General features: G+C 37.9%; 1 protein-coding gene across 1 annotated transcript; it reads right to left on the reverse strand.

The window, feature by feature from the left end:
• Positions 1-2,034: 2,034 nt before the first annotated feature.
• On the reverse strand, positions 2,035-31,614 carry LOC149149416 (uncharacterized). Its single transcript, XM_089442474.1, has 5 exons — positions 31,517-31,614; positions 30,883-31,416; positions 30,661-30,751; positions 2,683-2,731; positions 2,035-2,477 (listed from the first exon to the last, which is right to left on the reverse strand). Exons 1-5 carry the CDS (start codon positions 31,612-31,614, stop codon positions 2,035-2,037), a joined length of 1,215 nt encoding a protein of 404 aa, XP_089298600.1.
• Between the last annotated feature and the right edge of the window lie 40,475 nt (positions 31,615-72,089).

Consider the following 72,089-nt stretch of genomic DNA (forward strand, 5'->3'; position numbering starts at 1 on the left):
TTTTCTAAATAGCATTTCCACTTTTCCAATTATTATCTAAAGATGAAAAATTTCTGTGGTATGATGCTTGTGAATCATCTTTTTCAAAGATCAAGAAATTAGTCAATGAGGCTCCATTATTACGTGGCCTCGATTCGATACTTCCATTCCATATCTCTATGGATGCTTCCCATACTGCATTTGGGGCAATTTTGGGACAACAGGAAGACAAGAAACCTATGCAATCTACTATGTCATCAATAATCTAATGCCTACTTAGCTTAATTATACGATAATTGAGAAGGAATTTTTGGCTGTCATTTATGTTGTTAGCAAATTTCAACATTATATTACAAGTTACCCCACCTTTTTGCATATATATCATTCATCCATTAGGTATCTGATGAATAAACCTATACCTCTTGGATGAATCACAAGATGGTTGTTATTGTTATAGGAATTTGATATCACTATTATGGACAAACCAGGAAAGGATAATGTTGTAGCAGATTTCATGTCTAAGTTGAGTATTAATAATGAAGATACACCTATAGAAGATAATTTCTCTAATGAACATATTTTTGTAATCTCTACTCACACTCCTTGGTATGCAGAGGTTTCTAAATATCTTGTTGCAGGTAAGGGACCTCATTATTTTTCACACAGTGAACAATGGAGAATTATTCAGCAAAGTGTCTGTTATACATGGGTAGAATGGTACCTCTTCTACACTAGACCAAATCAGCAAATTCAATGTTGTGTAGGTGAGGATGAGATCTATGATGTCCTGAAGGCTGCTCATGATGAACCATGTGGGGGACACTTTGTTGATAAACAGATTGGTCATAAGGTGTTGCAGATGGGATATTATTGGCCCTTTATATTTCAATATGCTAGAAGATATGTTCAGGGGTGTGATAGTTGCCAATGAATGGGTGCCTATTCGATCAAATGAAATGCCACTGAAGACCTCGAGCCCTTTGAGAAATGGGCCATCAACTTTTTTAGGCCGTTTAATCCTCCATCTCTTCAAAAATTCCACATTATTGTATGTACAGACTATATGACAAAATGGGTTGAATCTAAGGCCATTAAAAAATCCACTGAACAAACTATCTCATACTTCATGTTTGAAGAAATATTTTCTCAATATGGGATTCCAAGGGAAACAGTTTCAGATGGAGGGGCACAGTTTACATCACATTCAACAACAGCTCTTATGAAGAAATTTGGAATCAAACACCAGGTTACATCCCCATATCACCCTTAGGTGAATGGTCAGGTAGACAGTACAAATAAGGTATTTAAAAATATTCTTACAAAGATTGTGGCTAACCATCGTCGAAATTGGGCTGAAAATATTCCTGAAGCACTATGGGCATATAGAACTATATGGCGAAATACAACGGGGTTTTCACCATATGAACTTGTGTATGGGAATTCCCCTCTGTTCTCGATTGAATTTCAAGTCAAAATGCTTAGGACAGCTATTGAAGTAGGCCTAGATCTTACTGAAGCTCAGAAACGTTAGTTGAATCAGCTCAATGAGTTAGATGAAATCTGTTTAGCATGTGCATAGAACACTGCCACCATCCAACAACAGTGAAATAAGTGGCATGATAAATTTATTAAGAATAAGGTGTTCCAAAAAGGTGATTGGGCATTACTCTATGATTTCAGATTCAAGGATTTTAAAGACAAGCTCTGCTCAAGATGGATGGGTCCATATGACATCGACATAGTGTTTGAAAATGGAGCTATTAAACTCATAACAATAGATGATGCATGTACTCCTTTAGTTGCAAATGGACATCGCCTCAGGTTGTATCACCGTCTAACCTTTAAGGACTCCTTCATTAGACAAATTTTTGATAATTCTAGTTTTGAAGTCGTTCGTGTAGGAAATTATTCCTCTGTACTTCTTCCTAAATAAATTAAAAATTAAATAAATAATAATAATAATAATTTAAGAACATATATATAAAATAAAATAAAATAAATTTAATTCCTGTTGTTACTCCAGTTGCAACACCTTTTTTTTCCCTTTCCCTACTACTACTCCAATTTCACTCTCTTTTTCCCTTTCCCTATTGCTACTCCAGTTGCAGTGCTCTTTCTCCCCTTCCCTATTTTTACTCTAGTTGCGATGTTCTTTTTCCCTTTCCCTGTTGCTACTCCAGTTGCAGCACTCTTTTTCCCTTTCCCTGCTGCTACTCTAGTTGAAGTGCTCTTTTCCCTTTCCCTATTGCTACCCCTAATGCAGCATCTCAATTTTTCCTCATTGTAGCATGGCTGATACTCCACTAGTGTTAATACTCTGCCGAAGTTGATACACCACTGGTGTTGATACTCTGGCGATGTTGATACTCCACTAGTGTTGATGCTCTGTCGATGTTGATACTCCACTAGTGTTGATACTCTATCGATGTTGATACTCCATTGGTGCTGACACTCTGCCAATGCTGATACTCCACTCAGGTAAGTCGTTAGGTATGTCCCTGAATGAATTTGTGAATATTAATTGACATTTTCAAAGATGACATGACCAATCAGGGCCGAGGGTGGCCATACCTTCGTTGGGGGGTAAGACTGTATCACATTTAATTAATACCAATACCATTATTTTTATTACCCATACCTTATTAATACCATTTATCTGTTCAATCATACCATTAATATCGCATCATTACTATTCAATCATACCATTAAACACTGCAACGTTACCCACTCGCATAATATCTCCATCTGTATCCTTCACACATACCAACATTCATTGGAAAATACACCATGTACATACACACATGCTAACAATAAAATGTGGTTATTCCCAATGTATTTTAATTATTACCATGATTACTATTGCTTTATTACAACCCTCTCCTAGAATCACTTCCCCTATCGTCATTTTCGCTACCGCATAGTTTCTTAGCTAATTGTTCCCTCAACCATAAGTTGTTACTCTGAATCCTACTACAGGGTAATTGATAAGTATAATGGGTGGCTAGGCTATCAAACATGAACTTGAGAATACAGATCCAACCAGAAGTATGGAAGATTTTTCAAAATTCTAGGTGGCAAACTTATTTTGAGCGATTACAGGGATTCGATGAAGTGATAACAATTGAATTTTCATTGAATCTGGAGGGAAGTAGCTTAAGGGTTCACATGTTGGAAATTCAAGTGAATGAAGAATTCATTACAAGGGTCAGTGGGTTATCACAAGAGGGACATAAGTGTTTTATTAGAAAAATAACCTTGCCTGAGTTTCCAACGTTGTTCTTACAAGCGGGAGAAAATGTGATGCGAAAAGGAAAGAGATATGATAGGAAATCATTACCACAACCCTAGTCAGATGTCACATACTTCTTAAAATGGTACATCACTTGTGAAGGTAAGTTTTAATTCTTTTTAAGTATCATTTTAAGATCCTAGCTAGTCTTTGATTCTGTCATTTGCATGTTGTAAACACTCCCTTCTTCCTTTTGAGAAATTTACAATTGATGGCTTGATCTACGTGTCAGTTGTGCCAGGAACTTCCTGCCCTTAAAAATCATGGACTTGTTAGATTGTTGGTAATACATGCCTTGTTACAGACCCCTATAACTTGGTAGCATCTGATAGAATTATCAAAGGAATAAGTTGCATCTATGATGGCCACAAGGCCAAAGGAGGAATTTCCTGAGGAAGAAGAAATGGAACATATGTCAGAGGAAGTGGAGTAGCAGGCGTATGAAGTAATGAAAGGTCAACAAGATGACTTAGGAGATGGAGAAGGAACTCAAGGGGCAGAGATAGAGGTTGTTGACAGCATGGAAACTGAAATTAGTCCCCCTTTTTCACCTTTTATAGCCTCTTTGCTAAGAGGACCGACGAAACTCCCCTCTCCTACCTCTACAATCATGGCAATAGAGGTCGGACCATCAAAAATCCTTCCTCCCAAATTGAATTTTTTAGGATTTGTTGTAGAAGCGAGTGAGGTTGTGTTGATAGTGTTGGATCTGCCAACATGTCAAGGGGATCTCCCTGGTAAGAAGTCCCAATTAGACCTCAAACCATTTGGTGTGGGAATCCTAGCAGTGGGTTGTAAGGTAATGCCTTGGCTGCGATGTCACACAAAAGCAAGTAAGGTAACGTTATCAACATCAAGGGTGTGATTGATGCAGTGAGTCAAGGAAGGTGTATGAGAAATTCAAAGGGAGAGGAAGGTGAAGATGAGTTCTAGGTTGAAAGGGATCAGTCCCAACTCGGGTAGGAACACACAACACAAAGGACATCCACAGCTTCCAGCGAAGCAATCCACTCGGATGCGGTAGTCACAACATATAAGGTAAGATAACATGAACAACACTCACAGATCAGTCCGAGACGAGTGCGACGGTTGTTATAGAAAGGTTCATGTGAAAGGTCTATCTGATGTCCGGCAGAGCAGTCAACACGAATGGTGACAACATTAACAACATATGCAACACATTAACAACAAGATACATATAATTGCATAAAAATCAGTTCATACACAAGTACGTAAGTTAAACAACATATATCATTAAGGCAACCAGAACAGTCCAACTACAATAACAACATATGCATGAAAATGTGTTGCCTCTTATTATATAAAGAAGTGTAAGTCACAATCATACAATACACCATGTAAACCTGCTAGCCCCAATAGTGGAACATTACAGCCACATCTGCATGCTCCTTCAAAGAGATGTACTAGCTCTGTGTAGTGGAGAAGCCAAGGCGTGTTACAATACTATCCAAGCCTTCTTCAAGATAGTCTTAATAGAAGCTTGGCTGACCAAAAGCCTATACAATGAGTTATGAGGAACTATTTATAGCAAAGGGTGGGGTGACCCTTGACATTCCCCTTTGTGACATTTCAACTAGCCTCATGACTCTTCACCTACTCTATGATTGTTACATCCAACCATTGACACTTGAATTACACTTGACATGACTTAACATTACAATGCACATGTACTCATGTGAGACAACATGGTTTGAGCAAGCCCTGCAAGACATCACTGGCACTCGGTCTACTATGATGAGACTAACTTTTTGACATGCTTGTGATGGTGAAGGTGGTGAGCTTATGCCAATATTGGTCATTCGTGATGGTGTGCATGCACCTCATGGTGACATCTTGCAGCAACAAACTCTTGCCTCTGTTGCAACCGGTGCATTGGTTCGGCCCCATCATCGAACTTTTCTGCTGACATGTGCATGGTCTTCTGGGGTACGGTTGAACCGGTAACACAGTGATGCATAGTGTGTAGGTTTTAACCCCATACAAAAATTACCTACATATAAATTCTAAATCATAGAAAATAAACAATGCGAGAGCATAACACATAAAACACATATACACAGAGATTTTCCCCTGGATCCACAAACCGGGACTACCAACTTGATTTTTCATTATGTTCCTTTCAATGTTGCAATACATATTTATACATGCCGAAGCATCCCCCGTACCTTGTAGAGGAGGGCTACCCACCCCCCTCAAACCCCTTGGACAGGTGGGGGGCTTTGCCTCCCCCTCTAACCCCCCTATTAAATAGGGAAGCTAATCGTGGAAAGAATATAACACAACCCAACATTCTCCCACTTGTTGTTTTCTTTCCACAGGAGAGCTTAGTCATTATCCAGCGTTGCAACACCCATTGTTTCTCTACACCAAGAGAACTTCTGAGAGCTCAGAGATTTTGTCAATGCATATGCAGTATTCTTCAAAGTGTCCACCTTTACCAGCAACACCTTTTTGTCTTCTATCATATCCCTCATAAAGTGATAATGAACATCATTGTGCTTTGTCTTTGAATTATAAGAAAGGTTCTTTTCTAAGAAAATTGCACTTTGGCTGTCACAGTCTATCCTTATAGCTCCCTGTACTAACCCCATACTTGAACACAATCTCTATAACCATACTGCTTCCTTGCTTGCATTAGTGGATGCCATGTATTCTGCCTTTGTAGTTCATAGTGCCACTACAGATTGTTTCTTACTCATCCAACTGACTACACCTCCAAATAGGTTAAACACATACCCACTTGTAGATCTTCTTTGATCCATATCTCCAGCTCAGTCTGCATCAACAAAGCCATAGATATCCAAAACTTTGTCCAATCCTGCTCTTCCTTGGTAGCACAAACCATAATCACTAGTGCCACGCAAATACCTGAAAATCCGCTTCACTGATGTCCAATGCTCCTTTCCTGGTTTTGTCATAAACCTGCTCAATACTCCCACTACATGTGTAATGTTTGGTCTAGTACATACCATCACATACATCAGGCTACCGACTGCACTTGCATATGGAACACGGGACATGTCCTCTTCCTCTTCTTATGTCTTGGGACACTGTTCATCAGATAACTTTACACCAACAGGAATAGGAAACTTCATCGGTTTACTATCCTGCATATTAAACCTCTGCAGTATTGTCTCGACATACTTCCTTTGGTTTAACCAGAGCTTCCTCTTTGCCTAATCTCTTTTAATTTCCATGCCCAAAATATAGTTTGTAGCACCAAAATCTTTCATGTAGAATTTGGAGGACAATTGGGTCTTCAAATCCTAGATAATTTCTTTGTCATTTCCAACTAGCAACATATCATCCACATACAAGACCAGATAAATAACACGGTCACCAATTAATTTAAAATACACACATTGATCTGCTTTGCTTCTGGTGAAGCCAAGTCCCCGTATAAATGTATCAAATTTCTGATACCACATCCTTGGTGACTGTTTTAACCCATACAAAGACTTTTTTAACTTGCATACCAGTTTATTACCCTTCACCACAAAACCTTCAAGTTGCTCCATGTAGATCTCCTCTTCCAGATCCCCGTGAAGAAATGTTGTATTCACATCCATTTATTCTACCTCAAAACTAAAAGCAACAGCAACAGATAAAAGTAATCTAATAGAAGCTACCTTGGCAACAGGAGAAAAAATATCACCAAAATCAATTCTCGGCACCTAGGGATAACCTTTTGCTACCAACCGAGCTTTGTGTTTCTCCACCTTTCCTTCCAGTCGGAAACTCCACCAAATCCCAAGCCTCATTTTTGTGCAAAGGTGCCATTTCATCAACCATGGCCTCTTTCCAGAGTTTTCCATCCTCTGAATCTATTGCTTCCTTCATAGTTATGGGATCATCATTAGTAATAGATAAAGCAAAATTTGAACAAAAATAACATGGACTATACCTTTAAGGTTGCCTTCTTTCTTCAACTGATCTTGTTACACCCGGAGTTTGTGGCTCTTCATCTTCTAATTCATCTTCTACTGTAGAGTCTGATTCTTCCTCCTTAAGTTCAAACTCTATATTCTCAGGTTCCTTTGGTTGGACTTCATGTTTAATAACATATTTCACCTATTGGAACACCATAACTAGGTTTTACACAACCTTCCTTGTTATTAGATTATAAAGCTTATAACCCTTTAAACCATCCTTATACCCAATAAAGATGCACTTTTCATATTTACTATCCAACTTGGTTCTTTTCTCCTTTGGAACATGTACATATGCATCACATCCAAATACCCTCAGATGTGAAAGAGAGGATTTCTTACCAGTCCATACCTCTTGTGTAATCTTATCCTCCAACACTGATTAAGGTGATCTGTTGACTAGGTAACATGTTGTCTCCACTTCCTCGGCCCAGAATTTCTGTCCTAACTCGGCACCACTGAGCATGCTTCTTGCCCTTTCCATCAACATCTTGTTCATTCTTTCTACAACTCCATTTTTCTCAAGTTTGTATGGGGTATTCTTTTGCTGTGCTATACCACACTTCTTACATAATTCTTTAAATTCCTTGTTGCAAAATTCTCCACCGTTATTTGTCCTCAGCACTTTTATCTTTTTCTCTGTCTGGTTTTCCACTAGAGCCTTAAATTATTTAAACTTGTCAAAGACTTTAGATTTCTTCTTGGGGAAACATATCCATGTATTCCTTGAGAAGTCATCTATAAATGATACATAGTACACAAAATTACCCAGTGATGGAACCTTCACAGGTCCAAACACATCACTATTCACAAGTTCTAATATTTGTTTCACCCTCTTCCACCAGATGAGAAACTCGCCTGATTCTGCTTCCCATATACACAGTTTTCATAGAAATAAAAATCCAGAGAGCTATTAGTCATACCTTTACCATGATTATTCGAAGGCCCTTCTCTCCAATATGTCCAAGCCTTCGATGCCATAGCATGGTCTTTTCTCTAGAGACCACTAGATTTTCTCCTCCACTTTTAGGAACCATAGAACTATTGCACTCATCAACAACAGTGCTACCTTGTAGCTTGTACAGAGTTCCAATCTGAACTCACCGCATCAATACCAGTGCTCCCTTAACCATCTTGCACGTATCTTTCTCAAACACTACTTTTACACCTGCATCATCCATCTTGCTTACAAAAATTAGATTTCTAGCTAATGCAAGAATATGCAGAACATCTGAAAGTGTTATAATCCTTCCACCTTGCAACTTCAACTTGACTTTTCCACAACCAATGATTCTATTGTTCTTGTCATCCCCCAAGAAGACATCACCACCATAATATTTCTCATACTCATAGAACCACTCTCTATAGGGAGTGAAGTGAAAGGATGCACCTAAGTCAATCAACCATGCCTCATGATCAACATGTGTACTTGAAGAAGCCAAGTACACATCTCCACTTTCATCTTAGGTGGTTTTCGCCTTTGCAGAAGGAGCATCATCATATCCCTTTCATTTGTCAGGAGCTTTAGATTTACAGTCCCTTTTGTAGTGCCCTTCCTTTCCATATTTCCAGCACACCACCTTTACAGGTTTTCTTGGAGATTTAGATCTCCCTCTATATTTAGATCTCCCACTCGATGACTTATTTTTGTTTCTGTTATGGGATTGTCCTCATACAGACAAGGCATCACCATTTTGGCTCTCCATATTTTTCCATCTCATCTCCTCCATCAGCAAGGATGAGACTATTTCATCAAACTGCAAGGCAGTTTCATTGCTACCTATTACAATAACCAGACTATCCCACGAATCTATTAGAGAACACAACAAACTAATGCACTTATCTTCATATGAAATTTTAATATCAACAGATAATAACTGACTTACCACAGTATTAAATGCATTCAAATGCTCTGTCACCGAGTCTCCATCTTTCATCCTCAGGTTATACAGTTTTTTCCGTAGGAACAGTTTATTCACCAGAGACTTGGATTGGTACAAAGTCCCTAACTTGTCCTGCAAAGCCTTCGCCATAGCTTCCCCTGATACATTCAACAGCACTGAATCTGAGACACATTATCGTATTGTGCTTTTTTCCCTCTGATCCAACTTCTTCTATTCTTCATCAGACACTCTCGATGGTTTAGTACCCAAATCTATTGTGATCCACTGATCTTTATCCACCAAAATATCCTCCATATTTAGTTTCTACAAATCAAAACTCTAACCATTAAATTTCTCGATCTCTATCTTTCCACTACTTGTCGTCTTCTTTCATCACTAGAATGGATCCCTTATATCTCCCACTGAACAGGGTCTACCACAGGCCCGATCGAAACACCTTAGCAACAATGGCATCCCCTTGAAGCCAAAACAACTCTAATACCAAATGTAGGTTTTAACCTCATACAGAAATTACCTGCATACGAATTCTAAATCACAGAAAATAAACAATGCAAGAGCACAACACATAAAACACATATACACAGAGATTTTCCCCTGGATCCCAAAACTGGGACTACCATATTGATTTTTCATTATATTCCTTTCAATGTTAAAATACATATTTATACATGTCGAAGCATCCAATACCATGGACCAAAAACCATCACGTCCAATACCATGTGCGAAAACCATGCACAAAACCACAGGGAGGTCCGCCCAACCTAATATAGGGTCCAAAAAAAAAATTTCTCCAAGGCGCTACACCGAACACTGTAATGGGGGGCTATCCACCCCCCTCAAACCCCTTGTAACCCCCCCACTACGAAATCGATGCAATGAACCCCTCGGTTAACAAGCGGAGCTAGTCATGGAAAGAATATAACACTACCCAACATAGTGTCCATGTTGATCTTCAAGTGTGTGTTGGTGGTCATGCACATCACTTGTCGAAATACATGTTCAACTCCAGTTAGACTTACTTCTTTTCTTCACCTTGGTGAGTGTGTTGAATGGGTTGGATTACATGTGTGCACTCAATGAAATGCATGTTGTTGAATCCCTTGCATGCAATCAACAACATTGCTCACCATGTTTGCTCTCTGTAAGCTATTGGGATGGATCCTTAACTTGTAGCAGTGCAGTTTCATCTGTGAGTGCATGTTGCGCCCACTGTTGTTCATGTTCTTGCTACAATTCATTCGTCTGTCTATGCAGCTTCATGTTCTTCTTGAGTTGTTGCTTCAGCACATGCAACTTCTTATTTGTTCCATCTTATTCCTTCACGCGATCTTCATGTTGCACTATCACTTCATAGCCAGAGTCCCCAGAGTTTCTTTTATCACCAATGGACCTACTTGAGCTTGCAACCTTGTTCTGCCTCCATGTTGTCAACAACCCTCCTTTTTCATTCATTGCATTTGGTATGTTGTCTTTAGTTGTTGTTCATGATGCCTCTCGTTGTGATGTTGCTACTATCATGTCTTGATGTCCTTGTCTACGAACAACTTGATGTCTTTGTGGGTTGGCAAGTCCATGGACACTTGATCGACTGCATCCCCAAGCGTGATCTAAATGATGTCTTCATCTCTGCTTTCCTGGAAACCATTGTACCTATACTGCTGAGAGGAAGATGAACACCTGTGATACCTGGAGACATGGAAACACTCATAGCAAGCAATATGTCAGTCGAAAACCAAAATGAACATGAGAACTAACTTGCAACATACCTTGGTGAATGATCATGAGGGTTGTGCAATTTCGACCGAGAGTTCAGGAGACCGACTGCCAAGACTGCACAAGGCACAATCTAGGATGGTGAGAGACTGACTCACTACTTGAACTGCATAATGCAGAATCCAATCTGCCTGCTGACTACTAGGATTGAACATTGTGCAATTCCAGCTGGGAAGGATTGCTAGCCCAGGGACATATTTGCTCAATTTCTTGGGCCAAGCGGCCACTGTCCTCCAGAAATGCGCAAAATAGTCCTTGAGGGCCAGTGTTGGGCAGGAATGTGAAAATCTGGAGAGGAAGGTGAGCTTTCCTTTCCCATATTGTGCAATGCAGCCTTGGTGAAAGCAGAGCCCAAGCCAAGGTTGGCCCGACTCACCGACGGGCAACTGAAAGCAAGTAAGTCAATGAATGCATGGTGACATGAAGTGATAAAAGAAGTGATTAACATTGCATGCAAAACATGAATGGAAGATTTAGCAAGAATATCAACATGTGTGTGGGTGAGGCAGTTCGCAGGTTGGGCAAACATCCATGCAAAATAGTTTCATGCATGTGACAATATTGAGATAGCAATGAAAACTAAAATAGAGCTTGGACAAGCTAGTATACATGTAAATGACAGCGAGCATTCAACGAAATCAACCAAAAAATACTCCCACAACTGAAAACACAAAAAGCGACAGAAATGCAGCACAAGGCATTAAAGGCGAGCTTACCCAAAAATAGTTGAGTTGAATGTACCGACTACTCCTAGATGTGATGTGGGATGTCAGAGCTACAAGGCTAATGTGAGGAATGAGTTCTGCAATGTTCAGTTGATGATTTTTTATAACATCAAGGTTGTGACGTGCATGCCACAAATCTAAGGGAAGCAATACTTGGTGGGAGGTTTCTAAAATGATCCTTGCATGTAACCTCTAACTGCTAAACATAGATCCCTGAAATAAGGGATGCCTTTGCATGCTACCATGGGAGAAGCAGCCCATGCATGCAAGTTACTTTTGCTCGGTCCCGGAGGGAAACGGTCAACTCAACTGCACATGCACAAGACTGCTCGACTGTTGGAGAAAAATATGCATTTCTGGCTGGGAGATGGGTTGGCTGCCCAGGAGATTTGCACAATTTCTGGGCAGAGTAGCTCACTGCTACCCAGATTTGTGCAAATCCTGGGTTGAGCAGCCTACTTCTAGGAAAATTTGTGCAAATCTTGCTATGAGGGTTGGCTGCCAGGATTGCGCAATCCTAGAGCCCAGCAGGCTATGAGAGAGGATTGCACAATTTCTGGAGGGAAGGCTGGTTTCCCTCCAGAAATGCACAATTTTCAAGGGAAATATGCTCAACCTGCAGCTGGACCAAGTCCCGGTGAGAAGCATGTGAAGGGAAAAGATCAAACTGTGATCAACAAGCTGCCTTTGAGCAAGAAAGACATTGAATCTTGAGGACTTGACAAAGCAAGGCAAGTTGCTATGAAGGTTGGTAGGGAGGCTCCAAAACAGGCTAAGGAAAAATTTTGGAGGGTGGTTGTAGCCGCTACAACACTTGGCGACACACTGGTAGAACTCCAGCTCTTTGAATGGACCTTGTTCATGAAAAGCAAGTCTAACACCTCTAGAAGTATTGTTCAACTCTCATCTCATCTTGGCTTCACACTAGCTTGATTGCAAGATGTAACATCTGCCAAAATCTTGGTCGATTGACACACATTCCAAGCCAAGGCAACATAGTTGTTTTGATTAGGGTTGAGGGGTATATAGGTGCACAAGCAGTATAGTCGTTAGAGTCTAAGTTTCATCTCTAGTGTTGCTCCACTATGAGTAGGCCCAGACAGTACCCCAGTGGAATCACATAGGAACACAAGCATGGTTCCGCTGCCAATGAGCCTGGTCAATACCTTGGCAGAGTTACTAGCATCACCTCCCTGCACAGGAAGCCTTTCTCTTCTTTCACCTTATTCATCTTTCATTTTGAATTTTTTGACTTTTCATGTTTTTTTCATTTTTCACTGTGCATAGCACTTATTTATTTTAGAGGAGGAAGAGGGATCCTGAATTATTGAGAGAAGAAGAGGTTGTTCTAGCAAATAAGTATTTTATTGTATCTTTGATGTGCTAGTTAAGGTTTTCCCCCTCACCTTACTCTACTTGACTGAGCTGACAAGGGTCAACCCAAAAGAAACCGACTAGAAAAGGTGACACTAGTTAGCGTGCAAGCTGTTGGCATTATGAGACAAGTGTTGTCCTTGATGGCAACTCATACAGGTGACAGATCATAGTGCAACAGGCCAGTAGCAAAGATTGATGATCAGCCTCTTAGAATGGAAGAAAATAAGGGGTTCACAGGTACACCATTCAAAAGGTGCGGACCCGCAGGCACACCATTCACAAAGTGCGGTCATGTTCGCAGGTATACTGTGGAAAAGGTGCAGACCCCCAGTACACGCACTTTGATGCAGAGAAAAGCGCATGCACGTGGGAAATCCTATGGTGGTCCATGGTATTTAGCCCGACATGATTGATCCTATGGTTTTGGTTTGTGGTTTTGCATCTAAATTATTGATCCAAGGTATTGGATTCCTAGTATTGAATACCTATGGTTTTGGACCATGGTTTGAGTAAAGGCCTTATCTATAAAAAGGAAAGGAAATCATTTGGCTAACCACTGATGTGTTGAATATCTGAAGAAAAGCTAGATCTGAAATACTGTTGATCAGTTGGAGAGAAATTATTGAATCTAAATCAAGGAGAAACATGAGGATTACAAGTTAGATCTACTAATGGGTTGAGATGTCCTCGGCGCATGATCAGATCTGTAGATTTGATAGTCTGGGGTATTCCTGAAGTCTGGAAAATTGTCTATACCCGCAGGACCGCAAGTGCAGACAAGGAACAGGTGCGGAGGTTCACAGGCCCAGAAGCACCACAGGTGCGGAGGTCCGCAGGCCCAGCAACACCACAAGTGCAGAGGTTCACAGGCCCAGAAGCGCTGCAGGTGTGGAAGTGCGCAGGCAAGCTGTAGACTCAGGTGCAGAGGTACGCAAGAAAGCAGTAGGAGAAGGTGCGGATGTACGCAGGTTTTCCATTGGTGAAGTTGCGGACTTTTCATGAAATCTATTTAGTTGCTCCTGTTTATTATTGCAGTGTTCTGGGATCTAAAGTGATGTCTGGTTACTGGTACTGTGTTCTGATAACAACATTCTAAGAAGTGATTGATTGATTGATTATGTTCATAATGACTTATCCTTATATGATCTGATGGACTAGATCTGATTGCTAACACACATATTATCCTTGTATATATATTGATCTGGTGATTGGGTGATTCAGAAGATTGATTGATTATGTGCTTCAATGATATTAATGGGTCCAGTATGAAAATTGGATGAAACATGGCCTTTCAGATTATGTGTTGTGCTTCAGGTGTATCCAGTATGAAAATGTATGAAATGTGGTACCCGGAGGAGAGAAGATTGTAGGTTGGCACCTACGTACTAGTATCTTAGCTAGTACAAGAGCTAAGGGGGTGGTAGCTCCCTTCCAGTAGCAGTTGAAAACTTTGGAGCATTATAGCAGGTAGCAGCCTGTGTACTAGTAAATGGATCGGCTAGTACAAGAACTATGGGGGTTGTAGCTCCCTTCCAAGAGAGACTAGAAAATGAGAGAGGGTTGTAGCTCTCAGCAGGTTGCAGCCTGCGTACTGGTAAAGGACTACACCAGTACAAAATCATTGTAAAAGAAGTTTCTAATTGAAAGAAGATAGAGGCATATTGCAGCAGGTGGTTTTCACCCACATTGGGTTTCCACCTTACATCATAGTGTTCATGTGTGCTTCTTGTGTGTGATGATCTGTTATGTTTTACTACTTCGGTTTACTATTCATATGGTTAATAATGTTCTAATGCACTCATTAAGGATCAACTAACTGAATCATAAGTAGTTGTGGAAGTAGCATATATGAATCTGAATATAGAAATGAAAAAGTTTTATTGATGTGATAATACTGATTCACCCCCCCACCAGTATTATTTCCAACAATTGGAATCAGAGCAGGTCCTTTGGTAGAGGCTTGATCGCTTGAAGGAGATCTGTAGAATAATGGGAAAGAAACTTAAGAAGAAAGCACCTAAGAAGAAGATGACATCTCAGAAGAACTATGACAGTGGGAGTATCGATTGGGGAATATGTGGAAGAAGCACTTCAGATTCAGAATCACTTCATGATGAAGATGAACAAGCAAATGATCTATCAGGTATGTTATCCTCTGGTGATATAGGTATCTATCCATTTGGAAAAGATGAAAGTGATAGTGAAACAACTGAATTTGCTCTTATGGGTGAGCAAGAAAGATATCAAATAGAGGCAGAATTTAAAAAGCTTACAGACAAAATTAGAGATCAACAAGATCTATTGAACAAAAGGGAATGTGCCTTCAAAGAAGAAGCTACCAAACTAAAGGCTCAACTAGAGGAAGGAAACAAGGTGAGGAAGTTATTCAAGGACAAATATCAAAAGTTACAGGATGAAGTAACATCACTAAGAGATGAAGTCAATGAGAAGAGCACAACAATCAAGAAACTCAGAGATAGATCCAGTTACTATGAAAGTCTTGAAGCTACGATCCTCTCGCTAAAGGAAGATCTTGAAGAATCAAAGAAGTAGAATAACGAACTTCTCCAAGATCATGAAAAACAAGAAAATGAAGTTCTCAATTTAAGACATCAGTTGGAAGAAGGAAGGAAAGCTACAGAAGATATGAAGAATCACTATCGTGAAAAGGAAGAGCAACACCAGACTGAGGTAAATATTCTAAAAGATAACTTAGAAGAAAAGGATAATCTCTTACGATTTCAAGACAATACTAAGATCTTGGATAATATTCTTAGTAGTCAAAGGTCTCCTGCTATCAAAACAGGTCTTGGTTTTCATGAATCTATTGAAGGAGAATATAGTTCACAAAGTAAGACAAGGAACTCTAATGTAGAATCTGAAATGCTCAGCAAGGAGATGAAAGGTCAACCTCATCAACAGCCAAGGAAAGAAATTTTTCAAAGAAAATCTTTTACTCCTCCAATGAATAATGTTGAATGTTATGTATGTCATAATCTTGGACATGTTGCAGCCAGATGCAGAAGAAGAATGGTTCAAGACCATCACACAGAAACATCATCACATTCCAGGTACTTTAAGGGATATTGCTTTTCTTGCAATATGTTTGGTCACAAAGTTGTTGATTGTTACAGGAGGAATATGAAACATGTAAGATGTTATGCATGTAACAAGCTTGGACATATAGCAAAGGAATGCAGGAGCAAAGTACGGGCATCACACCAAAAGGAGAATACATCATCACACTTGAAGATATGGAAGAAGAAGGAAGTACAATCAGAGAGATGTGGCACAGCACAACATACAGACATAACAGACTCAGGGGGAGCTGAAAGTGTAAAACTTCAGTCTCATATACAAAGTTCATAAAGGGAAGTCGCGTATATACGCGAGTTAGTCACTGCACAGTCGCGTATATGTTAGCAGAGTCTAATATGATTCAGTTTATTATTTGCTCTGTTTGATAATGGTTACAATTTGCTGATGATGTGTGGAAATGTCTTAACACTTGTAAGATGTTTAGAAGTGCTTTTGCGCCTAACATGATGATGATGATGAATGCTCAAGATCTGACAGTAAACAGATGGCACAAGTTCAGGGGGAGTTTATACTTTTAATAATGGATTGTTGGCATTATGGTCCTTGGTGATGATGCTTATATATTATTGTCATACGATTCTTGGGGTTACATAGTTGATCAGATTTATGGTTGATTCTTTGATTATACATATATGGTGTCTACATGGTGATCTTCATAAGGATAAGGATAAGTACAAAGCTTGAATACACATCTTCATTGTTGGATGATGAGTCACTCATATGTTGCTGTCGTCATATGCATAAAGATCATATAATACAGTTATGTTGCAGGATTTCTATAGTTCTTGGCGCTCATATGGATGAGGATTGTTGTTGTTGATCTTGAGCTCAAGATACATAGTGCTGGATACATGGATGATTATTCAAAGTTGCATTGTTGGAGACATGATGATGATGAGTTCTTACCTATATTATGATAGGTTGTTTCATACCTTGATGATTTATACACTAATACAAGTTGTTGGTCTAGTTGTTGTTGACAGATGCTATGGAGCAGATCATACAATGTTGTTGCTAATGTCTACCGTGATCTTATTTAGATGTTTGGTCTCTATTATAAATTTCATGTATATCATTCGATGTAAAGGTCATATCAAGACTCATGATGTAATAGTGTGTCTCTATCTATTGTAGTCATTTGATGAGATCTCTTTGGGACATATGATGAAATTTGCACCCCCTCTATGCATAGGAAGGATGATGAAATATTTCAGTGATTATCAAGGTCATGTAACGGCCTATGTTGGTTTCCCCACTATGCCTGGGATGAATGATGTTATACTCTTGTGTTATCGTGTGTAAATTGTTGGTATATTCCCATTTTGAGAGACATGTATGTATGAGTCTTTGGTGATAGGAAGGTCACTTATGATGTATAGAGTCATGTTCTTTCTTATAGAACATCTTTTGCAGACCTTGCTTTCAGTGAGGGGGAGCATGAACAGCTCACTTCAGCAGAGCAAAGATTTCATCATGTACTCAGAAGGAACATGGACAAATTAGTGCACCATGGCATATACAAAGGGGGAGCTCATTCAGATATTTCAGCAGCTATTCAGGGGGAGTATGGACAGCAAAGAACATCTCTTGGTCCACCCTTTTCCCTTGATGTCAAAGGGGGAGAGTGATTTGGTGTTGTTGCCATCAAGTCCAAAGGGGGAGATTGTTGGCATTATGATGCATGTGTTGTACTTGATGGCAACCCACTCATAAAAAAACATCTCAATTATATATAATCAGATGAATCTACAAGAAGAGATATCAGATGTGATAGAATACATGACAGCGCAAAGGAATCAAATGACAGTCCTTAGTATGACAAGTTAGCTTAGCCATCAAGTCCAAAGGGGGAGATTGTTGGCATTATGAGACAAGTGTTGTCCTTGATGGAAACTCATACAGGCGACAGATCATAGTGCAACAGGCCAGTAGCAAAGATTGATGATCAGCCTCTTATAATGGAAGAAAATAAGGGGTTCGTAGGTACACCATTCAAAAGGTGCGGACCCACAGGCACACCATTCACAAAGTGCGGTCATGTTCGCAGGTATACCGTGCAAAAGGTGCGGACCCCTAGTACACGCACTTTGATGCAGAGAAAAGTGCACGCACGTGGGAAATCCTATGGTGGTCCATGGTATTTAGCCCGACATGATTGATCCTATGGTTTTGGTCTGTGGTTTTCATCTAAAGTATTAATCCAAGGTATTGGATTCCTAGTATTGAATACCTATGGTTTTGGACCATGGTTTGAGTAAAGGCCTTGTCTATAAAAAGGAAAGGAAATCATTTGGTTGACCACTGATGTCTTGAATATCTGAAGAAAAGCTAGATCTGAAATACTATTGATCAGTTGGAGAGAAATTATTGAATCTAAATCAAGGAGAAACATGAGGATTACAAGTCAGATCTATTGATGGGTTGAGATCTCCTCGGCGCATGATCAGATCTGTAGATCTGATAGTCTGGGGTATTCCTGAAGTCTGGAAAATTGTCTATACCCGCAGGACCGCAAGTGCAGACAAGGAACAGGTGCGGAGGTTCGCAGGCCCAGAAGCACCACAGGTGCGGAGGTCCGCAGGCCCAGAAGCACCACAGGTGCGGAGGTTCGCAGGCCCAGAAGCACCGCAGGTGCGGAGGTGCACAGGCAAGCTGTAGACTCAGGTGCGGAGGTACGCAGGAAAGCAGCAGGAGAAGGTGCGGATGTACGCAGGTTTTCTATTGGTGAAGTTGCGGACTTTTCATGAAATCTATTTAGCTGCTCCTGTTTATTATTGCAGTGTTCTGGGATCTGAAGTGATGTCTGGTTACTGGTACTGTGTTCTGATAACAACATTCTGAGAAGTGATTGATTGATTGATTATGTTCATAATGACTTATCCTTATATGATCTAATGGACTAGATCTGATTGCTAACACACATATTATCCTTGTATATGTATTGATCTGGTGATTGGGTGATTCAGAAGATTGATTGATTATGTGCTTCAATGATATTAATGGGTCGAGTATGAAAATTGGATGAAATGTGGCCTTTCAGATTATGCGTTGTGCTTCAGGTGTATCTAGTATGAAAATGTATGAAACGTGGTACCCGGAGGAGAGAAGATTGTAGGTCGGCGCCTACGTACTAGTATCTTAGCTAGTACAAGAGCTAAGGGGGTGGTAGCTCCCTTCCAGTAGCAGTTGAAAACTTTGGAGCATTATAGCAGGTAGCAGCCTGCGTACTAGTAAATGGATCGGCTAGTACAAGAACTATGGGGGTTGTAGCTCCCTTCCAGGAGAGACTGGAAAACGAGAGAGGGTTGTAGCTCTCAGCAGGCTGCAACCTGCGTACTGGTAAAGGACTGCACCAATACAAAATCATTGTAAAAGAAGTTTCTAATTAAAAGAAGATAAAGACATATTGCAGCAGGTGGTTTTCACCCACATTGGGTTTCCACCTTACATCATATTGTTCATGTGTGCTTCTTGTGTGTGATGATCTGTTCTGTTTTACTGCTTTGGTTTACTATTCATATGGTTAATAATGTTCTAATGCACTCATTAAGGATCAACTAACTGAATCATAATTAGTTGTGGAAGTAGCATATATGAATCTGAATATGGAAATGAAAAAGTTTTATTGATGTGATAATACTGATTCACCCCCCCCCCCTAGTATTATTTCCAATACAAGCGTTGTGTTTTCACCAAGGTTCACTTTGAACAGTACATATTTTCCTTCAACGTATCATGGACTAAGAGTAACAAGCTCGTCATACGGAGGTAAGATGACAGATAACCAAGTAGTCATAGCTTTACAAGCCCTCTTGTACTTTACCCAGCTCGTTTCATGAGTCACACATGGTTTCATGCAAACTAACCTACAAACGAAACGAGCGAACAAACTAATCAATCAACAAAGCAAAGCAAGAGCAGAAGAAAAAGCAAAAGCGAAGCAAGTAAACAAATAAACAAACAAACAAACAAATCATGTAAGCAAACAAGCATGCAAACAAACAATTGAAAGCAAACACTACTCCTACTCCTACACTAATGGTGCATGGGCCTGATCAGGTGAAGTGATACTTCCAATGTAGCCACTAGTGCATTGTTAGACCCATGTTGGTGAAGGCTTGGTCCACGAGTAACCTAGTTGTTCGGACTAGAATACAAGAAAGATATAACAGTGAAGACAACTAAACTTCATGTTTCAAAGCACCCACTGGATATAAGTGAGTACAAGTGCATGACGAATAGTCTGTGGACTTATCATGGTATTGTGTGACACTACATGCAACTTTGAAGAAAAAACATACTCTTGACTGATACATGCAAGCAAACAAAAGAAACAAAGATAACTTGTGTCATGCACGAGTGCTTGCAATGTAAGACTCATCTAATGCATGAGAAATGGGATCGTGTAGTTCGAATGGAGGAAGTAAAATATGAGTGTTAGATTGATATTGAGTGCATACAGATGAGTGATGAGGAGCCTTGAGTGCTTGAACAATTTCCTAATCAAAAGTGAGACCAACCTCAAGACAGTGAGGGTCTGACATAACCATCAACTCGGGCTAAAGTGCCTCAACGGTCTGTGGGGTTTCACCTTCATTAACAGATGGATCTTCATAGACCAGTGACTTAGACAGATTAACAATGAGTGAATCAACATCAGATCAGATGATGAGGTGAAGAGATCACAACGACTAAGATCAGAAAATTCAGGATGTTGGCCGGCATCCTCATGATTTGACAAATCACATAGAGGGATAGATGAGAAGGAAGGATGCTCACCCTCTGCATTTCTGGAAAGAGAAGATGAAAGATCAAGTGGATTTTCAATGAACGATTGTTCCTCTCCGTTGTTGGATGATGGGCTAATATACGGTGTGTCCTGCGAAATATCAACAATGGGTGCCCCCGTGGATGAAGACACACATGCAAAATCATGGATGGTAGGTTCACCAACAATGTTATGAAAGAATGGAGGGGGCTCGGACAGAAGGGAGTCATCCTTTGCCGAGTGTTGATGCTAAAGCTCCCACTCATACTCTTCATGAATGAAAACTCATGTTGGTTGTGCAATACCAATTCCATCAGTGGGTTGTTCCTCATTCACAACAAGTGAAGAGTCCGAAATGGACAGACACAAGACAGCATCATCCGGAGGAACACCTAGGTGCAAATACAGAGGTCGAAAAAAGGAATGCATATGAGAACTCGAAGGACTCACAACCAAATCTACACGAAAATTGAGTGGAGTGATGTTTGGAGAGTGCAAATGTTGAACAGGTGTATAAGCATGATCCTAAACATCACTGGGAAATGGTGGAACTATTGAATGAGAGGGAGGTGAACAATCAGTTGAGATAGTGCCTGCTCCCACATGGGATTGCGCAGTTCCGTCAATGAAGAAGGTTGAGTGGGGCTTGATCTCAAGCTTTCTCTTGGGACGTGCAAATTTACTAAGACAATACTCGAATCGGTCCCGGAGATAGGAAAACTTCATCTGGCTCCTCAAAGCTTGAAACTGTAAGTCACGGAAGCGCTGCCAAAAACCAATAACAGATTCATGAGGAGCCCTTCGTTATTGTAACAGTTTTCAGTCAAGATGCTCTGGATCAAAATGATAGAACATGTCTTCAATAAGATCACAAAAGTGCTCAAATGAGTGCATGGTGTCAGCTGATAGGTTGAGCACCCAACAAAATGGAGATTCACGAAGTGTGAATGCAAGCAGCAAACCATCCTGTTCGTCAATAAACTCATCTTCCTCATGAATGATGGAAAGAAAGTTATGTAAGTGCTCAAGCCAAGCCACTTCGCCTTCACCATCATATGTGTGAGTGGAAAAGAGATTGAAAAGCTTCCCCAAGATGGATACATCTTCACGATTTGAAAAACACTTCGGGGGAAGAATAATGAAAGACTCCATGAAAGATATGTAGAGGTTCAAAACTAGATTAGAGGACACTGCTTGTCATCAGGCCCTCCTTCTTGTGCCAAAAGTTTTGACGATGCTAGACCTACCAACATGTCAAGGGGATCTCCCCAATAAGAAGTCCCAATTATACCTCAGACTGTTTGGTGTAGGATTCCCAGTAGTGGGTCGTAAAGTAATGCCTTGATTGTGATGTCGCACAAAGGCAAGTAAGATAACTCTGTCAGTAGCAAGGGTGTAACTAATACAGTGAGTCAAGGAAGGTGTATGAGAGGTTCCAACACTTCAAAGGGAGAGGAAGGTGAAGGTGAGTTCCAGGTTGAAAGGGATCAGTCCGAACTTGGCTAGGAACACACAACATAAAGGACATACACATCTTCTGATGGAGCAGTCCACTCGGATGCGGCAATCACAACATACAAGGTAAGATAACACAAACATCACTCATGGATTAGTCTGAGATGAGTGTGATGATTGTTATAGCAAGGTTCATGTGAAAGGTTTGTCTGATGTTCGGCAGAGCAGTCGACATGGACAGTGATAGCATTAACAACATATGCAACACATTAATAAAAAGATTCATATAATTGCATACAAATCAGTTCATACACAAGTACATAAGTTAAACAACATATATCATTAAGGAAAATAGAACAGTCCAACTATAATAACAACATATGCATGAAAATGTGTTGGCTCTTATTATATAAGTAAGTGTAAGTCACAATCATAAAATACACCATGTAAACCTGCTAGCCCCAACAGTGGAATGTTACAGCCACATTTGCCTACTCCTCCAAATAGATGTAGTAGCTCCGTGTAGTGGAGAAGCCAAGGCGCATTATAATATTGTCCAAGCCTTCTTCAAGATAGTATTAGTAGAAGCTTGGCTGACCAAAAGCCTATACAATGAGTTATGAGGGACTATTTATAGCAAAGGGTGGGGTGACCCTTGACATTCCCCTTTGTGACAGTTCAACTACCCTCATGACTCTTCACCTACTTTATGATTGTTACATCCAACCATTGACACTTAACATGACTCAACATTACAATGCACATGTACTCACGTGAGACAACATGGCTTGATCAAGCCCAGCAAGACATCACTGACACTCAGTCTGCTATGATGAGACCAACTCTTTGACATGCTTGTGATGGTGAAGGTGGTGAGCTGATGCCAAGCTTGGTCGTCCATGATGGTGTGCATGCACCTCATGGTGACATCTTGCTACAGTGAAGTCTTGCCTCTGTTGCAATAGGTGCATTGGTTCAGACCCTTCATCCAACTCATATGCTGACATGTGCATGCACTTCTGGGGTACGGTTGAACTGGAAACACACTCATGCATAGTTTCTGTGTTGATCTTCAAGTGTGTGCTGGTGGTCATGCGCATCACTTGTCGAAGTACATGTTCAGCTCCAATTGGACTTTCTTCTTTCCTTCGCCTTGGTGAGTGTGTTGAATTGGTTGGATTGCATGCGTGCGCTCAACAAAATGCATGTTGTTGAATCCCTTGCATGCAATCAACAACATTGCTCACCATGTATGCTCTGTGTCAAATGTTGGGATGGATCCTTATCTTGTACAGGCACAGTTTCATGCGTGAGTGCATGTTGCACCCACTGTTGTTCCTGTTCCTATTGCAACTTCATGTTCTTCCTGAGTTGTTGCTTCAGCACATGAAACTCCTTCTTTGTTCCATCTTATGCCTTTGTGTGATCTTCATGTTGCATCGTCACTTCATAGCCAGAGTCTCCAAAGTTGCTTTCATCACCAATGGACCTACTTGATCTTGCAACCTTGTTCCACCTTCATGTTATCAACAACCCTCCTTTTTCATTCGTTGCATTTGGTATGTTGTCTTCAGTTACTGTTCATGATACTGCTCGTTGTGATGTTGTTGATTTCATATCTTGATGTCCTTATCTATGAACAACTTGATGTCTCTGTGGGTTGGCAAGTCCATGGACACTTGATCGATTGCATCCCCAAGCATGCTCTGAATGATGTCTTCATATCTGCTCTCCTAGAAGCCATTGTACATGTACTGATGAGAGGCAAATGAACACTTATGATACCTGGAGACATGGAAACACTCATAGCAAGAAATATGTCAGTCGAAAACCAAAATGAACATGAGAACTGACTTGCAACATACCTGGGTGAATGATCATGAAGGTTGTGCAATTTCGGCCAGGAGGTCGGGAGACCGACTGCCAAGACTGCACAAGGCATAGTTCGGGCTGTGGAGAGACTGACTGACTGTTGGAACTACGCAATGCACAGTCCAGTTTGGTTGTTGACTTCTGGGATTACACATTGCGCAATTCCAACTGGGAAGGACTGCTCGCCTAGGGACAGATTTGCACAATTTCTTGGGCCAAGCAGCCATTGTCCTCCAGAAATGCACAAAATAGTCCTAGAGGCCAGTGTTGGGCAGGAATGTGCAAATCTAGAGAGGAAGGTGAGCCTTCCTTTCCCAGATTGCGCAATGCAGCCTTGGTGAATGCAGAGCCTAGGCCAAGGTTGGCCTGACTCGCCAACGAGCAACTAAAAGCAAGTAATTCAATGAATGTGTGGTGACATGAAGTGATAGAAGAAGTGATTAACAGTGCATGCAAAACATGAATGAAAGATTCAGCAAGAAGATCAACATGCAGGTGGGTGAGGTAGTTCGCAGGTTGGGCGAATGTCTGTGCAAAACAGTTTCACACATGCGACAATAGTGAAATAGAAACGAAAACTGAAACAGAGCTAGGAAAATCCAGTATACATGTAAACAACAGTAAGCTTTCAAAGAAATCAAGCAAATAGTACTCCCACAAGTGAAAACACAAAAGTGACAAAATGCAACACAAGGCATGGGAAGTGAGCTTACCACAAAAGAGTTGAGCTGAATGTGCCTACTACTCCAATATGTGATGTGGGATGTCAAAGCTACAAGGTTTATGTGAGGAATGAGTTATGCAGCATCTGGTTGATAAGTTTTGATAACATCGAGGTTGTGACGTGCATGCGACAAATCTATTGGAAGTAACACTTGGTGGGAGGTTTCTAAAATGATCCTTGCATGTAACCTCCAACTGCTAAACATAGATCCCTGAAATAAGGGATGCCTTTTCATGTTTCCTTGGGAGAAGCAACCCATGCATGAAATTCATTTTTGCTCTATCTTAGAGGCAACTGATTAACTTAGCTGCACATGCAAGGGAGTGCTCGACTACTGGAGAAAAATGCGTATTTTTGGTTGGGGGCTGGGGTGGCTTCCTAGGAGATTTGTGCAATTTTTGGGGAGAGCAGCTAACTGTTGCCCAGATTTTACAAATGCTGGGTTGAATAGCCTACTGCTATGAAAATTTGTGCAAATCCTGCTGGGAGGGTTGGCTGTCAGGATTGCACAATCCTGGAGGCGAGGAGGCTGTGAGAGAGGATTCCGCAATTTCTGGAGGGAAGGCTAGTTTCCATCCATAAATGTGCAATTTTCAAGGGGAATCTACTCAGCCTATAGCTGGACCAAGTCTGGGTGAGCAGCCTGTGAAGGGAAAATATCAAACTGTGATCGACAGGGTGCCTTTGAGTAAGAAAGACAATGAAGCTTGAGGACTTGATGAAGCAAGGCAAGTTGCTATGAAGGTTGGTAGGGAGGTTGCAAAACAGGCTAAGGAAAAACTTTGGAGGGTGTTTGTAGCCGCTACAATAGGTTGATACTGCTCCAGAAGAACGAGTACTAGCTTCAAAACCAATGGAGAAGAATTTGATAACACAATAATCTGTTGGTAGGTTTGTAAAAAGGAAAGTCATAGTGCAAAGGGAAATTTCGAGTCGGTGCTGGAACCGGCTATTGTCAAAACAGAATGTTCAATTAAGGGTGGAAATTGCAAATATTAAAAAGAAGGTGATGTGATTGCAGAAGAAGGAAAAAGAGAAGCGAAAAATCGAACACAGCTGAACTACTGCAACTTCTGGAACCAACGAGACTGTTTCATTGGATTTGCAGATACAAGACAGAGAGGTAGTCTCAACATCGACATAGAAAAAGGATGGAGAGGTAGTTTCAGAATCTACACAGACAGAGGACATAGAGGTGATTTTAGTATCCACACAGACCGAGGCACTTGTCAACTTGGAAGGAGCACGGGAGTTGCTTTTGTCAACAAAAATTCAGAAGTGGAAGGGCATTGCTTTTAGTTTTCAACATGGGGAAATCCCCACAGAGGCTCATCAAAAAGAGGTAAGATAAATTCAAGATAATGTGGCAAGGTTCGTCACCAACTATATAACTCAACTAAAAAAAACTCAGCAACAACGAGAAATATTACAAAAGAGAATCAAAGAATTGCAGGAACAACTTCAATTGTTGAAAACTGATAAGAATGAGATGTTTACTTTAGCACAAGAAATGTTGGCATGTAGGTCCCCTGCTAATAGTTACTCCCTTTTTCTTCATGAGCAGTATTTGTTTTTATGTTTGGAGAGAATTCACCAAGAGTTGAGTCATAAAATAGAAGACCCCATGCAATTGTTAAGGATTTTGAGAGCTAATAATTATGTTCACCAGCACTTGTTATGTGAGCTCTATATGCATGATTATATCCTGAGACATGATCATACATTTAATCCAGTGCCATTTGTAGGAGATATCCAATTAAGGGCCTTTACATGTTTTGTAATCAATCAAGTTAAATGGAAGAAGGCCTTTGACACATTTGAGGCAAATCAATCAAATCGTCCATTGATGGTCAGGATGGAGAACTTCCAATCTGGGGTTATTGTTACTAAACATCATCAATTTCTCAAGTTAGAGAGCTGGAAGGAATCGATGCTTGCGACACAACGATGGTGTGTTGACCTATGCACGCAGCATATTTATATCTTTAGGGAGGAAGTTGAGAATGCCTATCAGAAACATTAGATCCTTTCATTGTCAGAAGTTCATGCATAGGAATCCTTCGGGGCATCCAACTTGTCAAGAGCGTTGGACAGAATTCCACAATACATGGCTTGCATGCAACATTGTGGAATTGAGTGGCTAGGGTTAATGTTCTAGTTTCCTATTATCTAGTTACCTTTTGATCGCTATGAGTCAGCTTATGAAGTGGATGAATACTAGTGGAAGGACATTATCCACACAAATGGATATCAGGTGCCTAGGAACGACATGGAAAAACAATATGACCTCACTCAACTCCATTCTAGTCACAGTGGGTCTAATCCTGATATACACCGGAAATGGAATGCAGGAGGACATGCAACCAAGCTAGTTACGGGGAGATGTTGGCCGATGAAATTACCCATTTTTACCTACTTCCACATATTCCTTTCCATCCACTTTATAGCTCTTCTGAGGTTAATTTGTATCCTAATTAATGAAAGGTATAACACATTGGCATGTATTCCTAGATTGTTGATTAATGAAGTGGTAGTCATAGGGGAACAACACTTAAACGACTTGCTGATGAGATTCCTTGCATATTACTCAACAATTCATACCAAACATCATTTTATGGAACAAAACCCATTGTGATGTTGTCGATCGTGAACTAGTGGCATTATTCAAGGGTTGAGCCATCAACTAACCAACTGCCTAGATAGCTGGCAGACCCAGCTTTGTTACTATCTTTTCATTCTACTTTGTATTAGAGGAATTTTTGTATATTTTTGGGACAGTCAGATCACCATAATATCTTGGTTTGTTAAGTTATGATATTTCATGTAATTTTAGTTGCGTATAAGTATGGTGCAATTGAGAAGAACTAGATCATATTCCTTTTTATTTGTAACAGAAAAACTCATCTTGTAATCTTTTTGTGAATTAATGAGAATAGCAGCATATCGTTAACATGGTGTGATCAATAATTCTTCATCCACAGCCCTGATCGAAGAGTTGGGCCCACTCTTTTGATCATGTTTTCTTGGAATATAACTCGTGTGGCATAGGTATGTCTTTTATGATTGTTTTCCATTTCCTTGTTGTTATTCAGAATTGTTGTTAATTTGGATTGTTGTTACTCAAGGTTGATGTTATTTAAGATTATTGTTACTTGATTTGTTTATCTCTGTTGGATTTATTTATAATTCTTTTGGGCCAATGACTTTGTATTTCGTAATTGACAAATATTGGGTAGGGAACCTATAGCCTACATAGACCTTGCACGATAACCTTAAAATAACCAGCTGGACCCCGGGTTGACAATAAATTACAAAGGACTAAATCTATAAAATGATATTAGGACCACAACAGTTGATCCTGAGGGAGTCTTCTTCCATCACTAGTTCTGCCTTACCTATTTCAAATTCTTCATGTCATGTTATCAGCTTCAATTTATCCCTTAAAGAGTTGGGGACCAATTCAATTCCTCTGGATTTGTTGTATCCTCATTATTTCAAGCCTCCACCAAAGTAATATGATCTTCTTGTTGGGGATAAGCCATGATAGATTTATCAAATATTATGTTATTGTTTTCAATGTTTCATATAGATTCTAAGACCACTTCCTTGGGAGCCTTCATATCTACCAAATGGTGTTGTTCAATCATGACATTCCACAATAAAGTCTTTCAATTGCTTCTTTTCATGGCATTAGGGCTCCCAAGGTTATGGGATTCCTAAGGAGTTCTTGTGATTGTTCTTTGGGAAATGGGCCATCACATGCCCAACCTCAAAACATGATGTATACCTAAAGGTGGTCTACTACTAGTCTGGAATTTGCTTCCAAACATGATCTTTAGCTTCTAGCCAAATCTCTTATAGTAGTCTTTTTGAAAAGTCAATTTCTATACAAATCTAGAGATGGGTTATATGATGTCTTTTCAAACTTTCCAAGCAACAAAATTGGAACTTACCAAGTTTTTTTTTACTTCTTTAAGAGAGACAAAAGACTAGAATTGAATAGGGTTGGGAAGCCAAGCCCAAATTAGCACAAATATCAAAAGTAGGGAACCATGCTTTCATGCAAAAGGCTAACATGACCCCAAGGAAAGGGTCTAGAGTGCAAAGGGAGAAGTAGATGCTCCTATCCACACACCAAACACTAATTTTTATAACAACCATGAGTATTGGATTGCAATAGACAATAACCAAATCCAAAAAGAATAACAAGCTCCATTTGAAGCACATGATTAAGTCCCAAATACAAAATAATTGATCAAATTTAAATGTAATGTTTTGTGTAAATAAAGAATCATTGTAAGAAAATTAAAGAACATGACTCGTCCCTACCCCATCTAGGGTTGGGAAGAAAGTCAATTTTTATAAGCTATTCTACAGGTGCTCTAGATTTATCTTGTTAGAGAGTGACATAACTCCTTTTGTATGATATGTATAAGAATATGCATAGAAATATTAAATATTGTTGGTGCAAATTCATGTTCCAGTAAGAAGAGGACTTCAACAACCTCTCCCCTCAAATTATCAAATTTTGAAGGATCTAACACATGCAAACTCATTCTCTTTAATATTAGGTCCAACCTTATAATTGTCACTCTTGGCCCCTTTTCCAAACTTGATATGACTACAGTAGGTAAAATATCTTCAATTATGACATGATAGACATGGGTCTTGAGGCAAGAGGAGTGAAAATCCATTTTACATCTATGTGGTAAAGAACCTCTACGATCTAGTAAAACACTCATCCAACATTGTCCCCCACTTCTATGAAATGTAGGGGTTGAGGGATCTTATGGCACATTGATTTAGGAGATGCCAGTCCATTTGGTAATCACACTCTTCTTTTAAACACAGAATATGTGAGTGCCTTCTACTTCATCCAGGGTTGGCTATCAAGAGCAAGCTTCATAAATTAGGTGTTAGCATATCTTGCCTGTGCCCTGTGTAGTAAGGATAAAATGGTTGAGCCTGATTTTTTAAAGATGTTGATCGATCAAAATTTTCTGGGCATGGTTTCAAGCTGAATTTCACTTCCTTTTCACTGTCATGTTATGATAGAAATGTTACCTAATATAGAACACTTGGATGATTAGTGACAACCACAAATCTCTATGGCACAAAGCTCCGCTGCTATAATTAGTTTTCTATGGAAACATCAGTGTAAAGTAACTTTTCATGAGGACCACTATGCTTTTAGCCTAGGGTAATTATGGAGCTTTAAGTAAAATCTAGCTTTACTTGCAAAAGTTCAATTTAGTGCCTTTCATCAAGATGCCGAGTCCCTTCCTCTTGGTGCATGGGCTCATATGCTTTACTTTTGGGCCCTTTTGAGGCGGGACTTTCCCAGTACCCCTGTTGTTAGTATGCTGTAATTCCCTACGTTATGATGTATTTATTTTTTCTAGGAAGCAATATATGCAGTATTTCTCAAAAATTAGAACAGCTCTCAAAGATAGGAAGGATGTCTAAAACCTGGAAGAGAATAGAAAATAAAGTCTAAGAATATTTTCATCTTGACGTAGCATAAATATCCCAAAGATGTATGACAAATATATTTTTATGCACATAAGAAACGTGAGCATTTACTAAAATACATGAATATACACATAGATTCTAATCACAGACCCCCTTGCCATTTCAACATCATGCAACCCAACAAAACAGCCACAGCATTCTATAAATACTAATTAAAAACTTTGCAAATGTGTTTATGTGAGTATAAAGAGCACAGAAGAGTCAAATTGCTACCTCTTGGAAATCTTCAAAGGAAAATGTTTTTGCATCGTCACATCGGGTGACAGCTTGCTGATGTTGTACAACTAGCATAGGATGATGGTGCCTGTTGAGATAGCAATATTAGCTCTTCAGGAAAAACATATGAATATTTACTAGACATATGATAATTATACACCAATCAGAGATGCTTGAGCTATGTTAATTCCCAGGTATCAAGTAGATTGAAAAAACTACCTCACATCATCTAGTGGTTTCCCTGATTTCATGGTGTAGCTCTGACGTGGGCAAAGTGATGCCAGGCTTGGACTTATTTCCTCCGACGAAACTAGAAGTGAAGAATCATCAGTCTTGTCAGGAGAAACTGATCCATAGCTCAATACCAACGAAAGATACAAACGACTGGCAGCTGCAGTACCATGGTGCACGATTTCTGTTATTTCCCCAACCAATGCATTGATCCATTCGAGGGCATTGGCTGGAGATGTACTATTGTCACAATTTCCAGCTTCTTTTACTTTCAGGGTTGGTGCAATATGCACAATAACAAGGTCAAACTTGCTAGTATCTGCTACTGTGTCTTCTTGTAACCCTATCATATCCAAAAGTTCAGATGCTGCTGAAAGAGGATCTGGGGGCTCTTCTGACTCTTTTGAGATTTCCATTTTGTTCCTAAGTTCATGCAAGGGTGTGACAAAAAAGCCCACTTTTTCCCCAAATATCTTAGCAGTGCCAGAATTTGTTACCATAGCAGCATTCATTCCCATAAACCTGAAGTTCAATAGATAGCATATATTGGCTTTAAAAAATTGTTTAGAAACATGGCTTAAACAAAAAGCCTAGTCCAGACACTAAACCAAAAAAAATATACCTCTCTGCTATCCTCGGAATAATTGCATGTTCCTTACATTCCCACCTAGCACTTACACCAGCATCAGCACTCTTCTCAACAATTTTTTCTTTTTGCATGCCCAAACAAGAGATTTTTACTCAGTCAAGTGATGCATAGATGATGTAGTAAACAAGTTAGTGGTTTTATAGAAACCGATTGGATAAATTCACAGACTGAAATCTAGATAAGGCAATTATCTTACTGAATAGAATTCATGTAGATCCAACAGTTGTGCTAGTTCCCTCACCATTTTCTCATCTTCACTCATTTTAAAACATCGATCCAAAGAAACGACAATCACTTATGTTTCAAAGCATGTTCTCAAATTGCATCATTAAATCAATCATGCTCAATCATAGTGTTCAAGATGCTAAATACTACAGTGGTGGTACTCAAAATTTAAGTCAAATTCAAAAATATTATTGATTTATTTGATGGAAATTTCAAAATGTTATTCTTTACCACATAGATGTAAAATGTGAAATCGGCTACTATTAGCATTTTTCATTCATTCACAAAAGTAACCATCCCATTCATGCAAGAAAAAATTTATGAAATGTCCATTATACTACAAAAAGTTTCCTCTAAGGATCCAACAACATAACTAATGGCCTACACAGAGGGATTCAATTCTTCTAAAAAAACTTAATAAACAATAACTGGATATATTCAAGGTCAATGAAATTGTTAAATTCCTAATTTTTTGCACATTTTCCTAGAGCATGGAACAAACCAAACAGTAAGGACAGTTTACGATTTTCATGAAAATAAATACTATGAAACCCTACATAGAAAAGTAGAGTGATATCTCTATAAACTTTATTGCAAACAATTTTACTCCATATGTTCTAGGTTGTAGTATAGACACAACAAATTAGTCAACAACCATAGATCACGAAGAGCATAAACAATAGAAAACCTTCAAATAGAAGCTAATGATTTACCTAAAAATAAAATGGGTAGACTGCATCTCTAAATTCTAACATCCATGACCATTAGTCTTCAAGCCATTTATCCAACTTCCTATAATGGATAATTTGGATTCCCCCAACATATAAATTAAATGTGGAAAATATCAATTCAAAAATTACAATAATAAGAGAATAGAAAATCAAAGGAGAAAATCCATTGACAAAGTACAACTACAAATGACAAAGAAGGAACTAGATTTCAATGCATTATTTCTCACATTATTTCTCATAAAGAAGGAACTAGATAAAGGAAAATGTCAACTTTTATTTTAAGAATTTAAAATTACAAGTCATTACCGAGGCGACAAACACCTCATAGCTCAATCCCATATCTTTGTTTTGTCTCAAAGCGTCATTGGCATGGGTAGGCTGATAATTTAATATGGGTTCCACATCTCTCATCGACACTTAGGTAGACTTGGAAATTCCAAAAAATCACCTGACACATAACTGGAAATGGATGAAACATCTTGGAAACACTGTTGACCATACGATATGATGTTTCTACATTTGGAAACCTTATATAATATATGGTACAACTGCTTGAGTTTGGTGTTTCTAGGTGTTTTGAGCACTAGGACATGGCCAAACTAGGCATTTCCTACAACCTAGAAAAATTCAAGGCAGTTGATGGTGAAAAATGTTGTTGTAACAAGCCTATTTTTTATGATCAATTAATTTCTCTCAAGTCTCAACAAAAGGATTTCCTCTTAAAACTTTGCAGTGTTTAGAAATTAGTGATAGGAACCAAAAATACCACCTTTTCTTAGTCCCTCATTCTTAGGGGCTTGGATCTTGATAAGAGACTAATTGACTAAGACATTCCTAAGTTTAAGTATCCTTTATGCAATTGGCATGAAAACCTTAAACATCTCTTCGAATAATGTCCATATGTCAAGGCTTCCATCAGATTGTTTTCACCAAATTATGTGGTCAACTGGTGAATTCCTCCTTGCCTCCATTTCCTAGAAAATCGCCCTCATATGAGTTAAACTTCCTCGGGTTGTTGAGTTTTGCACAACATGGCATTGGGAAGCTAGTCAAAATAGAAGTGATTTTCCTCATTTGGAAGAAAACGAAAGATGCTATGTTTAATGAAGCATAGGCTAGTAAGAATTTATCCTAGTATGACAATTTGCTAATTCACACTGATCTATATAGCCAAATAATTGTGCAGGTGCCGAAAGTAGAGTTGGATATGACACACTTCTTCCAATGCTTGAATTATTGGGGTTTCCCCTTGCACCATGAGCAAAGATTTGATTTTCAAATCTCTAGCACATGAAACTCATCCTAGATAGGTTATACAAGAATAAATAGTGTTTGTACAACTGGCCTCCACCATGACAAACTGATAAATATCCACATCTTCTTTTTGAAATGTCTACGACAAAGAAGCCTTCAGAAGAATCTAAGAAAGGAAATGATTGTTATGGTCTAGTCATTCCAAATCCTGAACAAACTAATGATCAATGTGGGTTCACCCCTCGAGACCACAATTATATCTCGCTAGATGGGGGTCTTATCCTAGCCCCATTTAAAATAGAAATCTCATTTGTAACCCAAGATATTCAGAAATGGACTATGACAACACAATGTTAGCAATGAACCTGTAGTTCATCAACTTTCATTTGTGTCTAAATGATAAATAGAATGCGAAAGGGTATTTATCCCCTAAGAGAATAGATTAAATTCAAATGCTACAAATTAATTAAAACTCACCTAAAAAATTTATTTAAGTTTAGTTCTAGAAAATGACAAAAATGTTATTTCCAATACTCTCTCTTCCAAGATCGGTATCAATCCTCTATAGAATTGGTATACAAAATGGGTGTGAAATAGTAAAAAAATCCTTTGTTGGGTATAATTCTATTGATGGGTACATAGGATCAGTCAAAAACCAGCTTCAGATGCAATAATATAATTATAAATAAAGTTTTAGGTCATTTTTTTATGGTCTTTGTTGCATGGTATCCTTACTCTTGCCCAGCATCTTTGATATCTAAACGTAGCCTTTGCACGTGTGATTTCTATGGCCAGGTTGTAGCTAATATCATTTTTTATTTTCTAGGAAAGAAAAAGTGGCTTGGAATTGAGCCATGGATCTCGATGGTCACTTTTCACTAGGTCCAGTTAATTGGAAGGCCACTTTGTTAGGAAATAACAGATTTTGCACTATTAAGTGTGGAAAATTATTTTCACCGCTAGAAATAATATAACAAAATCAAAATTCAAGAGTTGAGATATTGATCAAATTTATCTTGAGTTTGTAACAAGGATATCATGTATAATTTATGTTCACGGACTAAGAGTTGAGACATTGATCAATTTTTTTCTTGATATAATAAAGTGGTTGTCATGTATAATTTATTTCCACAAACTGAGGCTCAAGTTCACTAGGTGACCATGGACTTAAACATCATTTTGAAATGGACTCAGAAAAACTGGGGAAATACTTGGAAATTACAAAATATAAAGATATATATATAGTTTGACATGTGCCCAACAAAGGTTAAATGAAGTATACCTTGATCAAACTTAGTCAAATCGAGTTTGACTCAACAAGATGATGAAAAAATCATTTAGGATCTGATAAGAGTCAAACTCAATAAATCACAAGTTTGACACACAATCCTAGTAACTACGCTTCCATGTTACTTTAGTGGGTGGCCTTCTTCTCAGTCACCCCCCTTTCTAAGTACTCTTTAGATGCTCCAAATCACTTCCTACTATCTACGCAGGATCTAAAAGGTGATTGGAGAGGATATGTACAAGAAATAATCGATATCACTTGAATCACATACCTAAGTGTATTAGACTCAAGATGCTTTCTATTTTGAGCACTTCATGCATTTAAGAGAGATTATTTTCAAACCTACATATGCATGGAAAAACTATATGTAGACCTTCAAGATCCATTTTGGACATTTTCGAGTAGACTCTCACTCGGTTTTGGGTTGAAACCAATCACCAAATCTGATGCCTTAATGCGACTTGCTAGCTATAACCCTTGCAGAACACTAATTCAAAGGAGAATCTCCTATATATATGTTCTAGTTGTGAGAACAGGAAATTTGAATACATTACTAGGCATCAGGTGACTCCCTCTCTAATTTCTTCTATTATCCATATTAGCAAGCCATAACTACTATTCATGAGGAAATTTTTCAAGGCTAGATCACCATCCCTACAGGGACCCCCAAGAGGTCTCCTTTGATTGTGCTAGCATTTCAAGGTGCCATGGAAGTCTTGGAATAATGGTTGCTCAACTTCTTGGTGAGTAGTGTTCAATATCTATGCAAGCATATGAAAGCTGCTAGTGTTGTTCCCAATATTATCACATTGAAGTTACTTATCAAAGCTACTCCAAATATTTAGAAATCGAAGAAGCTATTATGGGTTTTGCAAAATGGGTAAGTAAGGATGCAACCCAAATCCATATACCTTTAAATACATCATTCAATGGTTATGTGAGAAAGGTAGGACAAAACAAGCTTCAGAGTTTTACAAAAATATGCTCTACAAAGGATTGTTTCCTAATAAGTGTATTTATAATGTATTTGTTAGTAATCATTCATTCGAAGGAATACTACAGGATTCTAGTAATTCTCTTAAATAAATGTTAGATTATGGCATCGTTCATGATTATATCACTTACAATATTGTTATGGATATGAATTGTAAGAAAGGCAGACAATGGGAAGCCTCCAAACTTCTTTGTGACCTTCATGATAAGAGTCATTGCCTTGATGGGTTACCTTAAATATATTGACTACTGACTTCAATTTTTTGAGGAAACAAGGGTTGCATTTGATGAGATGTTGAGAGTTTCCCTACCCCAACTGTAGAGACCATCAATGGTTTCATACATAAGTTGGGAATGTTTCTAAGGTTCAAAGGTTTTATCATGATATGAAAGCTACAGGTTATCTTCCCAATATGTCACTTTACATAAAAATTATTGTTTTTCTTTCTAAAATAGGGTTTGTAAGAGATAATTAATTGATTTTCAAGGAGATAAAAGGATTTTTTCTTCAATATTGATGTCAACATTTACAACTCAATGTAATTCTATATAAGGACACAAGGAATTCAAAGAGAGTTATTAAACTATATGAAGGCATGTACGCGGTTGGAGTTTATCCTGATAATAATATTTACAACATTTTACTTACTATGTATAATAGGCATCTTAGGACTGAAGAAAATTTTATGATTTTGAGAGAAATCCCTTCCACTTCTTAGGACAAGTGCATTTGTATCAAGGTTACAAGGTACTTTCAATCTCACTCTATCTTGAGTGTGGAGAGTGGGACTATAATGTTTCCAACATTAAAATTCCAAGGGACAGCTTAGTGGCTTTAACCTTTTTTATTCAGGTGTAATGCCCAAGGAGATCATGTTGGGTGTGGAGCCTGATTATCTTCTATATTCAAAGGTATCGCCACATAGGACCCCAGTTCAAAATGGGGGCGGCAACGCCACCCGTAAAATATTCGCTGCAGGGGGGATCCAGGGGGGGCGGCTGTGACCTTTGGGAGCCCCCCCCCCCCCCTGGCGGGGGGTTTCGGGGGTAGCGCCCCCGAAGCTAAAAATAGCTATAAAATTTCCTTGTAAAAGTATAGTAATTTCTAGTCAATCTGGGTCGTTCATTAGGCGGATGATCTGATGGTAGGACTTATGTTTAGTTTAGGGTTTTTTGCCCTAGAAGGCAACCCCTCTCTTTGTATGAGGGTATTGTATTTGAGGCTGTGTGATAGATGTGTATTCTGTGAGCGAGAAACAGAGAGGTGGGACTGTGAGAGAAAACAGAGGATATTACAGCGGATTTGCTGTAGGTTGTGTCTCTTCATTTTGCTGGATAATAGAAACGAAGGACTGGCTGTTCAGGGTGGACGTAGCCCAAACTGGGTGAACCACGTATATCTATGTCTCTCTTGTTTTGTGCATTTTCTGTGTTTATATTTCTGCAATATTTTATGTGTTCCATTGCTCCGTAATATATAATTTTCTAACAACTGGTATCAGAGCCGAAGGTCTATTTGGCTGATAGACTCGCAGGAAAGAAGGGTTCCTGATTCGAGTGGGAGCAATGGCGGAAGATGGTAAGTTTAGGGTCGAGAAATTTAACGGCCAAAACTTCTCACTGTGGAAGATGCAGATGGAAGATTATCTGTATCAGAAAGATCTATACCTACCATTGGGCGGAAAAACAAAGATGCCGACGGGTATGAAAGACAAAGAATGGAACCTTCTCGATAGAAAGGCACTCGGAACAATACGGTTGTGCCTTGCTGCATCAGTCACCTTCAACATTTCGAAGGAAACCACGACAGAGGGTTTGATGCAGACGTTGTTGAAATATATGAAAAACCCTCGGCCTCAAACAAGGTATTTCTTATGAAACGGTTATTTAATATGAATATGTCGAAAGGTGGATCTGTTGCAAACCATTTAAATGATTTTAATACAGTTACAAGTCAGTTAAGTTCTGTAGGGGTAAACTTTGATGATGAAGTTAGAGCTCTGTTATTCTTGTGCTCATTACCAGAAAGTTGGAATGGTTTGGTAATGGCCATTAGTAACTCCGTTTCTGGATCTAGTACTTTAAAGTTTGATGATGTTGTCGGTGCTATCCTTAGCGAGGAAATGCAGCGGAAAAGCTTCGGTGAGACATCGGGAAATGCTTTGAGTGCAGAGTCTAGAGGAAGAAAAATGGAAAGAGGAAAGAGCTCAGGATATCGCAGTAAATCAAGGAAAGGCAGATCCAAGTCTAGATCGGGGATAGTGTGCTAGAAATGTGGAAAGAAAGGACACCTAAAGAAAGACTGTAGATCTCGGAAGGGAAAAGAAGGAGATGCACAGCAAGAAAACAATCATGAAGAAAATGTGACAGGTGAGGTGTTACAAGATGCTTTGATTCTTTCTTTCGAAAATATTATTGATTCCTGGGTGGTAGATTCAGGGGCTTCATTCCATGCCACACCTGATAAGAAATACTTTCATGACTATGTTCAAGGAGACTTTGGACAAGTTCATCTGGGTGATGATAAACCCTATAAAATCATTGGAATGGGTAAGGTTCTTGTAAAACAGCAGAATGGAAACCAATGGCTATTAAAGGAGGTAAGGCATGTTCCAGATCTAAAGAAAAATCTGATTTCAACAGGGCAGTTAGGCGGTGAAGGTTGTGTGACAACTTTCACAGATAAAGCTTGGAAGGTCACCAAAGGAGCCGTGGTAATAGCAAAAGGCGAAAAGGTTGGTACATTGTATTTATGCAATGGTATTTCTAACTATGTTAATGCTTTAACTTCCAAAGGAGCAGATGTAGCATTATGGCATCATAGGCTCAGACACATGAGTGAAAAGGGGATGAAGATTCTTCATTCAAGGAATTTGTTGCGGGGTTTGAAAAATGTTGATTTGGACTTCTGTGAGAATTGCATTTATGGAAAACAGAAGAGAGTCAAATTTCTCAGAGTTGGGAAAGAAAACAAGAATGAAAAATTAGAGCTTGTGCATACAGATGTATGGGGACCTGCTCAGGTATCATCTCTCGGTGGCTCTCGTTATTATGTTACTTTTATTGATGATGCAACTAGAAAAACTTGGATTTATTGTATTAAGAATAAATCTGATGTATTTGATACTTTCAACAAATGGAAAGCTTTGGTTGAGATTGAGACAGGAAAGAAATTGAAGTGTCTTAGATCAGACAATGGAGGTGAATATTGCAGCAAAGAGTTTGATAGGTACTGTTCAGAGCATGGAATTCGCAGAGAGAAGACAGTTCCAAGAACACCACAAGAAAATGGTGTGTCAGAAAGGATGAACAGAACAATCATGGAGCGTGCAAGGTGCATGAGATTGCATGCAGGATTGCCTTTACAGTTTTGGGCAGATGCTGTAGATACTGTTGTTTATCTAATAAACAGAGGGCCTTCAAGTTCCTTGGATGGTGGTGTTCCAGAGGAAGCATGGACAGGTAAAAAGGTAAACTACTCTATTTTAAAGCCTTTTGGTTGTGAGGCTTTTTTCCATATTGATAAAGAAAATAGAACAAAGCTTGAGGCAAAGTCAAAGAAATGTACCTTTATTGGATATGGTGTTAATGATTTTGGTTATCGCTTATATGATTACGAAAATCACAAAATCATTAGGAGCAGAGATGTAATATTCAATGAAAAGGTCTTGTATAAGAATCACTTGCAGGAAAATAAACAGGAAAAGGAAAACAAGGAATATGTAGTTCTTGATGAAATCACTGAAAAAGGAAAGGTGCCTGAAAATAATAATAATCAACAACCACAACAACAGCAACCACCATAACAACAACAGGCACCCCAAACACCTAAAGGTGGTGTTAGAAGATCTACCAGGATAAGTAGACCCCCTGAACAATACTCTCCTTCATTATATTATTTATTGTTGACTGATTCCGGTGAACCCGAATGTTATGAAGAAGCAATGCAGGTTGAAAGCAGGAAGAAGTGGGAGGTAGCCATGGAAGAAGAGATGGACTCCTTAATGCATAACCAGACTTGGGATTTAGTCAGGTTGCCTGTAGGAAAAACTACATTGAAGAATAAATGGGTTTACAGGCTGAAGGAAGAAGATGGAGGAAAACAGAGGTATAAAGCTAGACTTGTGGTGAAGGGGTTTGCACAGAAGAAAGGTATTGATTTTGATGAAATATTTTCTCCTGTTGTTAAAATGACTTCAATCAGAACTATTTTAAGTCTTGTAGCAGCTGAAGATTTTCATCTTGAGCAGTTAGATGTAAAGACAGCCTTTCTCCATGGGGATTTGGAGTAAGAGATATATATGCAGCAGCCACAAGGATATGAGGTGAAAGGGAAGGAGAAACTAGTGTGCAGGTTGAAGAAGAGCTTGTATGGCTTAAAACAGGCTCCAAGGCAGTGGTATCTAAAATTTGACAAGTTTATGTCTGAACAAGGTTATACTAGATGTCACTCTGATCATTGTGTTTATTTGAAAAAGCAAAATGATGGCAGTTATATTATATTGTTATTGTATGTAGATGACATGCTTGTTGCAGGATCTAACATGCAGGAAATAAATGTGCTCAAAAGAAAATTGGCAAATTCATTTGCAATGAAGGATTTGGGAGCTGCAAAACAAATCATTGGTATGAGAATAACTAGAGACAGAAAAAATCGTAAATTAACATTGTCTCAGAATGAGTACATACAAAAGGTGTTGAAAAGATTTAACATGCACAATGCAAAACCAGTTAGTACACCTTTTCTAGCCATTTCAAACTTAGCAAGGAAATGTGCCCAAAGACCCAAGAAGACATGGATTATATGTCTAAAGTTCCATATGCATCAGCAGTTGGAAGCTTAATGTATGCAATGGTCTGCACAAGGCCTGATATTGCACATGCAGTGGGAGTTGTAAGTAGGTACGTGAACAATCCAGGAAAGGAACATTGGATGGCAGTGAAATGGATTCTCAGATATTTGAAAGGTACTACAAATCAAGCATTATGCTTTGGTGGTTCAAACATCTCCCTACAAGGATATGTTGATGCAGATATGGCAGGTGACAGAGATAACAGGAGGAGCACTACAGGATATGTATTTACTGTTGGAGGAACAGCTGTCATTTGGGTTTCAAAAATCCAAAGTGTTGTTGCACTTTCAACAATAGAAGCAGAGTATGTTGCTGCTACAGAGGCTAGTAAAGAAATGATTTGGTTACAAAGGTTTATGGGTGAATTGGGTAAGGAGCATGATATGGGCACGTTATATAGTGATAGCCAAAGTGCCATTCATCTTGCAAAGAACTCAGCATTTCATTCCTGGACTAAACACATACGTCTTAAGTACCATTTCATACGATCAGTGTTGGAAGATGGAGAGTTGAAGCTGGAAAAGATACACACTAGCCAGAATCCTGCAGATATGCTAACAAAAGTTGTAACCAGGGAGAAACTGAGAATATGCTCAGTTTCAGTTGGTCTTCAAGGATGACGATGAAGGTGAGAAACATCCAGGTCCAAAGAGGAGTCATTGTCCAGCAAATGGAGCAGCGGTGGAGTTGCTACAATCAGTCTCCAAGTGGGAGATTGTTGGGTGTGGAGCCTGATTATCTTCTATATTCAAAGGTATCGCCACATAGGACCCCAGTTCAAAATGGGGCGGCAACGCCGCCCGTAAAATATTCACGGTAGGGGGGGTCCAGGGGGGGTGGTTGCAACCTTTAGGAGCCCCCCACCTGGCAGGGGGTTTCGGGGGCAACGCCCCCGAAGCTAAAAACAACTGTAAAATTGCCTTGTAAAAGTATAGTAATTTCTAGTCAATCTGGGCCGTTCATTAGGCGGATGATCTGACGGTAGAACTTATGTTTAGTTTAGGGTTTTTTTCCCTAGAAGGCAACCCCTCTCTTTGTATGAGGGTATTGTATTTGAGGCTGTGTGATAGATGTGTATTCTGTTAGCGAGAAACAGAGAGGTGAGACTGTGAGAGAAAACAGAGGATATTACAGCGGATTTGCTGTAGGTTGTGTCTCTTCATTTTGCTGGATAATAGAAAGGAAGGACTGGCTGTTCAGGGTGGACGTAGCCCAAACTAGGTGAACCACGTATATCTGTGTCTCTCTTGTTTTGTGCATTTTCTGTGTTTATATTTCTGCAATATTTTATGTGTTCCATTGCTCTGTAATATATAATTTTCTAACAGATCATACAATCCAATGCCACAAATCCCTAAAGGGTTACCAACCACTATTGCTACTAGAATATAATATTCTCTTCCATATGAAACCCTAAGGAAGATGGAGTGGAATATGTAGAATGGCACCGGTAAGGTGCCAACTTCCACATTCTTTATTTAAGTGCAAGAGGGTGGGGGGAACTATTTCTCCAAGAGAACATGTATGTGTGTCTGTGGAGGGGGAGAGAGGTAGAGAGAGAGATAGAGAGAGAGAGAGAGAGAGAGAGAGAGAGAGATTAGCCCCAAAGGTTAGCTCAAGTGGTTCAACGTTTCATGCTAAAATCATATTGGCCAATAAGTTCATAGCAACAAATACACTTGGGTATCATGGGATTAGGTGTACATGTTCTCACCTACAACATCTACCTTGGTACCATTCACAAAATGTGAGGAACTATCTAGAGGGTTTCCCCAAGCAAAGGTTCCATGGAAAGAAAATACACATGCACATTTATATAATATTATTAATAATAATGATTAAAAAACTAATTTAAGGTCACATCTGAGCCAAGGACCAAACTGGATTATGAAATTCCCTTATTTATGGGACAAGGGAACCCCCTCCATGTAGCAATTTGACTTCTAAAGTATACGTAGGTGTACATACTCTATCCCCACCCACCCCACTGACAACATTTGAACTTGTGACCTCTTAGAAGGAAAAAAAAATTTGTATGTATGCTTTTTTTCCAAGAATATGTATGTTGTTCTAAGTACAAGGGCCAAGCATATGTATGTTGTGCCAAGAACATGAGGAAAACTCTTCATCTCTGTAGACTTGTTTATGGGATGTCATTACACGAAGTAAGTATGGGAAACATCTTTAAAATTACTAAATGGAACACATAAATGGGAAAGGATCTTCAACTCCTTATTCAAAACCTTATATGAAGATAAGGATTTAAGTAAAAATAGATATTCCCCAATTGTTTTTAGCTGGGGTATATGGAGATCTAGAAATGAGATTAGTTTCCAAGATGCCCCATCCTCTCCAATGCAAGTATATTGGAGTAAATTATGCTACGAAGACTACATACACATTGTGAAGAACAAGAAAAAGCATCAAATTAATATTTTTTTGAGTGATGATTCTCACCCATGGAGCTTCTTTAATGGTGCTTCCCTTGAAAATCCAAGTAAATATGGTGCATGGGATTGTCTTTATTTTAGTTCCTTTCATTATATCTCTTTTTCATTGGATCTTGGATAAGGGACCAATAATTGGGCCAAGCTATCAACCCTAGTATCCCTTCTCGGATTAGCCATTAACAAGAATGTAAGTAGTGTCTAGGTCTATGGGAACTGAAAAGTTTCAGTGGATTGGCTCAATGGAAAAATCACCATTCAGAATTTATAACTTCAAGTAGTGATCAATCATATATCAGCTATGAGAAGAAACTTTAACATAGTCTATTTTGCTCACATTTTTCATGAACATAACTCCAAGGTTGATTCTTAACTAAATTTGGTGTTCATTGGAGGCTAGAATGATGGAGCTTATGGAGAAAAAATTGAGATCATTATGATGTTATCTTGAAACATGCACCCTTCTATATTCTCTAATCTTCCTTTGTCTTCTCATCCATTGATTCCTCTAGTGGCATAGTTTGATGGTGTTCGTGTTTTTTTGGTTCGCAGTCTTCCAATTATTCCTTTTTTATTGTGAATACAGATTGTAATGGCATCATGCATATCCAACAAAGTAGCTATTTTTTTATATGGATGTGATTGGCACTTTCTGATTATATTGTTAGTATATTCCAATGTGGCCAACATTTTTTGTGAATTGAAGTAACATGTTGTGTAGAGTCACAAATTCATAAATGTAATGTCTTTGTTTTTACCTTTTAATATATGCATTTTTTTCCTGTGGTGAAAACATGGACATGTACACACATGCACCCACTTGTGTGTGTGTTGTGAGAGAAAACTGATGGGGTCGCTTGAGTGGTTAGGTACATTAAGTTTCAGGCGAAATTCCTTGGGGTTGATTCCCCAAGATGGTTGTATATGTTGTGTATCTCACTCGATATCCATATTAGGTCAAGAAAAATAATTAACATTAATATCTTTACGTTGGGCACAATCAATGAAATGCAAGGAAGTTCCCAGGGATTTCCCTACAAGGTTTATTTTTAAAAAATATATTTTTTATTGTGAGAGAGAGAGAGAGAGAGAGAGAGAGAGAGAGAGTGTGTGTGTGTGTGTGTGTTTGTGTGTGTGTGTGTGTGTGTGTGTGTGTGTGTGAGAGAGAGAGAGAGAGAGAGAGTACAAACTTCTCCAACTCACCATTGACCAATGCGAAGGAAAAATAGGTAATAAAATATATTCCAAACCAGGGTTTTTTGAACCTAGAGTTTCTATTTTGGAGGTTGTATATTTGTCCGCTAGGTACAATATGCTTTCACTTGATATTCAGGGGGATAATATTACTTTCATTCATAAATCAAAGCAACATAAGATAATTTGGAAATAATAAATCATTGATCAATCAGATGGAAATACAAACTAAATTCATCTTGACTCACTATTCTTAGAAATTTATCACTATACAAAGTTTGGTTGTTGAGATAATTAATTAATTAATTAATGAAGAAAACTAAGTACAATCCATCCACCAACACACGAAATTTCTACAAAATCATGTACCTCTCCCATGAGAATGTGGGTGTCTGATAAGCATAGAGTTTTATTTAAGCCCTATGTTTCACTAGCACATAAAATAATAATTTAAAATGAAACAAAGATGCACATCAAGATTGAAAATCAAATATAAATTGTGGTATCTAAGTGCTACTATACACTCATCCAATACTAGATATTTTTATTATTTTTGGATATTGTGCACAGATAGACTTGGAAACAAAAGAGAATAGTATTCTCCCCCTCATCTTATTTTTCTCCATTTATTTTGTTTTTAAACTTAAGAAAATGTAATTGATGTCAATGCAGGTTGAGCACATTAACAACAGTGAAAGAAAGATATGCAAGCATGGAAATATTTACTAATGAGGATTTATTCATTAAATATTGAGATTATTACATTGGCAATAGATGGGGAATGCATCCAGTATTGTCTTATTTGGAATTTTATCCAGAAAAATCAAGTGTTATCTCTATTGTGTTGTCTCCCATTACAAGGAGGATTCATATCATAAAATAAATAAATAAGAGGTGAAGGGAAAGTGAAAATTGATACATTGACATCTTCCCAGCCAAGAAGCTTGATAAGAGTTTCAGATCGAGGAGACATCAAATGAGAGATGGATAGTTCATTCAAACCCAAAATTCTTCTGTGCCACCATGATCCATTTCTCTTCCTCACCCAAACTATGGTTTTGATGTTCTAATAACTTGTTCCTTCCCTGTATGCCCCTTCCCCACCCTCCGGTGCTTTTTCTCCCGCAATTGTTGCCAAACCCTAATAGATTCTCGATATCAATTAAATGACATAAATATCTCATAAACCCAAAAAAAACCCCCCCAGACTACCTTCTTTTGATCCTCTCACAGTATCTACTTGTTCGTCTCACTGCTAACCTCCCGCAAAAGTGAGTAGAAATATGTAATATCTCCACATAATCTAAGCCTCCATATCCAATAATACCACATGCTCATGCTATGTACTTGATCAAGCTCTGTGAATAAAGGATGGATTCAAATATTGTCTCCTAAATTGTAAAAGTCAAAGCTTGAGGAATTCCATTCAATCTCTAAATCATTTATGCTACTTTTCCTATTACACACCTTCCTAATCTATTTCAATTACAGCAACTGCATTGGCACCATAGTATCTAAATCAGATTTTTGGAGTGGAAAAAATTAGATATAAATTTTACTATTAGCATCAGCTAATTTTAGATATATAAGTAATTTTTATTATTAAAATTAGGAAAAGTAAGGAGGAGGAAATTATTTTAGGGATCAGCATGAAGAATGGTAAAAATTATCATCTTAAGATTGGACTTTATATACATTAAGACAAGATCAATAAATTTACTTGAACAAATAAGGTGAGGTTTCAAAGTAGAATGTTTGGATCATTTTTTGGTCCAACTCTTGATCATTCTTATACAATTCCCTCTGCCCTCTTGGATCACAAAGCCATTGGCCTAATATTAAAGCTAAATCAAAATCCAAGACCCCTCCACTTGAGATGCAATCCCTTCTAGTTCTCCAAGAAGCTAGAGGACTTTATCATATTTGAAAAGAAGTAGTTGGCTCACTCTTTTTTGTTTAGGAGAAAACATTGGAACATGTAAACTTTACCTTAAAGATCTAGGCTAAGCAAATTTGCTTGCCTCCAATAATAGAGAGGGAAAAATATGTTAGTGGAAATATATGGATAGAATGAAAAATAAAAAGTACCCATATTCATGGAAATACAAGGCTTGGAAATGAACCATGTTATCCTCACAACTCAAAAAGAAGAAGAATATTGGTGTCTAAAATCCATGAGTGTATGTATAACCACAATAAATGATAATAAAATAGTATTTCACAATAATAAATAATAATAATGTACATTCAAATTAGATAAACAACTTGATATCCAAATTAAAAACTAGTATCCTAAGTTCAATGGATATGACGTTGATAATAAGAAATGTAGATATGCATGAAAAGTTAAGTCTTCAACTAAAGGAAATGTGTCCTCTGCTCATTAACCAGCACTTCTCCTTGCAGGCATTCTTCATAATGTATTTGACCCTATTGTAATCCCACTCTCATTTTGGATGATATGTCTGCCTTTGAATTTAATTCCATATGAATGTGATCAAAGGATATAACCCTAAATATTCTAATAATCTCCATTACTCTAATCATCCATTGATCCAATAAATAAGTGTTTAAGAAAGTATAACCTTTCAATCGATCTATAACAACCATTGAATCCCTTGTCAATTGTAAGTTTAGATTGTTAAAGCAATACAATTAAAAAGACTAACATACATGATTGACTCATATTATTGTAGTACTTATAAGGTAGTCATGTTTTTGTTCCTAGACTAAATTAATCATTCACGTTAGTCATTTTTAGTTGTATTACTTATTTGATAGTCATATATTTTAACCCCGGGACTAAATTAGTCATTTATGTTAGTCATTTTTAGTTGGGTCAATTAAGATTGCTCATTTTTGGTAGTATTTCATTTGGAAAAGTTGCGGTGACTAACTTTTTTAGTCATCTGGTCACCAATTTCATTGTTTTCTACTAGTGATTACTTTAGCATTCAAACTAAATCGCCTAGTCTATATCATATTTCTATACTTCTAGACTCACTCCACAAAGTAAATGAAAATCACAAAATAAATAGTGCAACATCCAACAAGTATGTATAAACTAGAGGTGACATGTGTGTGTGTGTGTGTGTGTGTGTGTGTGTGTGTGTGTGTGTGTGTGTGTGTGTGTGTGTGTGTGTGTTATTACAGGTAACAATGAGTATAGGTGGTTATTACAGGTATAGGTGTAACCGCTCATACTAATAACATTTCTCCCTCCAAGAAAATTATTATAGAAATGATCATTATCTCCTAGCTAGATCGTTTCAGTCTAACATTCCTATGACATAAGGACTCTATCTTCCAAGGCATAATATTTCCTTTTAATATCATATTTTGAAGACCAAGTTAGCCTTGTAAATATTTAAGTTTTTACTATGAATAGGAATCAAAGTCCATAAATATTTTTGTAGAGGGTCTACTTCAATAAACATATGTAATCATATTAATTTTATCTATTATTGTCCCATAGCTAGACCAACACCATGTTAACATATAAATGGTTAACTAGAATACAATGTATGGATATAGTCTATTCTAACATGAAAGTCCCCACCAAAATAATTTCAACCTATTGGGCATCCAAGACGTTATGTCCATCATAAATTTTCCTTTACGCTAGAGTGGGATTAAATGCCTTCAAGCTTTCATCTAAACCCAGTAGAATGATTCCAAGCAAATACCCTTCAATCAATGACTATACTTAATAGTGTTTGTGGAAGATTAATAATTCAAACTCCTTAGAGTGCCCCTGAGGAGCAATATATCACTCAATGCTTAAGGATGAAAGCTAACCCCTAAAGTAGGATTTGTAAGAATCAATCAGTGCTCTCGAGAGCATTTTTAAGTGCATTTTCAGAAGTTCTATGAATATAAAGTCTTTCTTAGTCTTCATATAAAAACTTAATGATTCACCCATGAATCCTATTAGCAAGGGTAGGTGCATAAATTCTTAATGACATCATCAACACAATTTTCCATTAACAAACTCAACTATGCATAAATTCATGATTACAAAATCCTACTCAATGGGAAACCATTATGGGAATTTTGAGCTAAAAAATGAGCCTCAAATCAAAAAATGTACTAACAAAATCAACTTTAAGAAAACCAATAAGATTAAAAATGATGATGTCATCCTTAGTGTAATTTTTGTTTTAGGGAAACAAAAAAAACTATTTTTTTAATTCTATTTTCAACTTATCTCATTATATATTTACTCAAATGTCAAGTGTGGGTAATTGTTGGATGTAGAATTTAATTTTTCATCTAATAAATACCCACTTTTCATGCTTTTGAGATGACCCAAACCAAACAAAATTGAAAATACAAGAAAAACATGTCTCTTCAAAAAAACACATTTTTTCATGTATTGTCATTTTTTCCAATGTGGGTCTATTGGAAAAGCATGCAAAGTGAGTACTCATTGGATGTAAAATTTAATTTTTCATCCAACATATGCCTGCATGTGACATTTTTAGTAAACCTATAAGGAGATAAACCAAAAATACAATTAAAAAATAATTTTCTTCTTGTCTATTTAAAAATTCATCTCTTATTTTATTATTTTCCTTATGAGACCCATTTTAGACCTAAAAGTCCCCTAATGATTAATTCAAGCAATGAAATCAAATAAAATTTTCAATTTATACACATGATTCAAACAAATGAAAAGACTTATCTGAATTCCAATCATCTATAACTGAAGAAGTGTGTACACATTTCCACATGACCATAAGCTTAGTTTTGCATGTCTTTGTCTACATAAAGCCAAGCCATGATACCACTAAGTAAACTCTACCTCTTATATACTTTGATGGGTATGAAGGCCACTCTCCTTTACAAACTGACAAGTATCAGAGAGCCCTTTATCCACTATACCTAGGGCACCCATGAATTCTACAAATTCCTTCCCAACTAGTTACAATGGCACAAGGGAATCCCTTCAATACCTATCTAGTCACTTAGTGCCTCGCCTTTCACTGCATGCTTCCCTCCCCAACCATCATCAAATATTAACATCCCTCTTTAACCAATTTGGGTTTATGCTTGTATACCCAATTTAAAGACTCATATTGAAGTGTTAACATGCTTAAATGTTCAACAATGGGTTCAACTTTACTTTGGCATCCAAAATGAGTTATACTTCCCACTAAAAATTCTACAGCAAACCCACTTGTGATTTTCACTTCTTCTACTCATAAGAACTTCTATATAATTGAGGTAATTTTGAGGTCCAAAATGGGCCTCCAAAGAAAAATAATAAAATAAGAATACTGAACTTTTAAAGAAGAAGAAACTGAACTATTTTTTTAGTTGTATTTCCAACTTATATCCTTATAGGTTTACTCAAATTTCAAGTGTGGGCAATCATCGAATGTGATTATATTCCACATTGAATGAGTACTCACTTTGCATGCTTTTTTGTAGACCCACATTTGAAAAGATTAAAAATACATTAAAAAAAAATGTATTTCATGAAATAAACACAAATTTTCATGTATTTTCATTTTTCTTGGTTTTGATATCCTCAAAAGTATGCAAAGTGAGCACTCATTATATGTGAAGTTTAATCTACATCCAATGAGTGCATATACTTGAAATTTTGGCAAACCTATAATGAGATAAGGCAAAAATATGATTAAAAAAGTAGATTTTTTCTTTTCCCTCCAAGAATATTTTACACTCAGAATCATCTTAAATCCTATTGATTCTTTTAAAATTTATTTTTTAGTATATTTTTTTGTTTTAAGGCCCATTTTAACCTCAAAATTCCCCTAATTCATGGAAACCATTTTTCTACACCTATTATGTCTTCTACACACTCTTCCCACATTGAATAATGGTCCGCTCAACCCCCACATGCATCCTCTCTTCCTTGCACAAGAATATGCGAGATTTTTGGCTTGTGGTGGAGGAATCTATGGTTCAACTAAAAAAGAAATGTGATGAGAATTCGCTATACCATCTTCTTATAGTTTTATTTGTACCTAGTACCTCCCATATGCTCATAATTGTGAGTGGTTATTTTCCCAACTATCCAATTATATTTCAATAACTGATTTTTGAGGAAGTGAGAAGAGGGAAATTTTTCAAATTTAAATTTTGGCAATTTGGTAACACAAGTTTCTATCAAAGGTTATTTTCCAGGCAGGAAAGGTAATCCCCCAACCCTTTCATTGATTCTTACTCATAGTATCATGGCTAGTACCAATGCTACACCCTTCATTCAATTGTTTGGTGAATTTTCTTCGTTAATTAGCAAAATGCAATTACATTGTTTCTATTATCTATCACAATTCAAAAATCATTCAAATATTTTCATCGTAGTCATAATAATATTGGTTCATAACTATAATTTCATTCTAGGGGAAATGGAGTGTTACAAGTTTCCCCTAGCTAGGATAGATTGGTGTGTTAGCATTTTTTTCATTTAGATTAGAATCATTTGCATCTTGCATCTTCACATTTAATTAATTTAAAATCACATTTCCCACAATAATGGATACCAAGCAAAAAATCGAATGGGTCTCTTCTACAAATGATGTGGGATCTTCTTGGGACCTTATATCGAAGATACCCATGATCTGTTAAAGGGAATTTTACCTATGTCAACATACCCTTATAGTCAAGTATTCAACATCTCATTCCAACTCAAACACAAACTTGATAGAACAAGACATATCCTCTTTTCCTCAAAAAATGCATATCATGCCTCCTAGAATTTCTCTAGTTATCAACATAATACATGACAATCACAATAAACATTTAGTGAGACTCATAAATTCCTACCACAAACTACTATATTCTCACACATGGAGGTTGATTCCAAAACTACAATTCATGAGATAAGAGAAGCATCACATCACATTCTACCTCTTCCATCCATATATATAGCCTCGTTTCATCTTCTTTCCCTCGTATCTATTGTTAAAAAAAGAACACCCCTGATTCGTAGACATCACTTCTCTATTGTTCCTTCCTCTTCACCAGATTCTCTCCACATCAATTCTTGCACAAAAGGGGATATATATAACTTCCAATATCCCTTATACAATATCTTACAAGGCCCTATCATTGAATTTATATTGTTTATGCAACCCTAGATCAATGGAACATTGCACATGGCACATGACATCTATTAATGGAAATGATTATTTTGCTACCAATGTCAATTTTGTTGTACCTATACAACTCAGGCATGTTTCATCTAAGAGTTGATGGAATTTTAACACATTAATTTAAGTATCATATATGGTCCCACCTCAATTACCACTATCTCATTTGATCTCACTACCTTATGTTGTTAAATTACCTGATGGTGCTCCTACAATTGCAACCTTTAAGGAGACAACCTATAGTATAAAAATGTAGGATTACAAGGTTTATCTCTAGCTACTAAGAGCAAGCATGGTTATTACAACTCCAATACTCTGCAATGGGAGAAAAATTGATTCAAGAATAATCACTACTTGAGTCTATGCATTCATCCAATATAGTGTCCAGTGTGCAACCCTATGGTTCTACCTCTCTCATGTTTTGGCCACATCTATGGAATTACACATGGTTATTGCATCATTGGATATCTCTCCACCTAGACACACATACTTGTTCCAATAAATAATTTTTGTCACTACATACAACCTCTATATAGAATTTGTAGGCACACACCATGACCAATGGGTAGATCTTAAGGCTAGAAACAAACTGCTTCTAGCACCACCTATGGTTGCAACTCAAAACTCAACATTGAAGCATATTTCCTCAAAGATTTTTCTTTGCCATAAATTCATTCATAAATTTAGAAGAAATAAGGGATGGTTTTAATCTAAACCATAAGAAATTTATGTGAAGCACGATGGCACACCTTCCAAGAAGAATTCCTCACCGAAAATGTGACCTAATAAGAAGGATGCCCCATTAATATCACATCATCCTTGAAGGCACCTTTTTAAATTCCCAACATGATTCATAAATAGTTAGTTGCATATTCCAACATCAAGGTATATGTATATGCCTCATTTATCATTTATTTCAACATTCAAGTTATGTGCACCTAATTGATTATTCCTTTCTATATTTTAATTATGTGAAATTAGTTAAGAAGCTAATTTGTGGACTTGTTACCTTTGTGAGTTGTGCATTAAAATGGTAAAATCTCCAAACCATGTCACACAATTCGAGTGAAACTTGGTTAGGTCACCCATTGTCACCTTAGAAACCTACCTTGCCTCTTTAGTTTGGATCTCCTTCAAATTTGAGGGAGTATCCCTTAAAGACAACAAGGGTTTATAAAATATGAAGCAAGGTGATATATAAAATAACCCTAAGGATTGACATGGTTTTATTAAATGGTAAAGGGAATAATGGAGATGGAACAATATGAAGACCAATGCCAATATTCAAGGGCATTAGGTTGGGTTTTGATCATAACCCCCTCTTTGTTAGCTCTTCCTTTAGGATTGGATGAGTGAGGAGTTGGAGCTGAAACCACCCCACTCAATCTAGTATAGGCCAACCTACAAGGAATTTGGATTCACTAGGAGGAACTACTCATTAGATATGCCCTAACCACTATACTAATTGCTATCACCAATATCCCACAAGTTCAGTTGAAGATTCCCCCTAAAAGGAATTGCTCAACACTTGAGAAGCTAAAGATTAGATTAATACCCTAGAAGCCTAGACTTCCACTTCCTAGTGATTGTCACTCAATGGATCAGTAAAGAAATCATGTGATCACCAATTTACACCTATAAAAATTAGCCTAATTAAATCACAATAGGAAAAAACTAAAAATAAAAATCATAGAAAAATCAACCTAAAACAACACCCATAAACCAAGCATATTTGTATTAGTCCCTAAGGAGAGGAGTACTCCCACTCTCCAACCATGATTACAAAATGAGAAAAGCACAATAGAAGGCTTTAACACCTTTGCAATAAAATTTTAATAATTTTAGACTAAGTCTTTCTCCAACTTAAAAATAAATAAAAGACAAAACCACGAGAAAAAATATATAATAATAAAACCACACAGTGGAACCCCATAAAATAGATATTTTAATCCTTTATCCCAACATCTTCAATCAAATCCTTACTCCAATTTTCAAACAATTCCTTTGAATAAGTTTACCCAACAACTCACTCCAAATACACCATGTCTAGATTGCATGATTTTGGTGGTTAAAATCATCTCCACATGTGCCCTTGAGGGGAAATGGCCCCATATGGAATAGCCTAGCCAACAAGCCCTGCATATATCATCGAGACAATGGTAACATTGCACTATTAGATAAGGGACGTTATAATTTATTCAATAGGTTAGAGTTTTTACCTAAAATTCAAGCTCATAAATTCAACTAAGTTGGAACTATAAATACTTTAATGATTTTGTATCACAGGCCCTCAACTAATCCAATCAGTTGGGGGGGGGGTGGGTGAATCCCAGACATCCAGCCCTCTTCCCATGATTTTCTCACTTGCAATGTGTTAGGACTAAAAATACATCACGCTTGGACCCACCATTGTTTAGAAGAGAAACCCATGTATTCTAAGTGCATAGGATGAGGAAACACAGACTGGTTCGACTGGCCTGCAACTATCCACTCAGCTCAAACTAGAACCACCAGGTGTTTTGGTTATGTTGGTTCCCTTCCTTTCCATGGTGCCCTACTAATTATTCTCCGTGAGAATGGGCTTATCCATAACAACCTTCATGTTGTCGATTTCCACATGCAAATTCTTGGCATTCAAAGTATCCATTCTTCTTCTATAAGGGTCAAATATAAAAATATGTTACACAAGTCACACTTTCTTACTTTCTGGAACATGATTCGAATAACATTTACAAAAACGATTCACTGTTTCTTCAATACTTCTATAGGATTCAACAATATTATGGAAGGGTACCAACTAGGTCATACACCTTGGATATACTTTGACTACCATCCTGCTATAGACTCATCTATTTGTCTTTTTTTATCATCCCTTTCATTCTCATTTGAAGATTTCTTCTAGAAGATCCTTAGTCGATATAAGAAAGGAATGGGATTGGAAATATCATATCCCACGGATCCTTTCTTGTACTGAATTACTTCTTGATCATCTCATCTTATTTTTTGGTTTGTCACTGTAAAGAGATTGAGAGAATGGGATAAGGTAATCTCAAAGAAAATCACCTCCATAATTATCCTGCTCAGACATATTGCCACAGTTAATCCATACTCTTTTTTATGAGCTCGTAAGGAGAAATTGAAATTGATGTTGGTTATTATAATTTCGTATCATGGGAAGCACTTGAATGTTTGTATTAACCTTTTAAATTAGGTATATATTCTTCAATGAGAATTGGATTTAATTATAATATCAATCATGATGTACAAGATTCTACATAGCATGCATTAGTTCCACTCCCCATAATAACAGAAGCCATAACATCTTTATCCCAATGATGGCCTCCAAGTTTTCATCACACCCTTTTATGAATATGAGAATTATTCTTGGAATCTAGACAGACTTACATCCGCGATGTGGATCCTTCTGAAAAGAAAAACTTTCCACAAATAACTGGTGAACCCTGGTATTTTACTAAGACTGTTGCAACTCCCAAGGGCTCCTCAACTCAATTTATCAACTCGAGGTTTGTACAATCTTAGAGGTGACATTTTTATATGAATAGTAGATTGGATTCCACTCATTCCACCCTCAACTATGACATTAAATCAATTTTTTCAAAGACCATTCCTCCTACTTGTCTACAGTGAATACTTTCTGATGAAAGCACAATTGACAATTGTTTCTAACTAAGAAAGTAAAATTGCCATTTGTTCAACTTGTAGATGCTAATTACCATTTCATGAAATGGAAAAGGGATAATCTAATTGCAGAAGGAAATCTACTTTATATTTCATAATCCATCAAATTAGTAACATAATTTCATGTATCATTTATCTACTTCACACTTGCCTGAAAATCGTAAATCTAACTTGTGTCTTGCTTGTAATTAAAGAAATTAACTCTACGTTGTTTTGCAGTGAGGAAAAGGAATGGTTGGAGTGGTCTAGGAGCTTATCTTGATCATCAAATCACAACTTGGGGTAATTATTCATCCTAAATGATCTAAGGTTGAATTGGGGAGAAAACTAGATGAAGGAAAGTGGTGCTACAAGCATGCTATAGGAGGTTACTACAGGAGGTCCTGTAATGCTACAGGAGGGGTTCCAGGGGTGTTTTTAGGGTGGATATGATGTCTTGAGGGCATGAAAAGGTGGATGGAGATTAGGTAGAGTGAAGGAAGGCTAGGGTAAGCATCCTATCCAAGCTCAGGGCCTCTCAGATTTTTGTCTTGCACCAAGATGATTTCCCACGGTGTACTGAATTTACTAGGTAGAGAATTTGTGGAAACAAGGTTTTGGGACAGAATTTAGGGATGGAAAGAGAGGATGGAGGAGTTCAAAATAGAGGTGAAAGAGGTGCCCTCTCCTGCATATCAACATAACCCTGCAATCAGCCACATGCATACATCCATTGATTATTAACACATTGATATAAACTATGATGGAAAAGGTGAGTTGAATCTAAATAACACCTATTCTATGCCATAACACTACTCTAATCACTAAGCTAACTTCTAAGCTCAGAAATAAAATATGAAGAAGGAATACTAACATTTATTTACTTCCAAAAAATCATAAACACAATATTTTTGGACTAATATTATGAATCCTCCTAACCATGTTCTCCCATAAGTGAGGTGATGTAGAAGCTTGCAATCACAGGTTTTATAGCTTAACCTCTACTGAAATGAAAGAAATCTATAAAATGCTTGGAACCAAGAACCAAACACAAGTACATAAGAGGGACCTAAGCCTCTAGGTTGGACCCAAACCCAAGGGTCTCAGCCTTCTAAAACTAACTCAGGTACAACTTAATAACAAAATTATCATTATCATAAAGTTGAAGTCTCATACATCATATAAAAGTTCAAAATGACAATGTCAAGCTTGAAGCTTAATAGCTACACCTAGTTGAATCAAAACTTTGAATCCTAATGAGATTTTCATCTTGTTTATTTATACAAAATGGCAGCTGATAGTAGCTCCCTTGAAAATAGGAGTGATTTCCTCCTTGGTCTCGAGAATAGTAGATCTAGTCCCTCTTGAGCTTCACTTGCACTAGGAGTGACTCGGTTGTCAATGAATTCAAACTGATGAGAGAGGATGTTGTGATCCAAATATGATTTAGGGAGTTAAGGAGGTGGAAAACCCCCTAGATTATCTATTGGTTGTCTCCATTAAGCCCCTTCATAGTAAATTCCTCAAAAAGGATTCATTTTTCACCAATTAAGCCGCATTATGCCACATACTATCATAAACACCTTTTACTCTTCTTACTAATCATAATATAACAAAAAATGTGAATTAAGGTGAGAAAATGATAGTTTTAAGGTTGGAGGATGACATAATTATCTTCAAGATATAGCCATTGAAGAAACTTATCATCACCCACATGTTGAAGGTGTTTCTCATCCTCTGAGCAACTCGGTCATCCATGTGAAGCTCATTCATGGCCCTGGTGGCATCTCTCACATCCCAAGGCACCTTAGATGGTGTTCCTTCTGGTGGGTAAAACCCTTCATTTGTCTCTATCTCAATCCATTCCTTATGCTCTTTTGTTTGATCCCTTCCTTCCTATAAGCCTAGTACCAAGGGTGGAATGAGCTTTAGTCCTATCTAATTGATCTTCATCTTATGCATGACTCTCTTGTACAATGGTTTTTTCTCCAAGGCATTCATTAGCCTTTCAAGAGAGTGATATTCTATGACTTGTAGACTATAGGGTAAGGCATGCCATCTACTTTGACAAGCTTTCAAGTTTTTTGTCCCTAATAGTCTAAAGATGTCTTCAAAGTGTAGAATGGATTTCTCATGGGTTGCAACGTATTTGGGTTCCAAATCAGCATCAAGGGAGAATCATGAGTTTATGATTGCTAATGACAACTTTAGAGCTCACTAGCTCTACTCTAATATACAAGGGTTCCTTCTCCTCTTTTTTCATTACCTTTTTCACCTCTTTACCCTTGTCTCTTCATGATCCAAACAAGATTCTAAAGACATGAGAAGCATGTCTCCCAATCTGGAAATGGGATCCAAGAAATTCAGATCTATCAAAATGAAATTGTGCATGTAGAATTCAACTAACTTTTCCCTGTCTTTCATCCTAGTTTGTTTACAAAACTCAATGAATTTCATGTAGTCTTGAAAAGGAAAACATCCATATTGTGCTAGATTCTTTATTTGGAACTGCAGCCACTATTCTTTGAGGAAGAGATCATAATATTTTGAAGGTTTCTTGCACTGAACGGCTTCCATAGAGAAACTTGACATGGTGGAAAGTTGTGTTTGTTTCTCATGCAACCTCTCTCTCAACCTTGTGTTTTCTTCCTATAGCTACTCCTTCATAATAAACTCCCTGAGTCTCACATTCGCTAATTATTTTCCCATTTTTATGAATTTTCCTCTATAAGTCCCACATCTTCCACAATCTTCGATTTAGCACTTTGCATCCACCTATGGGTTCTGCCTCTCTCGATCTCTAGCTCATAGAGCAGTGGGACTGCAAACTTTTGAGGGATAATCCTTCCCTATTCAATAAATTTGTAGTAGCACCCTAGGCTAGGTTGTGGATCAGGCTCTTGGATCTCTTGGAGTTCCTTTTCAATTATTTTTTGGGTGGATGCTTCTTCCTGTAGCTCCTTTTTCAGCTACCCACAGATGCTACAGGTGCCTTAGTTTTAGTTTTAGGAGAAGTGACCTCCTCAATATTTCCCTCACTCAGTCCTACCTCTTCCTTCTTGCTTGGTGATTCATCAATAATGATAGGGACCCTTGTGGGAGTTTCTCGTTTCCCTTGTTTAATTGTGGTGCTCTTCCTAGTCTTCAAATATAGGAGGCCTTATCTTTGTTTCTTCATTTTTGGCTTGATAGGTGTGCCCAATGTAGCTAATGTTGCAACTACTTCTTGTTCAATATCTCATGTAGATAGACTTGTTTGTTTCTCTGGTTCTTTGGGTTTATAAAACTCTTTAGGGATTAATCTTCTTTCTACTTGCTTCTATGCCTCTTTTCTTTTGACTTTTACTTCTCCTTCCTCTGTTTTTCTCTCTTATTTTTATGTTTTAGCTGCCTCTTCCTCCTCTGTTTTTGTTCCTCCTTCCTCCTATGTCTTTGCTTCTTTACCTCCAATGCTAGATGTTGGTGTCTCTCCAGGTGTGATGGCCTAGGTTTCTATGAATTTTCCCTATCCAAGTCCATAAATTTAGTCCATATGATAGGGATCCTTAAGTGGATTAGAGCATACATCACTATTATTTTGATGAGGCCATGGTGAGCTAAGTGTTGGTGCTTTCCTTCCCTCACCTTTTGACTCATCTCAATGATTGAATGTAGGAGAAAATGGGGAACACTAAGTCTTTGAGGGAGAGGAAATTTTTCCTTGAATCTTAACTCATGGAGAAATCTGAAGTGGTAAGCATTTACCACACTCAATCTCCCTTCACAGTCTATATACTTGAGGATATGGTAAGGCACCTCATCCTAGGGGTAAGGTAGGATTTCTCTTCTAACTCTATTCTTATCCTCCATAGGCTTCTCATTCGAAATGAAGAATTTTTTCCTATCTGTGACACTCACTGCTTTATCTTCATTGCTCCATCGAATCCCTAGAGGCAAGGTGGTCACTCTCCTTATGGTTTCAGGGCTAAGAGAGATGTCCAACCCTATGACAACAATGGTGGCACTGCCTTGTCCTTTAGAATGCAATCCCATTGCAAATTCGTGAGTGAGATCATCATCATACACCTTTAACAACTCAAAGAAACCCAACCATTGGTGTCTTCTGAAGATGTCTACTAAAGGAGGGTGTTGTTGAATCCTCTTGGTGTTTGAGGGTTCTCTTTTGTTAAATCCTCCCTCCATTTCCTCTATTGTCTTTCCTTAGTGCTACTTAGGTGTTGGAATTAAAAAAAAAAAAAAAATCAATCTCAAAGGTGAAATAGTGTTAAATTCCTTAGTAGTAGTGAGGGAGAAGGATGCTAGAATTGCTATCAAAAAATTGTTTTCCTACTCCCTACCACAGCAATCTCCAAAAATACCTCCTACTACTTAATTGACTGATACAGGCTATCAATTTCAAGAAAAAAAATTATGCAATTGGATGTAAAATCATGGAAGGTGGATGTCACTTACTTTTTTTCAAACATCTCTCTATGTATATGATGGTTTTGAAATAATTTTGAGCCACTATGACTCCCTTTTCACCCTATAATTTCTCTTGTAGTTGATTCTTGTCCCACCTATAACACTTGTAGTCTTTCCTGTAGATTCTTCCTATAACACTGGAAGATAGGATTTTAAACCCCTCGGTAGCACCCTAGGTAATCTGATACAATAGCTTATCCTCTCTCTAATTTTTTTGCAATGAACAAATATGCAAAAGAAGTCGAGACTAATACTTAATATTCCCTTTTGATGTGAAAGCTTGGAGCACTGTGGTGACATGGCATCTACACGAGTTTCCTTTTCTAGAACTTTTTCCCCACTCTTTGCAACCATTTCTCCTTTCCTCGTGATTATCACCCCACCCTTCATGACACCAACTCACCTTGAGTTGACATCTCCATGTTGCATGGGTGACTAACACCAACTTAAGTTTTCTAGATAAGGGTGGCCAAGTTCACTGGCCACCTCTAGCTTATTAAAACTCATTTTGTGACCATTACAAATTTTAGTCATTTTATAGATAGGGAAGAGGTGAGAGTTTCCATACCTGAGCCTACTTATTAATCGGATTGTTGGAGATGGTTGCACATTGGAACTAAGCCACATAATATCATTATCTCAAAGGGAGTTGATTCTTTTGCCTATTCCTTGTGCATGCCTTCAGAACTTGATTATGCCTTGACTGATAATTTTACTGTGTGTGTGTAGGTGCCTCTCTAATGCCCAGGATGCTACTTTTGGAATGCCATCTTGAGGATGATGCCTCCCTTCCTGGTTTCAGACTTGGCTCCCTCATCCTCTCTGTTGGTGGGAAAAAAATATCTTAGAGATTTATTTGTGACTGCACAGGTTGCTACAAGAGGAGTTTCTTCCTGTAGCATTCTTTTAATCTTCCTTTGGACTCTTTAGTTTGCATGATGATGTTGAGGGAGATGATAAAATACCATAAGGACGGGATTGGAGTCAGGAGGAAGTAGTGTAGATGTTGGGGAAATATAAAATAATGGATTCTATGTTTTGTTTTTTTCTAGAGATAGGATAGAGTGAAATTTTTGAGTAAGTTCAAGTAAAATGAATGAATGAGTGATGAATGGGTGACGAGGAAATCATTAGAGGATTCCCTTTATCATTTCCTATAGGCATCATGGCATTTTGGTTTGTTATTCTCATTGGACCTCCTCCTGTAGCTTCACAAACTCCTCCTTTAGCATTACAAGCCTCCTGTAGCATTACAGGACCTTCCTATAGCATTATAGGACCTTCCTGTAGCATCACAGTGAGGAGGTGAAATTCAAATTTCTGGATGGTTGGAGGGTAGAGGGAGATGGTTATATGAGTGAAGAGTATGGAGATGAGGTGTATGTATGGAAGGATAGATGAGAACTTGTAGTTTTTTTCCTGTAGCCATAAAATCTGCCAACTGTATGTAATCCTGCAAAAGAAGAAAAAGGTTAGCAGAAATGGTGTGACTTCCTCCTTGTGTTCCTTTTTTCTCGTTTTGCTTTTCCTTTTTCCTTTTTTGAGACAAGCAAGTTGCCTCTTTGGAGGTTTTCAACTTGCATGCCTACCCTAGGTGCTTCATAGGATGTTTTCACCCAGGGATCTTTATTTTTCTTTTCCTTTTTTTCTCCTAGGCAACCTCAGAGAGGATTTTAACCTTGGAGTTGGCCTCAGATACCTCATAAAGGTTTTCATCTAGGCTTTATTATTATTATTTTTTTATTTTTCAATTTTTTAGGAATATGGTGGACTGGAAGCTATGAAACTCCCATTCACATTTAATTCTCTGCTAACTAAACTAATAAACTCTTCCTTGAAGAAAGGTCTTCTGTATAACTGCAGCCTATAACAATTTACAAGTAAAGGAATGCCTTCCTCATCAATAGTTCTGATCTAGACAAGTCCATTTTCATAACATTTTTCTACTAGATATGGACCCAACCATCTTGTCTTTAGCTTCTCTTTGAAATATTTGAACCTAGAATCATATAATAGGGCCCAATCTCCTTCTTGAAAAGTATTTTCCATAATATGATTGTCATTTTAGAACTTTATTTGCAATTGTATGAATTCATTGTGGAGGAGAGATTGCATCCTAAACTCATCTAAGCCATTAAGTTGGAGAAACCTTTCTTATTGTGTTGTGGAGAAGTCTAATTCCAACTGAGCTCCCATTCTCAAAGTGTTATATTCAAACTCAATAGAAATCAAAGCCTTCTTCCCATAAACAAAGTCATATGGAGTGAACCTAGTGGCGGTTTTCCAAGTGTTGTTGTAAGGCCAAGTGGCCTCCACTAGTCTATTTATCCAATATTTCTTGTTGTTTCTAACAAACTTAGTGAGGATGTTTTCCAATGCTCTATTTGTGAACTCTACTTGCCCATTTTCTCGGGGGTGATAGTAAATGGATGACTTGTGCTTGATATGGTGTTTCCTCATGAGATATTCAACCAAATTTGAGGTGAATTGTGCTCCTTAATCAGTGACTACCTCCTCCCTTGGATACCCAAACTTGTAGAATATGTTTTCTATTAAAAACTCGGCAACTTTCTACTCAGCTGCTACTTTGATTGCCTTTGTCTCAACCCACTTTATCAAGTAACCAGTGCACATAATTATGTCCTTCTTCTGTCCCAATGGTGGATCAATTGGCCTAATGAAATCCATGACCCACTTGTCAAATGTCTCTAAAGCCACTCTGGGTTGTAGGGGAATTTCATTCCTGGGTGTGGGTTTTCCCATCCTTTGGCACTGATCACATCTCATGGTGTATCTTCTTACATCTTGATATAAAGTGGGCCAATAGTAACTAGTTTGTAAAACTTTAAAGGTTGTCCTCTTAGCAGCAACATGACCCCCACAAGGTCCATCATGACATGTTAGCAGATGTCAAAGACCTCTTCTTCCCTTACACATCTACTCAAGATCTGATTTGGTCCTAGTCTGAAAATATTGCCTCCAATCCAAGTGAAAGGAGTGATTTTCCTTACAATCTTGTTTTTCTCTCTGGATTATAGCTTAGGAGGGAACCTCTGACAACCAAGTGGTTGGCTATCTCAGCAAACCAAGGGGATATCACCGAGATGGAAAAGAGGTATTCATATGGAAATTGATCATCCACCATCTCCTCATTACCTATAGACAAGGCCAGTCTAGACAAGAAATCTACAACCACATTTTCTTTCCGTGGTTTGTCAATAATAGTCAAATCAAAAATTTGTAACAATAACAACCACCTAATTATCCTAGCATTCACATCAAGTTTATTCATCAAATATTTAATGGTTTCATTATCAATGTGAAAAAAATATTGATATCTTGTGGTATGGTGCATCCATTTGTTTAAAGAGTGTACTACAACTAAGATTTGTTTTTCAGTGACAGTGTAATTCAACTCGGCTTTAGACAGATTCTTACTAATGAAGTAGGTAGCATAAGGAAGTTTATCTTCTAATTTTCCCAAGGCTTCCCCCACAGCTTTGTCTGATGCATCAGTATGGATATGTAAACGAAATGCCTAGTTGGGACCCCTAAGTATGGGTGCAATGGTCAACTTTTATTTCAACACTTCCAAGGCTTCTTGAAAGTTGCTTGTCCAACAAAAATCTGAATCCTTGGCCAATAATCCAAATAATGGTGAAGCCACTTTACTAAAGTCTTTGATGAACCTTCTATAATACCCAGCTAATCCCAAAAAACTTCTAACATAACTTTGCTTCTAAGGGGTAGGGACCCTTTGGATGATGGAAATCTTGTTTGGGTCAGCCTATATCTCTTCCTTGGATATGGAATGGCCAACGACAGTCCCTACATTCATTAAGAATTCACATTTCTCAGGGCTCAATGAGAGATTCATTTCAATACATTTCTTCAAGACTTTACACAGATTAGAGAGAGCTTCCTGGAAGTCACAACCATAAGGAGTGAAATCATCCATGTATATCTCAACAAATTCATGAACTAGTTCAAAAAAGATACTAAAAAATTCCTTCTGAAAAGTAGTTGGGGCATTGCACAAACCGAATGGCAGAACTCTATAGGAAAAAGTGCCTCAGGGGCATGTAAATGGTGTCTTGTCTTGGTCTTCAAGCTTGATCTAGTTCTGATTGTAACCACTAAATCCATCCAAAAAGGAAAATAATTTCTTTCTTACAAGACCATCTGGGACTTGGTCAATGAAGGGAAGGGGAAAATGGTATTTCTTTGTGACCTTTTTAAGCTCCCTATAGTCAACATATATCCTCCATTTTCCATTCTTCTTTGCGACTAAAACTAGAGGGACACCCATTCACTATCTAAGATGGGGTATATGAACCCTGCATTCTGCAGCTTTTGTAATTATTCCTTAACAATGTCCCTAAGAGCTGGGTTCATCCCCGTCTGGGTTGGCGTACAAGTTTTCATCCCTCTTTGATGTAAATATGATGAGTACAAATAGGGGGATGCACCCCTTTCATTTCCTTATAATCCCAATCAAAAGCATCTAAGTGTTCCATCAGTATATTGCATAATTTCACTTTAAAGTTTTGGATGGGCCAAACTCTATGACCTTGACATGTTCAATATTTGAGTCAATCGAGCATAATTCAGTCCAAGGGCTACTCCCATATTCGTTCACTAGTTCATCAAGTGGTATGGCAGTGGGAGGTTGGTTCTAAAGGATGTGGTCGATGAGGTCATCTTCATGAGGTTTCCCCCCTCCTATAACAGTATATAAAGTTAATATTGGGTAGGGGGCTGTGTGATACAATTCATCCTCTTCCTCATTTTCTAACCATAAGAGTAATTCATGTTTAATAGAAGGTTGAGTAGGAGGATACAATACCATTTGTTTTGATAAGTGCCCATTCTTAATAGTCATGTTCCCAGCCCTACAACTAATGTAGGCATCAACAGTGGCCAACCGAGGTCTTCCTAAGATAATAGGATAGCCATTAAACTTGGTTTTAGGCTGGAGAACTAGGAAATTGATAGGATACTCCCAAGAGTCAATGGAGACTGTGACATCTTCAACAATTCCCTCGAGAGGTACTGTGGATTTGTCTGCAAGTTGCAGCATTGTGGTGGTATTCCTCAAAGTCCCTTAGAGATTTAGCTTTATCATGGTGTCCTTAGTAATCACATTGATTGCAGCCCCAAGATCAATCAGGGTATTAGGGACTATAATTCCATCAATGTGCACATCCGCTACTGGGATTCTAGGGTCTAGGTCTTTCGAGAAGATCACCCTCTCGGGCATTAGATCAGATAGTTTCCCAACAACATTGATGGTGGGGGTGTCTCTTCTTCTTATCCTTCTTCAATTCTCTGAGCCACCTTCTACCCCTTTGTATATAGCTTTTAGGCCTGGAAAAGAGGGGCATTTTTTTTCATGGTTTTCTTCATAGACTAGGAAGACTTCTATGGCATTCAATGGGAATTCATTCCTAGGATGTCTTTTAGTGCATCTAGGGAATAAATATATCTAGATCCCTCTTGATCTAGGTGGATATTGGTTTCCACCCATCTATTCCACCTAGACCTCCAATCTTTTTCATCTATTTCCTTGTTTATTTCAGCATTTACTATTATAGCTCTGATACCACTTGTTATAGATCTGATATGAAAATATAAGACAATGCAAATAAACCTAGAAATAATATGAAATGATTCTTTATTAATCAAACCCTTAAAGTAGGGCAACACCATACATTCACTCCTTAAGGAAGGAAACACTCCACAAGCCATATGTCTATTCATTCAATAATCCTTGACACAATTCCTTGACCCCCTTCCTTCTTGTGGAGTCTCTAGCCTCTATATAGGCCTCATACATACAATATCATGGGTCATTACCATGGTTCCCTCATACCATCAAACTAATACCATGGGCCCATTACATTATTACTAACTGCTTGTGGTCCCTTACATGATATGGGTTAACCACCTTATTTATTACTATGGCCCATACCAATATTACATTATTACCTTGGGTACCTCCCTTTGTACCCCATATTACCCCCCTAGGTATATAAGATTCCACCCCCTTTAGCATGTTTCATCCCTGAAATATGGGAAGAACACAAATAATAATATCTACTCAAAAGAGTAGTCCACTGGTACCATGCATGTGCATCTAGCCATCCAAGAGAAAGGTGAACCCTAGATCTAACCCAGAAATATTATAGATCTGATATGAAAATATAATACAATGCAAATAAACCCAGAAATAATATGAAATGATTCTTTATTGATCAAAACTCTTAAGGTAGGGCAACACCATACATTCACTCCTTAAGGAATGAGAACACTCCACAAGCCATATGCCTGTTCATACAATATTCCTTCACCATATTCCTTCACACGGAGTCTCTAGCCTCTATATAGGCTTCATACATACAATACCATGGGTCATTACCATGGTTCTCTCATACCATCAAACTAATACCATGGCCTATTACATTATTACTAACTACTTGTGGTCCCTTACATGATATGGGTTAACCACCTTACTCATTACTATGGCCCATCCCATTATTACATTATTACCTTGGGTACCTCCCTTGGTAGCCCATATTATCCCCCCTAGGTATATAACATTCCACCCCCCTTAGCATGTTTCGTCCTTGAAACATGGGAAGAATACAAATAATAAGATCTACTCAAAAGAGTAGTTCACTGGTACCATGCACATGCATATAGCCATCCAAGAGAAAGGTGAACCCTCGGTCTCGCTAGTGCCTCGCTCGCTTGAGATGGAAGTTGACCGTGGTAGCTCTTTTGTGTTGATGTGTAGTAGGTGGATCTTCGCTCCTCTCTATCTGTCTGGTAGGGGTTGTTGTCCTTGTGGCTAATTGGTTGCCATCTTGATGGTTGTCTTGTGGGGTGATGTGGGTGATGATATGTTGAAGTTTTAACCCACGGTATCTTTTTCTTTAATTCACCCCTTATTGGAGCCTGACTGTTATGTTGTGGTGCCTGCTGTGGTGTCTTATCTTCTAATATTACTTCAACTACTGAACCCTCATCTCATGTATCAGCACCTGTAACCTTTTCTGTTGTAACCTCTATTTGTGTTTGATTGTTGATCATCACTGGCTCATCATCTGATATGTTAGTCTCTAGAACATCTTGTGCTTCAGCCTCCTTGGATTCTACCTGTTTATTGATGGAAATATCCTGTAATATAATTTTCTTCTTCTTATACCAGAGCTTCAAGAATTTCTTCTGCACATTAATATTGATAGTACCCATAGATTCCATCCAAGAATATCCCAAAACAACATCCATATTATCCATCTCTGTAGTATAAAAATCACCATGCAACACATACTTATCCATAGAAATCTTCAAATCTTGTACACTTGAACATCTTCATCATCCACTTGTGTGTTTTCAATGTGTTTTGCAAGAATTTGCAATTTTTTTTTCCAAGTGGACATTTATGAGATTTTTCTTGCAACTCGGATTTATAGACACAATGACTTTCTCCTTCTGAATTAATCTGTGAACCTGCAATAAGGATATACCAGCAAAAAATAACCCTTTAGGTTCCTTGGTTTCCTTCTTTCCTGTAAAAATAAAATCTTTGCTAGGCTGTGTCTATCTGTGTGAGCTTATCCACAAGATTAGCTTTATGGTCAAAGTGGTCCATAAGAGTTTTTGTGAATGTGTCCCAAGTCAAGGGCCTTCGATAGTAACGTTGATGTCATTGCCACCATTGCCATCTTTCATTATCCAAGTACATTGTTCCCACACTCAGCTGAGTCTCATCATCCATGATGTAATGCAATCTAAAAAGTTTCTCCATTCGTGCTAGCCATTTGGCTAGATGAGAGCCATAAAATTTATACAAGTCCCTTGAATTCTGATCTAGGCCCGCCATCACAAAAAAAATTGCCGAAAATTTGAAATGGCCACAATTCCGTCAATATTGCTCATAATCCATATTATGACCTATTTTTGAAAATGAAACAACCATTATACATCTACTCATGTGATAGAAATCCTAATCCAGGCACTAGAATTTCAGATCTGCACTACAACTCTCCCATCCTCACCCAAAAATTCTGGAAAAAGAGATGATTTTAAATCAGCGATATCTCCTTATCCAGACTCCTATTCAACTGATTATTTTTTTAAATCAGGTATTTTTTCACAGAGAATTTAGATCTACAATCAGATTTTGTAAATCTTACACCAGGATGTCCCAATCTGCGCTGCAAACTCGCTGCCCCGAAAATTTGTCTACAACACCACTGATTTTTAGATCAGCGATATCTCCTTCATCCAGACTCCGATTCGACTGATTTTTTTTTTGAAATCAGGTATTTTTTCACATAAAATCCAGATCTACAATTATATTTTGCAGATCTTATATCAAAACGTGTAGATCGGATCTGCAACTCGCTGCCCCCGAAATCCTGCAAAAAAAATAAAATAAAATTCTCCACTTTTGCCTAAGAAAGTGCTCTGATATCACTTGTTATAGATCTAACCTAGAAATATTATAGATCTGATATGAAAATATAATGACAATGCAAATAAACCCAAAAATAATATAAAGTGATTCTTTATTGATCAAAACCTTAAGGTAGGGCAAGACCATACATTCACTCATTTAGGAAGGAGAACACTCCACAAGCCATATGTCTGTTCATACAATATTCCTTCACCATATTTCTTCACACAGAGTCTCTAGCCTCTATATAGGCCTCATACATAGAATACCATGGGTCATTACCATGGTTCCTTCATACCATCAAACTAATACCATGGGCCTATTACATTATTACTAACTACTTGTGGTCCCTTACATGATATGGGTTAGCCACCTTATTTATTACTATAGCCCATCCCATTATTACATTATTACCTTGGGTATCTCCCTTGGTACTCCATATTATCCCCCCTAGGTATAATATTATCCCCCCTAGGTATTTGTACAAAGGGAGGCACCCAAGGTAATAATGTAATAATGGGATGGGGCATAGTAATAAATAAGGTGATTAACTCATATCATGTAAGGGACCACAAGTAGTTTGTAATAATGTAATGGAGCCATGGTATTATTTTGATGGTATGAGGGAACTATGATAATGACCATGGTATTGTATGTATGAGTCTTATATAGAGGCTAGAGACTCCACATGGAGGGAGGTTAAGGAATATTGTGAAGATTAATGTATGAACCGGCATATGGCTTGTGGAGTGTTCTCCTTCCATAAGGAGTGAATGAATGGTGTTTTGCTACCTTAAGGGTTTGATATCAATAAAGTGAATCATTTCTATATTTGGATCTTATTATTCTTGAGTTTATTTCTATTCTCATATATTTTTTGGGTTGATCTATAACAAGTGGTATTAGAGCACTTTCTTGGGCAAAAAAGTGGAGAATTTTTTATTATTTTTTGTAGGATTTCAGGGGCGGCGAGTTTGCAGATCAGATCTGTACATTTTGGTACAAGATATGCAAAATCTAATTGCAGATCTGGATTCTACGTGAAAAAATACCTGATTTCAGAAAAAAAAAAAAAAAAAAAAAAAAAAAGGTCGAATCAGAGTTCGGATGAAGGAGATATCACTGATTTAAAAATCAGTGGGGTTGCAGACAATTTTTCGGGGCAGCGAATTTGTGGTGCAAATCTGGACGTCTTGGTGCAATATCTATAAAATCTAATTGTAAATCTGGATTCTTTGTGAAAAATACTCAATTTCAAAAAAAAAATCAGTTGAATCGGAGTCCAGATAAGGGAGATATCATTCATTTAAAATCAACTCTTCTTTCAAGAATTTTGATGACGGCGGGAGAGTAGCAGCGCAGATCTGAAATTCTAGTGCCTGGATCAGGATTTCTATCATATGGGCAGATGCAGAATGGTTGTTCCATTTCCAAAAATAGGTCATAATAGGGATTCTGAGCAATATTGACGGAATTGTGACCATTTCAAATTTTCGCCATTTTTTTTTTATGGCGGACCCAAATCAGAATTTGAAGGACTTGTATAAATTTGATGGCTCTCATCCAGCCAAATACTAGCATGAATGGAGAAATTTTTTAGATTTCATTACATCATGGATGATGAGACTCAGCTGAGTGTGGGAAAAATGTACTTGGACAACGAAAGACGGCAATGGTGGAAATGGCATCAACGTTGCTATCGAAGGCCCTTGACTTGGGACATATTCACAAAAACTCTTATGGATCACTTTGACCGTAAAACTAATCTTGTGGATAAGTTCACACAGACAGACATACAGCCTAGCAAAGATTTTATTTTTACAGGAAAGAAGGAAACCAAGGAACCTAAAGGGTTATTTTCTACTGGTATCTCCTTATTGTAGGTTCATGAAGTGATTCAGAAAGAGAAGATCATTGTTTTATAAATCCTAGTTGCAAGCATAATTTCATCAATGTTAATTTGGCAAAAAAATTGCAAGTTCCCGCAAAACACATTGAAAACACACAAGTGGATGATGAGGATGTTCAAGTGTATCAGGATTTGAAGATTTCTACGGATAAGTATGTGTTGCATGGTGATTTTTATACTTCAGAGACAGATAATATGGATGTTGTTTTGGGATACCCATAGATGGAATCAGTGGGTACTATAAATATTAACATGCAGAAGAAATTCCTAAAGCTCTGGTATAAAAAGAAGAAAATTACATTACAAGATATTTCCATCAATAAACAGGTAGAGTCCACGGAAGTTGACGCAGAAGATGTTCCAGGGACTAACATATCAGATGATGAGCAGTTGATGGTCGACAATCAAACACAAACAGAACCTGAAACAGAAAAGGTTATAGGTGTTGATACATCAGATGAGGGCTCAGTGGTGGAAGTAATATTGGAAGATAAGACACCACAGCAGGCACCACAACATAACAGTCAGGCTCCAGAAATGGGTGAATTAAATAAAAAGACACCGTGGGTTAAAACTTCAACATATCATCACCCACATCACCTCGCAAGACAACAACCAACAAGATGACAACCAATTAGCCACAAGCACAACAACCCCAGCAGGATAGATAGAGAGGAGCGAAGATCCACCTACTACACATCAACACAGAAGTTCTACCATGGTCAGCGTCCATCTCAAGCGAGCGAGGCACCAGCGAGATCGAGGGTTCACCTTTCTCTTGGATGGCTAGATGCACGTGCATGGTACCAGTGGACTACTCTTTTGAATAGATCTTATTATTTGTGTTATTCCCATGTCTCGGGGACAAAACAGGCTAAGGGGGGTGGAATGTTATATAACTAGGGGTAGTAATATGGGGTACAAAGGGAGGTACCCAAGGTAATAATGTAATAATGGGATGGGCCATAGTAAAAAATTGCAGAAATTTTGGTGACGGCGAGAGAGTTGCAGCGCAGGTCTGACATTCCAGTGCTTGGATCTAGATTTCTATCACATGGGCAGATGCAGAATGATTGTTCCATTTCTGAAAATAGGTCATAATAGGGATTCTGAGAAATATTGACTAAACTGTGACAATTTCAAATTTTCGTCAATTTTTTTGTGATGGCGGGTCTAGCTCAGAGTTTGAGGGACTTGTATAAATTTGATGGCTCTCATCCAGCCAAATGTCTAGCACAAATGGAGAAATGTTTTATATTGAATTACATCATGGATGATGAGACTCAACTCAGTATGGGAAAAATGTACTTGGACAGTGAAAGATGGTAATGGTGGCAAAGGCATCAACGTTACTATCGAAGGCCCTTGACTTGAGACATATTCACAAAGCTCTTATGGACCACTTTGACCGTAAAACTAATCTTGTGGATAAGCTCACACAGATAGACACATGGCCCAGCAAAGATTTTATTTTTACAGAAAATAAGGAAACCAAGGAACCTAAAGGGTTATTTTCTACTAGTATCTCCTTATTGCAGGTTCATGGATTTATTCAGAAAGAGAAGATCATTGTTTCTATCAATCCTAGTTGCGAGAATAATTTTATCAATGTTAATTTGGCAAAAAAATTGCAAGTTCCAGCAAAACACATTGAAAACACATTGAAAACACACAAGTGGATGATGAGGATGTTCAAGTGTACAAGGATTTGAAGGTTTCTATGGATAGGTATGTATTGCATTCTAATTTTTATGCTTCAGATATGGCTAATATGGATGTTGTTTTAGGACATTCTTGAATGGAATCTGTGGGTACTATAAATATTAACGTGTAGAAGAAATTCCTAAAGCTCTGGTATAAAAAGAAGAAAATTACATTCCAGGATATTTCCATCAATAAACAAGTAAAGTCCATGGAAGTTTATGCAG

This window comes from Pinus tabuliformis, chromosome 9 (assembly GCF_031772625.1).
Source record: "Pinus tabuliformis cultivar Carrire ecotype Pingquan chromosome 9, CPIR1, whole genome shotgun sequence".
NCBI classification, from domain to species: Eukaryota; Viridiplantae; Streptophyta; class Pinopsida; order Pinales; family Pinaceae; genus Pinus; species Pinus tabuliformis.

Bases quoted from the DNA above. Each gene is read 5' to 3' on its own strand.
- LOC149149416 (XM_089442474.1), bottom strand. From the start codon at position 31,614: ATGCAAAAAGAAAAAATTGTTGAGAAGAGTGCTGATGCTGGTGTAAGT. The intron at 31,417-31,516 runs GTATATTTTTTT...ATTGAACTTCAG, and splicing joins ATTCCGAGGATAGCAGAGAG to GTTTATGGGAATGAATGCTG. The intron at 30,752-30,882 runs GTAGTTTTTTCA...CTATCTCAACAG, and splicing joins AAACCACTAGATGATGTGAG to GCACCATCATCCTATGCTAG.